This window comes from Cannabis sativa, chromosome 3 (genome assembly GCF_029168945.1).
Source record: "Cannabis sativa cultivar Pink pepper isolate KNU-18-1 chromosome 3, ASM2916894v1, whole genome shotgun sequence".
NCBI classification, from domain to species: Eukaryota; Viridiplantae; Streptophyta; class Magnoliopsida; order Rosales; family Cannabaceae; genus Cannabis; species Cannabis sativa.
Window position 1 is genome coordinate 64,168,053 of NC_083603.1, and position 72,089 is coordinate 64,240,141.

A 72,089-nucleotide genomic window follows, 5' to 3' on the forward strand; every position below is an offset into this window, starting at 1 on the left:
AACCCTAAAATCATATTACTTCACAATCAAGCCATATCTTAGTGAAAATTCACAAACTAGACATAGTCTAATTTTAGAATTATAATTGATTAATTAAAATCAATTAATTGAGTCTTACAATAGTGTGGGGACCATGAGCCTATATAACTGAGCTTCCAATAAGTAGATCTAGAATTTACCAAGTAAATTCTCTAACTTATTAATTTCTCATTAAACCACTATAGAACTTGGAATTGATTAATTAAAATCTATTAATTGAGTCTTACAAGCAGTTTGTCTCAACTAGTGTGGGGACCATGAGCCTATATAACTAAGATTCCAATAAGTAGGTCTAGAATTTACCAACAAAATTCTCTAACTTATTACTTTCTCATTGAACCACTATAGAATTTGGAATTACACTCTTAGTTATATAGAACGCTCTACCACCAAATGGGGACAAATTTTGTAAAAATTAGAAAGAACACACACCAAAATACCAAAAACAACCTAAAATCCCAACCGATCATGCCAAAATCATCACGAAAAAAAAAAACCAAACATCAAATTAAAAAACTCTAATCACTAAACTAAAGAAATTACAACAAAAACTATGAAGAAAATGAACAAATACCTCAGTTAACCAATAAACCTAGCTTGAAAATGAAATTGACGAAGAGACCACACACACGGCAGCAACACTCGAAGCTTGCTTCGATCGTTAATGGCAACCCAGCACATTGAAGAAGAAGAAGAAGAAACCCTAAACTGAGAGAAAATGAAAGGAAAATGACAAAATGTGTGATTGATTGAAGTATAAGCAATGACGGTAAGCAATGAGTACTAAGCTAGCTCCATGTAAAAAGTTAGCTACAATAGCTGTAGCTTAATTTTCTTTTGTAAAAAACTAAAATACGGGAATTGGGACAAAGATAACAAAAATATGGCTATCATAAAACCCATAAAAGGGAAAACAAAACATAAATCCCATATTCAAAATGCTTTATTAAAAAATGCCATAAAAAAAGTAAAAACTAAAAAAAATCTCATAAATAGTGTAATTTCTACAAATGAAATTCACACTTAATGCAAATCGGATGTACTATGAGCAAAATAGTGGCGATTGGATTGAATGAACACTCCATCTAATATCATATCATAAATATTGTTTGTAGCAAAACACTTCCATTTATTATTTATTATAGAGTAATTTGCGGCATAAATACCTAAGTTTAACTTCTAGTTGCAAATAAATACTTAAGTTTGGAATGCTACTAAACCAAGGCGTATGAAACCCTCGGTTTCCTCTCATGGTGAAGAAGAAGCGGACGGTTTCGAAGCCGATCAAGAGCACGACGGTAGTCGAGACGGAGACCGGTGACCTCCCCTCAATACCTGAAAGCGATGACCAACCCGCGACTGAGGTGTTCCTAGACACGTGCGAGAATCTGGAAGGAGAACCAATCGAAGAGGGTTTAACTGAGATTCAGAGGCCGACTGTGTTACCTGCTTCCCCCAAACCAGTGCGTTGGGCTGATGATGTCGAGAGGGAGGATTTCAGTGCTCAAGCTAAAGACGTCTGGAGCAGGTTCAAGACCAATCAGGTTTGTACTCCATCCACACGTCTTGAATTCACTGAACCTATTAAAATTGGGGACCAATCTGTTGCTAAATTGGACTTAGATGAGGTTGAATGTGAAGCATCATTCTGGAAAAACTCTATTGTTTGTATTGTTCTTGGAGCAAATCCACCGTTTAGGGTCTTTGAGGGGTTTATCAAAAGAGTTTGGGGGAACTTGGGTATTAAAAGGATTGCAAGAATGAACTCAGGCTTTACGTTAGTGAGTTTCAGGGATGAGGAGACTAGGGATTTGATTCTGGAAACAGGGGTCATTCATTTTGATAAGAAACCTGTTGTGCTTAGACCGTGGACTATGGACATGGACTCAGCAAGAATGGTGAAATCTGTCCCAATTTGGGTTCGGTTAAATGGTCTTGGGTTGCAATATTGGGGGAAGAACACTCTAAGTGCGCTTGTGAGTACCATAGGCAAGCAGATAATGGTTGACAAGTGTTAATTCCATTTTTGGCATATTTAATTGACAAAAATATTTTATTATTTATTGCATATTTCGGCTGGCATATATTGATATGGTTTCCCTATTTGTGTATATCTAAACTTGGAAGGAAAGTTGACTAGCTTTCCTATTTATGGAAATTGAGGTAAAAATGGTAAGTTTTGATTACACATTGATTCTTTGCTAACCAGCTGTTATTCTGATCTTGTGTTGAGTTTCCCATTTTCTAAGATCAGGTTTCTTGAAGAGAAAACCGGAGCTAAACTTTCCTTTTCTATAAAAGGAAAGTTGTAGTTACTGCCCACGATTCTGTAGGTACAGAAACGGAAATTCCTGGACTGATTGAAGAATTATTTTAGGGAAGTTTCTAGTGGGTTGAGGTCTTGTTCAGACCGAATGTAAGCTGTCTATGAGATGTATATTCATTATAAATACATCTTATAGCTGCTAGGTTTTGTATCTCTTTCATACACTTAGAATTGCTTTCATATCTTAAGGAAAGAGTGTCTTTGTTTAGTACCTCTCTTGGTACCTCTCTTGTATCTTTGAATTTCATTCATATCTTTAGAAAAGAGAGTCTTTGATTTGTAGAGAAGAGTTGTTCTACTCTTCCTCTGTTTATTTGTTGTTTGTATTGTCTTGAGTCTGTATTCAAGTCTACAACGAAGAAGAACATCAGTGCACCTTCGGGAGAAGGGTATTTACAAGCTTTCGGGAGATTGCTTTTGAAGTCTTGCATCGGGAGGATACAAGCACACAACCTTCGGGAGATGGTTGTATAGGCTTTCGGGAGATAGCCTTTAAGCCTTGAATCGGGAGGATTCAAGCACTCTTCAAGGTGATCGAAGGGAGTTCGAGCACTTGGAGTTTTATCAAGATTCGGTTAGTAGGTGGAATACATCAAGCTTGCGGCATACAATAAGAGGGAGTCTATTTATGCATAAGTCAATTACTTTGTATTTTTGATACCGATCTAATGAATCTTATCTCTGGGCGTGGCCCCGTGGACTAGTAACAATCTGAAAGGATTGTTGAAACCACGTACAAAAATCTTGTGTGTTTTTACTTTTATGCCTTGTTTGTTTTTACGGGTTTCTCTGGAGTTACGAGTTGCATTACTGTAACTACGAAAACTGTTTTCAGTACCAGTTTTATTATTCCGCATTTAATTAATCATTTAATTAAATAATCAAACTGGGAATATTAAAATACGAAATTTCAATTGGTATCAGAGCAAGTCACTAAATTCTTAGTGAGATCTTGAGGTTATTCCGTTTAACTTGTTTTGTATGAGATGTCTTTGTTTGCAGAAGGAAGTTCCATCTCTAGACCTCCTCTATTGAATGAGTCGAATTATCCTTATTGGAAGGTCAGGATGAGAGCTTTCATCAAATCGCAAGATGAGAAAGCATGGAGAGCTATTCTTACAGGGTGGTCTCAACCTACTGAAAATGATGAAAAAGGTAATACTCAGGTAAAATGCGAACTCGGTTGGACCACCGAAGATGAAAAAGCTCGTCCGGTTATAATAATAAGGCTTTACATGCTATTTTTAATGGTGTTGGTGAAGGTTTTATTAAATTAATCTCATCTTGTGAATCTGCAAAAGAAGCATGGGAAATCCTTCAAATTCAATTTGAAGGTACTGCTGATGTAAAGAGATCACGATTTACCATGCTTCAAACTAGATTTGATGAATTGAGAATGTCAGATACTGAAACTTTAAATGATTTCTATGAAAGATTATCTGACATCTCTAATGAGTTTTTTGCCTTGGGAGAAAAACTAGATGAATCTGTCTTGGTTCGAAAAATTGTTCGAGTTCTTCCTGACAGGTTTGATACAAAATTGCTTGCAATGGAAGAGGCGAAAGATTTTGGCAAAATGAAGGTTGAGGAACTCATGGGATCTTTAAGAACCTTTGAGTTGAATCAACAAATCAAGAAAAAGAGTAAGCAAAATCTCTCGAATGAGAAAAGCAAAGGTATTGCCTTTAATGCTTCTGAAAATATTGTTTCTGATGATGAAAATGATGATGAAATGGTTCTATTGGCGAAAAATTTCCAAAAATTCATGAAATCTGGTGGAAATAAAAAGTTCTTTTCAAAGAACCCAAAAGGTAACATTTCTGGTAACATTCCCTCTAAACCTTTTCCATCTAACAATAAAAAAGGTATTAAATGCAGAGAATGTGAAGGTTTTGGTCACACTCAATCTGAATGTGCTAATACCTTAAAGAAAAATAAAAAGGGATTGAATGTTACTTGGAGTGATGATTCTGAGAGTAGTGAGGATGAAAAAGAAAAAGTTGTCCTAACAAGTGTTTTGTCAAGAAATTTGCAGGAAAAAGGAAAAAGCATTTGCTTGAACAATATCCTGATCAATGACAACAAGGAAGAATCCAGATCCGAATCAAATGAGTCAGAAATTGATGAGGATTCCATGATTGAATCCTACAAGGTAATGTTTGGTAAGTGGTTGGAAACTAGTGCTGAAAATCGCTCCCTGGTTAAAGATAATAAAATTTTGTGTAACAACATTAATGAGTTGGAAGATAAACTCAAATGTTGGGAATCTGAATTGTCTTTAAAAGAGTCAAAAATTATTTCTTTAACCAAGGAAATTGATAACATTAAAAAGAATGTTAAAATGTTAAATCCAGGTTCCACCATCTTTGAAAAAATTCAAAAATCTGGCCAAACCAATCATGTTGGGCTGGGGTATGTTCCAAATCAACCTGTGTCTAATACCACTAATAGTTTTGTTTCTGGAAGAACTGTTTCTACCTCGCAGGTTTCTGTCTCGACAGCAAAGCACTCTGTTGTTACAGAAAAGAAGCAGCACGGTAAGTTTGACAATTTCAAAGGGAAAGGAAGACGTTTCATTCCTATTTGCCATTTTTGTGGAGTAAAAGGTCACATTCGACCTAAATGCATAACCATGCATAACACGTTTAAATCTAATTATATTGGAAATAAACATGTTTTACAAAAACAAAAAATGGGTTGTCAAAAACAAATGCTTGGTAGGTTCTACTTGTTTTAAAACTGTTGCTTCTAACATGTGGTATTTTGATAGTGGTTGTTCCAAACACATGACAGGTGAAAAAGAATTTCTTGTGAACATAAGACCAATGCACTGTGGAGAAGTTACATTTGGTAACGGTCTTACTGGTAAAGTCATAGGAATGGGAACTCTCAAGTTCGAAGGGCTTCCTAAACTAAAAAATGTCATGTTGGTTGAAGGACTAAAAGCTAATCTACTTAGCATTAGTCAGATTTGTGATCAGGGTTATACTGTGAGCTTTGATAGCAATCATTGCTATGTATATAATATTCTTGATGAAATTGTGTTACAAGGGCTGCGATCTAGTGATAATTGTTATACTCTCACTACGCATGCCACTTGTCATTCTGTCATTGAAAATGTTACTGACCTATGGCATGAAAAACTTGGTCACATTCACTTTAAAAATCTGAAAAAATTATCTGTTTCAGGGATTGTTCAAGGATTACCTAAATTAGGTAAAGAGTCATTGGGAAAATGTGGTCCATGCCCAAAAGGTAAGCAACTGAAAATTTCTCACAAGAGTGTCCCAGATGTGAATACTTCTAGAGTTCTCGAACTCTTGCACATGGACTTAATGGGTCCAATCCAGGTAGAAAGCTTAAATGGTAAAAGGTATATTTTTGTTTGTGTTGATGATTTTTCTCGATTCTCATGGGTGGATTTTTTGAGAGAAAATTTTGATACTTTTGAAGCTTTCCAATCTCTGTGTTTGAAATTACGAGTTGAAAAAGATTGTAACATTGGGAAAATTGTTAGGATTAGGAGTGATCATGGTAAGGAATTTGAAAATACCGTATATGATGAATTTTGTAAAGCTAACGGTATTTCTCATGAATTTTCTGCTCCTAAAACTCCTCCAGAAAATGGAGTGGTTGAAAGAAAGAATCGTACTCTAACAGAAATGGCTAGAGTAATGTTGAATAGCAAGAAGCTCACAAAGCGCCTTTGGGCCGAAGCCATTAACACTGCTTGCTATACCATCAACAGAGTATTCTTGCGTCCAGGTACTCACAAAACACCATATGAAATCTGGAAAGGTAAGAAACCAAATGTAAGTCACTTTCATGTGTTCGGATGTAAGTGTTATATTTTACGAGATCATGATTACATTGGTAAATTTAATTCTAAAAGTGATGAAGGTGTTTTCTTAGGATATTCCACAAATAGTAGGGCATATCGTGTGTATAACATGAGAACCCAAACTGTTATGGAATCTGCTAATGTTGTTGTTGATGATCTAAAAGATTTTTCTGAGTTTTCCACAGAAGAACAGATTGAAGATTTGCTTGAAAAGCCTGCTTCTGAGGAAAAGGACACTGCCGAAGCTTCAGAAGCAGTCGTCGAGGTTACTGTGCAGGAATCTGTTGCTACAGAAAATCCAACAACAAAAGAATCCGAGTATCCTTTAAATTCAATCACTGATCCAATACAGAGGGAACCATCCTCCAGGGTTAAAAAGAATCATCCTTCAGATCTCATCCTTGGAAACTTGGATGAGAGCATGGTTACAAGAAGAAAATATGCCAATATAATTCAATTTTTATGTTTTATTTCTTCTTTAGAACCTAAATCTGTAAAAGAAGCTTTAATGGATGAAGATTGGTTTTTAGCTATGCAGGATGAGCTTCATCAGTTTGTTCGAAACAAAGTCTGGAAAATGATTCCAAGACCACCATTTGTGAACATCATTGGAACCAAGTGGATCTTCAAAAATAAGAGTGATGAGTTTGGCACTATCATTCAAAACAAGGCAAGGTTGGTTGCCCAAGGATACACTCAAGTTGAGGGTGTTGACTTTGATGAAACATTTGCTCCAGTAGCTAGACTGGAATCGATCAGGTTACTTCTTTCCATAGCTTGCATTCTTGGTATTAAATTGTATCAAATGGATGTCAAATCCGCTTTTTTGAATGGGCTGTTAAAAGAAGAAGTGTATGTGGAACAACCTAAAGGGTTTGAGGATCCACATTTTCCTGATCATGTTTATAAGTTAGACAAGGCATTGTATGGTCTAAAACAAGCACCACGTGCTTGGTATGAGCGTCTAACTGAATTCTTGCTTTCTCATGATTACAAGAGAGGAAATGTTGATAAAACACTTTTCATCAAAAACATTAATTCTGATGTGATTGTTGCTCAAATATATGTTGATGATATTGTGTTTGGCTCTACCTCTAACTCGAAGTGCGGAGTTTTTGTTTCCCAAATGCAAAAGGAGTTCGAAATGAGTATGGTAGGTGAACTCACTTATTTTCTCGGTCTTCAAGTGAAGCAATCAGATGAGGGAACTTTTGTCACTCAAAGCAAGTATGCAAAGAATTTGGTGAAAAAGTTTGGCCTTGAGAAAGCCAAACATACCAACACTCCCATGAGCACAACTTTGAAATTAAGCAAAGATGAACAAGGAGTAAAGGTAGATCAAACTTTGTATCGAAGTATGATAGGAAGTTTGCTTTATCTTACTGCTAGTCGTCCTGATATTTGCTATAGTGTTGGTGTTTGTGCACGTTATCAGGCTAATCCCATGGAATCCCATCTTTCTGCTGTGAAAAGAATCATTCGCTATGTAAATAGCACTATTGATTTTGGGATTTGGTTTTCAAAAGACGCTAATTCTAACCTTGTTTGCTTTAGTGATGCTGATTGGGCAGGTAATGCTGATGATAGAAAAAGTACTAGTGGTGGATGTTTCTATCTTGGAAACAATTTGGTTTCATGGCATAGCAAGAAGCAAAACTCAATCTCTCTGTCCACAGCGAGGCCGAGTACATTCTTTGCGGGTAGTTGTTGTACCCAATTGTTATGGATGAAACAAATGATGGCAGATTATGGGTTTGATTTGAAAACTTTAACCATTTTTTGTGATAACACTAGTGCTATAAACATTTCTAAGAATCCTGTTCAACACTCTCGCACTAAGCACATAGACATTCGTCATCACTTTATTAGAGAGCTTGTGGAAAATAAAATTCTTGTCTTAGAATATGTTGAAACTAGCAAACAAATTGCGTATATTTTTACTAAAGCTCTTGACTCGGTCCGATTTATTTCTCTAAGGAAATCCTTAGGGGTTTGTACTGTTTAATGCTTTTATTTTTCCATAGTCCTTGATATTTGAGTTGTCTTAGAGTTCATAATGTCTTGTCTTTGTCCTAGAAGAAAATTTCAACCTTATAAGAATTTCAGTCATTATTTTATTGCTAATGTTGTAATATTATGATGTCATACAGGTTTGTCAGGAAAATTGTCCACTCCTCACAGGAATATTCAGGTTCATCAAACAGTGTTATGTAAGCTACCATTTTCGAATGTTGTTGTTCAAAAACTGTGTGTTCAAGCTCCATTGGATGAATAGAGCTACCTATCTCAATGTGTGAAAGCCATCTCTGAGTAAGTTGGAACTATGTAATTAGGAGTTATGTAGAAGATACGCTACCATTGAAAAGGGCTACCATTGAGGTAGTGTGACAGCGTCTCCTATGGGTACAATTTATCAGAAAAAGTCTTTTTGACAAATTGGGCAATGTTCCCTGCTTACACTTTCACACACTAATGCTTGACACAGTTTGTGGTAAAATTTGTTTATTCTCGAAAATGGTGTTATAAAGCTATTACATACTGTTTGATGTGCTTTAATATTCTTGGTGATGGAGTCAATTTTTCCTGTGAACCGGTATGACCTCATTCTATTACTTCATTAGTTTGATAAAATAATTTCTGATTATTCTTATGAGTTTGATTTTTTCATCAGGGACAAAGACAAATGGACATTGTGAATTCTAGTTGCAAAAATATCAAGGTTATTTTATTTTTCTGTCTTTTAATCAAAAATAAAAAAAAATACATAAATAATAAAAAATAAAAAAAAAAAGGTTCGTGATCGAGTTGTCAAGTGAGCTTTGTTAAAAATTTTTGTTATTTTTTGTTATGTTTCATTATGTTCTTAGACACAATTTTTGCTCTTAAGTGGTGATTAGTGCTTTTTGTGTCTTGGTGTGTTCTCTTGTTCATTATTTGCATTTTTTCTTTGGGGGGCATCTTTTGAAAAAATAAAAGAAAAAGGGGGGCATATTTTTTTTTCGAATTCATTTTCGAATCCTTGTATATATTTTTTCTTTTATTTTTTTTTATTTTATGGAAACATGTTTTAATTGTATTTTCTTTTATTTAGAATGTTTCCTTTTTTTGTGGAGATTTGGTCTTTTTGGTGTATATAGGAAACTTGTTCTTAAATAATTAATTTTATTTTTGGTTTCCTTGTTGGTGGCATTTTCGGATTTGGTGGGGTTATTATTTCTTAGATTTTGTGGGAATAATTGGTTTCCTTTTTTCCATTTAAGGAAACATTGACTATATTTGAAAAACTTTTTTGGTTTCCTCTTTTTCTCTCCACACGTGGGTCAAAGGTAAGGAAGTTACCTTCCTTTTCAGTTTTTTTTAATTTTGGGCATTTAAAATTGGAAGTTATATATTCTCAACTTCCCATTATCCCACGATCATCTCTCTCTCTTCTCTTTTTATTGTTTTTTCTCAAAGGTCTAACATTGTTCAAAGTAAGAGGGTTTGTGTTCTAGGGTTTCAAAGAAAAAATGGCCAAAACTAAGAATGCCCAACCATCCAAGAAGCCCACTCGTGGATCTGCTTCTGCTTCTCCGGTGACTCCGCCTGCGCCGCCTGCTCCAGCAACCGGAGCTTCTGGTTCGTCTTCTGCTCCGACGAAGTCTGCCAAGAAATCGAAGACCCAAGCTCGAAAATCAGTGGCAAAATTCTCATCTCCTCTTGTTGGTGCCTCTCCTATTGCTTCTCCAACACCTGGGTTGGGTGATCATGATGAATCCCATTCATCCGATCACACATTGTCGAAGTCTTCTTCTTCGAATGGTGCTCCTAATGTCGACCAAGCTTTGGTGACTTTGCCCACGGTGAGTTCTCGAACAAGGTCCAAGGTTTCCACTCCTAAAAAGCCTGAAGTGGTTAAACCTAAAATTGCATCCAAAGGGAAAAAGGTGGTTTCTTCATCTTCAAAGGCCAAAAATCTCAAGGAGAATCCCCCTTCGGTCTCTTCCTCGGATTCTGAACCAGAAGAAAGTGAGGAGGATCATGATTCAGAGGGCTTGTCCGATTCAAGTGAAGAATTTGTGCCCAAAGATCTTCCTGTTATTGATGATTCTGGATCCGAGAGTGAAGAACCAGAAACTGAACCTGTCACTACAGAATCTGTTCCAGTCCCTCCTGCTGTACCAAAGAAGGACAAAGGAAAAAGGCCCATTGTCTCTACAAATCATGTTCTTCCACAGAAAAGAAAGAGGCCCTCTGGTATTTCTCTTGATAACTTCAAGCCCCACTCTCATTATTTTTGTTATAATGATCATGCTAGAGATATGAAATTCTATGAGAATAGGAATTTTACTGTGGAGAAAAATTTTAATGTTATTGCTCATAAGCCTTTTGGAGGGTATAACATGTTGAAAGAAAGACAATGGGTAGATACCTTGATCGGTTTTGATGGGTATGTGGATAGAATTGTGAAGGAATTTTATGCTAACATCACTGATGAGTTTCTCGATGAGGACTCTTTCATGTTTGGCAAAGTTTTTGTCAGAGGACACTGGTATTCCTTTACTGTGAAGGATGTTGCTGAGGCTCCAAATTTGCCTATGGGAATTGAGCCAACTGATGTGGAGTTTGATCGTCAAAAGGTGTTCGGTTATCTCTCGGGTGATAATGAAATTGAACTCTCCGACACCATGCATATGTCTCAACTCACCTATCAACATGCTGCTCTCATGAGGTTTGCCCTATCCAATTGGTTTCCTTGCTCCAATCCGGTAAATGTTTCAAATGAACTTGCTTTCTTTTTGTATAAAGTTTCAATTGGTGCTAAAATTGATTTGGCTGACATGATTTGGGAGCAAATTGTCTCTCTTCGAAAGGGTAAGAAACCTAGGCTCAATCTCATTTTTCCTCACTTAATCTATAAAATTTTATCTGATCAAGAGGAATTGATTCTTGAGAATGAATCAATTGAGATGCCTGCTGTTGGAACCACTTTCAAAATTCCTGAGAAGCCTCCTCAAGGAAAAGCTGCTCAAAGAAAGGCTCGATCTGCTTCCCCTGGTCTTACAAATGATCCTGCTGCTAGATCTGCTTCCACTTCTGCTCCTACAGAAATGGCAGAATTCAACTTGCGTTTGGGAAGAATGGAGACCAGTCAGGCCTTGCTTCTTAGGAAGATGGACAGCATCATGAAATAATTCCGACCCAATGATGATGAATAAGTGGTTCAATCTTTTATCTTTTGCTTTTTAGTAATGTTTATTTGAACTTATGACTTTGTCCATGTTTGTTTTTGTTATCTTTGGCTCCTTGATAGACAAAAAGGGGGAGTAGTATTATTTTTTGGATTCATTGAACTTTTTGTTACAACTCTGGACCCTTGGTTTTAGGGGGAGTTGCTTGTTTGTGGTTTAACACTTTTCCGTTTAAAAAGTTGTGTTCTTCGGTTTGCAAGCTTTTCCGTCCAAAAAAGTTAATTGTTTTATGTGTTAGAGAGCTTTCATGCAGGGGGAGTATTTTCTATACTCTTGTATCTTTAAAAAGCTATTTGCTTTGGTTTCTAACACTTGATGCAGGTTTTCTCATAATAAAATGTTTTGTCAATCAAAGTGCCAAAGGGGGAGATTGTTAATTCCATTTTTGGCATATTTAATTGACAAAAATATTTTATTATTTATTGCATATTTCGGCTGGCATATATTGATATGGTTTCCCTATTTGTGTATATCTAAACTTGGAAGGAAAGTTGACTAGCTTTCCTATTTATGGAAATTGAGGTAAAAATGGTAAGTTTTGATTACACATTGATTCTTTGCTAACCAGCTGTTATTCTGATCTTGTGTTGAGTTTCCCATTTTCTAAGATCAGGTTTCTTGAAGAGAAAACCGGAGCTAAACTTTCCTTTTCTATAAAAGGAAAGTTGTAGTTACTGCCCACGATTCTGTAGGTACAGAAACGGAAATTCCTGGACTGATTGAAGAATTATTTTAGGGAAGTTTCTAGTGGGTTGAGGTCTTGTTCAGACCGAATGTAAGCTGTCTATGAGATGTATATTCATTATAAATACATCTTATAGCTGCTAGGTTTTGTATCTCTTTCATACACTTAGAATTGCTTTCATATCTTAAGGAAAGAGTGTCTTTGTTTAGTACCTCTCTTGGTACCTCTCTTGTATCTTTGAATTTCATTCATATCTTTAGAAAAGAGAGTCTTTGATTTGTAGAGAAGAGTTGTTCTACTCTTCCTCTGTTTATTTGTTGTTTGTATTGTCTTGAGTCTGTATTCAAGTCTACAACGAAGAAGAACATCAGTGCACCTTCGGGAGAAGGGTATTTACAAGCTTTCGGGAGATTGCTTTTGAAGTCTTACATCAGGAGGATACAAGCACACAACCTTCGGGAGATGGTTGTATAGGCTTTCGGGAGATAGCCTTTAAGCCTTGAATCGGGAGGATTCAAGCACTCTTCAAGGTGATCGAAGGGAGTTCGAGCACTTGGAGTTTTATCAAGATTCGGTTAGTAGGTGGAATACATCAAGCTTGCGGCATACAATAAGAGGGAGTCTTTTTATGCATAAGTCAATTACTTTGTATTTTTGATACCGATCTAATGAATCTTATCTCTGGGCGTGGCCCCGTAGACTAGTAACAATCTGAAAGGATTGTTGAAACCACGTACAAAAATCTTGTGTGTTTTTACTTTTATGCACTGTTTGTTTTTCTGGGTTTCTCTGGAGTTACAGAGTTGCATTCTGTAACTACAGAAAACTGTTTTCAGTACCAGTTTTATTATTCCGCATTTAATTAATCATTTAATTAAATAATCAAACTGGGAATATTAAAATACGGAATTTCAACAAGGTTACGCAGAGCAGAACTATGATCAAGTATGCTAGGGTCTTGGTGGATATGGAGATTTCTAATCATCCACCAAAAACTATAGCATATATAAATGAAAGGAAACAACTGGCTGAACAGAGTGTGGAATACGAGTGGCTTCCTTCAAAGTGTGGAGCCTGTGACTTACTTGGACATACAATAGCGAACTGTAACAAAGAGAAGGGTATTGTTTGGAAGAAGAAGGGAATTGCAGAGCAGAGAAGTAAGGCTCCGGTTGCTGAAAAAATTGATATTGTGAATGTAGGATCTGAATTAGGAGGTGAGTCAGTGGGAGAAGGAGGCTGTCAAGCAGAGAAGGCTCATGGCAAGAGAGAAAATAAACAGCCGGTTAGTGTTGACACTAGTTCCAAAGAGGTTTGGCTTACTCCTCGCAAGAGAGGATCAAAACAAGTTGCTATAAATGATGAGAAGGCTACTACTAGCAATGGATATGAGGTTCTTTCTGAACAGGTTGTTGAGAACTTGGTTACTTCCACTACTGTTAATCCATGGAAGTCTGCAACATAATGGGTTGGAATGTAAGAGGCTTGAATAAAAGGGATAAGCAGAGATCGGTGCTAGAAATTTGTAGAGAAAATAAGGTTGGGCTTGGAGCCCTTCTTGAAACTAAAATAAACCATGATAAGGTGGGAGACATGATAGCTATGAGTTTTCCTAATTGGGAATTTTTTTCGAGCATTGCAAGTAGTAAAAGAATAATTTTGATTTGGCAAGCAAAGTTTATGCATGTTGAGGTGTTGTTGGATAATGAGCAATTTATCCATAGCAAAGTGAAGATAGTTGGCTTGATAGAGGAGTTCTATTTCACTGCGGTGTATGGAAGCAATTGCCCCGCTGAGAGGAAGTTATTATTTGAGAAGTTGGCTGCGTTGGGTATGTTAAATAGGCCTTGGCTAATTCTTGGAGATTTTAATGCGATGTTTAATTTCCAAGATAGGAATGGTGGCAAACAAATCTTGACCAAAGACATTGAGGATGCTCAAAAGTGGCTTTCTTTAGGCCAAGTGGAAGAAGTTTCTTGCTCCGGGGCCTTCTACACTTGGACTAACAAGCATGATATGGGAACCAGAATTTTTTCCAAATTGGACCGTGTCCTTATTAATGAAGATTGGTTAGATCAATTCCCCAACACCGAAGCCTGTTTCAAGTGGGATTGTATCTCGGATCATAGTTATTGCATCGTCAAGAGCAATAGAATCGGTAACGTGGGCATCAAACCTTTCAGGTATTGTAACCATTGGTCCTTCCATAGTTGCTTTCGTGAGTGGGTTTTATGCTGCTGGAACAAATTTTCTGATGCTAATACAGTTGGTGAATTAGTGAAGAAGATGTTGAGAGTGAAACATGTTTTAAAGAAGTTTAACAGGGAAGAGGTTGGTGATGTAGAGAAGCTCTATAATCAATGCAAAGCTGATTTCATTACAGCTCAAGAGAGCTTGGCCAAGGATCCTAATAACAGCCTCTTGCTTCAGGAAGAGAATAGGCTAGGCCATGAATATGCTGCTGCTTTGAAACAGTACACTTGTTTCCTTCGACAACAAAGTAAAGTTTCTTGGCTGCAGAATGGGGAGGATAACACCAAGTATTTCCATTCTTTAATGAAGAAAAGGAAATTGGAAAATCGGATTACAACGTTTGAGTCACATGGTCAAATTGTTGATGACTATTCTGAAGTAGTGGAACATTTTCTTAACCATTTCAGGAACTTTATGGGCAAGAAAAGTTCAGCTACTAGGAGGTTGAATCAGGATTGCATCCAGCAAGGGCGAACTTTGACTTTAGAGCAACAAGCCAAACTCATCAGACCCTTCACCGAAAAAGATGTCAAGAAGGCAATGTTTGGTATGTTGGGTTTTATGCCCTAAATAAAACTCATTTCAATATAATCAGATTTGCTTATTAATATAGATCAGAAATAACATTTAATGTTGCATGGTTCACATGATTTATTTCATGATTATATGTACATAATGTATAAATTCATCTGAAACCCTTTTCACATACTTGATCCTGTTTATTGTGCCGTCAACACATTGGAAAGTAAACATGACTATGTGAATAAAGTTTCCTAGATTTATCAGACGCAGGGTTTTACTGATATGATAATCTATAACAAGAGTTTACTTGTATTTGGAGAAATACTATGTTCTTTCCAGAACATTGGTTAAAGTAAAGCTCAGGTTGGATGCATGGAGTATGCATCGGAAGGGACCGATATTGAACTTTGACTTAGATTTAATTAAACTTACCGTAAAATCTATTCAACTCAATATCGCCTAGTTGATCCTAGATCAAATGATCTTAATCCTGTTATGATTAGGCTCAATCTTGAAAGGCTATTCGTGTTCTTTGATTTGTTAGTTAAGCCTACTTTTAGGTCAGGGTGATACGTACATTTTGGGAACACGGTAGTGCAATTGTGTGGGAGCGCTATCATAAACATGGAATCTATAGCTTCTATCTGGCGAATAGTAAGCAAAGGATGATCTCCTTCGAGCTTGACCAAACGAACATAAATGGTGGAGTACTCATTTCACATTAGCTGAAATATCATTTATACGGGGTCAAGTGTTTTAAGGAATAAATACATTGTAGGGTGTACCGGTAATTTAATCCCTTTACAGTGTAGATCATTCATATAGAGGATCAGTGATCAAATTAGGATTCTAACAATGGATAACTAATGATGTGTCTATATGGTGGAACATATAGAGCATTCTATATACTGAGAGTGCAATTCTAAGTTCTATGCGTGGATTCAACGAAAAATTAATAAGTTAGTGAATTTTAGTGCTAAATTCTTGATCTACTTATTGGAAGCTCGGTTATATAGACCCATGGTCCCCCCACTAGTTGAGATAATATTGCTTGTAAGACTCATGTAATTGGTTTTGATTAATCAATTATAATTCTCAAATTAGACTATGTCTATTTGTGAAATTTTCACTAAGTAAGGGCGAAATTGTAAAGAAAGAGTTTATAGGGGCATATTTGTTAATTATGATACTTTGTATGGTTCAATTAATAAATATGATAAATGACAATATTATTTAATAATTATTTATAGTTATTAAATAGTTAGAATTGGCATTTAAATGGTTGAATTAGGAAATTGGCATTTTTGAGAAAATTAGATACAAAAGGTGTTAAAATTGCAAAATTGCAAAACCCAAGGCCCAATCCACTAAGGCATGGCCGGCCACCTATGTAGCTATTTTAAGTTGATTTTTTCATTATTTTAATGCCATATAATTCAAATCTAACCCTAGTGGAATGCTATAAATAGATAGTGAAGGCTTCAGAAAAATAACACACTTTTCTTCAGACTTTCTGAATCAGAAAAAACTGAGCCTTCTCTCTCCCTATCTTTAGGTGACCACTCCCTCTCTTCTTCTTCAATATTTCGAAATCCTTAGTGATTAGAGTAGTGCCCACACACATCAAGCAATACCTCAATCATAGTGAGGAAGATCGTGAAGAAAGATCATCAGCAAAGGAGATTCAGCATCAAGGATTCAGAGAAAGAGATCCAGGTTCAGATATTGATAATGCTCTGCTACAGAAAGGAATCAAGGGCTAGATATCTGAACGGAAGGAGTCATTTAATTCCGCTGCACCCAATGTAAGGTTCCTTAAACTTTATATGTGTTTATTTCATCGTTTTAGAAAGTTCATATTTAGGGTGTTAATAAACATACTTGTGAGTAGATCTAAGATCCTGGTAAAATAATTTCCAACAACTGGCCTCAGAGCCATGGTAATTGATTTACTTGCAAGAAATTTGGACTTTAAAACGATTGTTTGTATGTTCTTTGGATGGTATCATGTTGTATTGAGTGTTATTTGATGATTGATCGATGTTTGTGAAATTTTCGTGAAAAATAATTGCGATTTTATCTCTGGAATTATTTTTATTGGATAGTATGGAAAAAATTAAGTAAGTTAGCCTTTTACAGAACTTAATTTGGATTTTATTTGAATTAGTTATGATTTTTTGAAGATTTAAAAAATCGGGGCTGTGCTGATATTTTCCTGCGATCGCAAATCTGTCCGTACAGTTTCGAATTTTTTCGTTTTTTCATGCTTTTTCATGGAATTAACTTCCAATTTTTTGTATAGTTTTGTATTTATACTATTACTATTCCTAATTCAATTCTAATTATCATTTTGAATTAATTTAATATTTTTTAAATTTAATTCAGATATTAGTGTAATTTGAATTTGAATAGAATTAGTATCTATCTTCTTGCTTAAAAATCTATCTTATTTTTAAATTTGATTATATCTTATCTTATTTTTAAATTTAAGGTCAGATTTTATAAGATATTTATAAAATCTTTTAAGATATTTTTAAGATATCTTATCTTTTAAGATATTTTTAATTATATCTTATCTTTTAAGATATTTTTTTAAAAAAATTAAATCTTTTTAGATATTTTGACCTTATTTAAATTTAAAATAAGATATTTATAATCATGTAATTTTAAATAGATGTAAGATATTTTGCTAACTTTTAAATTTTGTTATTTTATTTATTTAAATTAAATTTAAAATCTGAAAAGATATTTCATTTATCTTTTCTAATTTTTATTTAATTTTTATTTTTAAAATAACATTTAATTTTTTAAAAGTAGTTAGCAAATTTTGAAATGATATTTAGGTTGGTTGAAACCTAATTTTTCAAAATTGTAGGTTTAATTTTAAATTTTTTTTTTTTAAAATTTCGAATTTTCAAATTTTTTTTTTAAATTTTCAAAAAATTATTTTTTAATTAATTAATTATTTCGAAATTAAAAATTTAATTTAAAATTAAATAAATCCTACATCCAACTATCCAACTAACCTTGTTGCAGGAGTATGTGTTTTAGCTTATGTGTAAGTTTTCAAAACCTATTATTACTTGATTGCAAATAGCCATGGTTACTTTTTGCCAGATCTAATGATCTGATGGCTCCCTTGGTCAAGTTAATAATTTGTAACAGGTATATTTACAATCTTCTTTCATCTGTGTATGACCTAGCAACATGATAGGACCCATCCAAAGTGTGCCTGTGTGAGCCTATGTGTTTAATTTTATTATAGATGCATATAGGTTGTTGTTGCTAAAATAAATTATCATAGTTCTTGATAGAATTTATTTAGGCCCATTTAGTTATTGGGCTTATTCAATTAATAACAGTTGTTCTTATTAAGGTTAAATTCCTCTCTTTTGGGCCTTGTGTGAGAGTTGGGAGCCATAGAAGTGGGTACAACATACTGAATCCAGCACCCCCTCACACAAACCACCCCAATTGTGAAGGCTCATTTGCCTGATTTGAACAACTGTACTAGGTTAATTACACTAGTTTAACCTAATAAAATTGATTAGCAACATAATTAATTTCATTTATTTTTAAATTAATTTAAGAAAATTATAGTTTAAAGAATTTTTTATTCTAAGCTAAACTATATGTATTTTCTTGTATTTAATTAAATATAGAATTATAACCATCTAGATTCTTTCTGGAACTTAATTTAAATTTTTCATTAAATATTCCTATTTAAGTTGATATTTAGTTATCTTCAACTAACCAACTTAAATCTGAATATCTTTTGAATTCAAAATTTCAAAATTAAGTTGAGGAATTTTAGGCATTGGTTATTAAGATTCTTTAGATATTTTTTAAGTTAATATCTTTTCGAATATTAACTTAAAATGGAATATTTTCAAATTAAGTGGTTACAACTTAATTTTTTATATTTAATTAAATCTAAATTTGAAATTATTTAAGTTTTAGATTTTTTCTATCTAACTTAAATTAGATATTTTTCAAATTTTGTGGAAAAGATACTTAGTCAAATAAGATATTTTCTAGATAGTTATTTCTAGACTACTTATTATTTCTAATATTAAATAGGAAATATTATACATTGTGAAATTAATTATTTATTAATTAATTTTGGTACAATTTATTTTAAGTATATTTTTCCTAGTATTAAACTAGAGATTAATAATTAAGCCTTCTCTACACTTAATTATTTATTTCTTGAATTTAATACATTTAATTAATTTGAAAATTAAATATCTAAGTTGATTTTTATCATCATACTTAAATATTTCTTTTTTCATGACATTTAATTAAATAGAAAATTATTTTTAGTTGAAATTTCTTTTTTCAACTAAATTTAAATAATTTTCAAAATATATTTTTTCTTTATTTTATTAATCAATTTTCGAAATTGCATTTCTTAAATGCTAGAATTTTGAATTTTATCTTGAAATATAGATAGAGTTGTAAATTAATTATTTATTTTAATTAATTCTTGGATCAACTTAAATCAATGATTTTTTCATTTATTGATTAATTTAAAATAAATTGAATTAAAGTATATTATTAGAAATTGAATTAATTAGTCAAAGGAAAATCTAGATAGATGATATTTTTGCTTGAAGTATTTTTCTAGTGTATTTAATTAAATAGAAAATTAATATTTAAGTTGATTTTCATCATCATACTTAAATATTTGAAATTTTTCTTATATATTTAATTAAATAGGAAAATTATATTTTTTTGTTGTAAATTAATTTTATTAATTAATTTTGGGCCAACATTAAATTAGAATAATTTTTCCAGGATTAATTTTTTATTTTAACATGCATTTTCGAAAATTGTATTCTTATATACTTTAATTTTTCGAAATGCAATATATATTTATAGAAAATTAAATTTGAGTTGTAAATTAATTTAAATTAATTTTGTAACAACTTAAATTGAATATTTTTCTAAATATTTATTGGAAATTATTACTAAGATGAAAATAATTCATGTTATTTTGATATCCATCTAAGTAAAATTTATAAATATTAAATTAAAATTTATTTTTAGAATTTTTCATTCTAAATTGGAAATTTTAAATAAATATATATTTAAAATAAATAAATTAAATAAAGAGAATCAAAGAAAATACAACTCACTTTAAATAATGAGCTTGATTATTATTAAGATATTCGATCTCCATTGTCGGTCTTACAAAAGTTAAATGTTTTCAATATAACCTCGAGACGCTAGACTTCGTCCCCCTATGGATGGTTATTCGTTGAACGCATTTAACACCGTAAGATTTCATTTGATAAGTGTTTTTGTGAGTTTTCGTCTCTATTTAGACTCTCCCCTACGGTGACTACTTAGAGATAAACTCATAAAACATGAAACAATGGTGGAAGCTCATAAAATAAGAATAACCTTGACTCTCGCCTACCGGGATAACGTTGGATTCTCATTTTGATCGAATAAAAGGTTGCTAACCCTTTATTCCTTTCTGTAGCAGAGTATAATCAAGATCTGAGCCCGAAAGTCCTTCTTTGTTGTCTTTGAAATCTACACAGCCTTCCTCACTATGATTGAGGTATTACTTGATGTGTGTGGGCACTACTCTAGCACTCATACATTTCGAAACAGTGAAGGTATAGAGAGATAGAGGGTGGCGGCTCAGAGAGAGTTTTCTGAGAGAAAATTCTTTCAGAATAATGCTGTGAAAAGCTTGTACAGAGATGTTAAACTCTGAGGCCTTTGCCTTCTATTTATAGAAGACCACCAAGGGCTATGATTGACATTTTGAACTGAGAAAATCAAGGGAAAAGGAAGGTAAAGGGGCCGGCCTAGGCAATGTGGAAACAAGGCTTGCCTCTTTTCCAACTTTCCTTTTCCTACACTTGATAGTTTCCCTTTTTATGAAATGTTGCCAATTCCACTGTTCAACCATATTAATGATAAATCTAATTACTTGATAATTAAAAATAATTATCAAATAATATATTATCATTTATTTTATTAATAATGAAACTAATTAAAGTTTCCTAATTAATAAATATGCCCTTCAAAATCTCTATTTACTGTTTTGCCCTTAATGAGTGCCAAATTCTCAAACTGACAAGTTTGTCTTGAGAATTTTTAATTGATTAATTAAAATCAATTAAATGCAAGTAATATCATCTCAACTAGTGAGGGGACCATGGGTCTATATATCTGAGCTTCCAATAAGCAGATCTTGAATTTACCACTTAAATTCACTGACTTATTAATTCTTCGTTGAATCCACACATAGAACTCAGAATTGCACTCTCAGTATATAGAATGCTCTATATGTTCCACCATATAGACACATTATTAGTTATCCATTGTTATAATCCTAATGTGATCAATGATCCTCTATATGGATGATCTACACTGTAAAGGGACTTAGATTACCGTAACACCCTACAATGTATTTTATCCTTAAAACACTTAACCCTGTATAAATGATATTTCAACTAAGTGAAATGAGTACTCAATCATTTATCTCGTTTGGTTAAGCTCTAAGGAGATCACCCTTTGCTTACTATTCGCCAGATAGAAGCTATAGATTCCATATTTATGTTAGCGCTCCCACTCAATCGCATTACCGTGTTCCCAAAATGTATGTATTGCCCAGACTACAGTTTTAGGCTTAACTAACAAATCAAAGAACACGAATAACACTCTTGAAATTAAGCCTAACAATATCAGGATTTAGATCATGTAATCTAGGATCAACTTCTGATATTGAATTGAATAGATGTTTACGGTAAGTTTCAAAATCTAATTCAAAGTTTAATATCGGTCCATTCCAATGCATACTCCATGCATCCAACCTGAGCTTTACTTTAACCTATGTTCTGGAAAGAACATAACATTTCTCCAAATGTAAGTAAACTCTGTTGTAGATTGTCATATCAGTGAAACCCAGTGTTCTGATAAATCTAGGAATACTTTATTCACATAGTCATGTTTATTTTCCACTGTGTTGACAACACAATAAACATGTTCAAGTATGTGAAAGGGGTTTGGATGAATTTATAAATCAAATAGACAAGTAATTGATTAAGTGAACCAAAACATACACAAGTGAATGAAAAATTACTTCTGTTACTTTATTGATATTGAATAATCTGGATTACATTGAAACAGAGTTTTATTTAGGGCATAAAACCCAACAAACTCCCACTTGCACTAATATAAAACAAATCAGTACATTTCAATTAATCCTAAATTCTGACGGTGCTTTTCTAATGAAGTTACTGCCAAGACTTTGGTGAATGGATCAGCCAAGTTATCCTGCGTATCCACTTTCTCCACCAGTACATCCCCTCTTGCCACATATTCTCTGATAATATGATACTTTCTTTCTATGTGCTTACTTCTCTTGTGGCTCCGAGGTTCCTTACTGTTGGCTATAGCTCCGGTGTTATCACAAAGCGGGGTAGAGGCCTTTCTATTCCGGGAACTACACCAAGGCGGTGAAGAACTTCCTAAGCCGGACAACCTCTTTAGCTGCTTCGGCGCCTATGTATTCTGCCTCTATGGTAGAATCCGAAATCGCAGTTTGTTTAGCACTTCTCCAAACCACTGCTCCACCCCCAAGAGTAAACACCATCCCAGATGTAGATTTCCTGTCTTCAAGACATCCCTGGAAATCTGAGTCTGTATAGCCTAAGGGATTCAAAGCACCACCCTTGTAGACTAATACATAATCTCTTGTACTCTTTAAGTATTTCAAAATATACTTAACCGCGTTCCAATGTACCCTCCCTGGATTTGACTGATACCTGCTCACGATTCCAACTGCATAGCAGATGTCAGGTCTAGTGCATAGCATAGCATACATCAGACTCCCAATTGCAGAAGCATAAGGAATTTTTGCCATGTCTTCTATCTCTTGAGGATCAGTAGGACATTGTTCCTTAGATAGACGGATACCATGTCCAGAGGGCATGTTTGCCCCTTTGGTATTGGTCATGGAAAATCTCTCAAGAACTTTGTCAATGTAAGCTGTTTGAGAGAGAGCAAGGGATCTGTTCTTTCGGTTTCTGACAATCTGAATACCAAGAACATAGGCTGCCTCACCCAAGTCTTTCATGTCGAATTGAGTGTCAAGCCATTCCTTGATGTGAGTCATTTTCTTGACATTGTTTCCAATGATCAAAATGTCATCAACATAAAGGACCAGGAATACTACTACTTGGTTTTCCTTGAGTTGGTAAACACAAGGTTCATCTTCATTCTGATGAAAGCCGTAGGTCTTGATGATCTCATCAAACCTTTTGTTCCATGAGCGAGAAGCTTGCTTAAGCCCATATATGGACCTATTTAACTTGCAAACTTTATTCTCCCGCCGGGAAGAACATAACCTTCTGGTTGCTCCATATAGATGGTTTCTTCAAGAAGCCCATTAAGAAAGGCTGTCTTGACATCCATTTGCCAGATTTCATAATCTAAAGCGGCAGCTATGGAGAGAAGAATTCGGATGGATTTGAGCATGGCAACAGGACTAAAAGTTTCCTCATAGTCCACACCTTCTCTTTGGGTATAACCCTTGGCAACCAGTCTAGCTTTGAAAGTTTCGACTTCGCCTCCAGCACCTCTTTTCTTCTTGTAGACCCATTTACATCCAATTGGACGAAAATCTTCAGGTGGTTCTACATATTCCCAGACTTTGTTCTTCTTCATGGAATCCATTTCTGAATCCATACCAGCTGACCATCGCTTCCGTTGTGGACTTGCCATTGCCTGTTTATAGGTCAATGGGTCGTCATCAATACCGTCACCAACGACCATATTGATTTCACCATCCAAGCCATAACGAGATGGTTTTGTAGAAACCCTCCCACTACGACGAGGAGCGGTGACTTTCTGAACAGGAGCTTTAGTAGTAGTTTTCTCAGTTGCTACAACTGAGGGAGTGGGATGTTCCTCTTCTTGAGTAGAAGAAGATGGTACATTTGAAGGAACAGTATCTGTGAGCATTTCCTCTAATACAATTTCACTTTTCGGTTTGTTGTCTTTCATATAGTTCTCTTCAAGGAAAGTAGCATTTGTAGAGACAAACACTTTGTTATCCTTGTGACTATAGAATAGTCCACCCCTAGTCTCTTTAGAATTTCCGACAAACATGCAAACCTCAGTTCGCGATTCCAGTTTGCTTTCTTTCTTTCTTAAGACGTGAGCAGGGCACCCCCAAATCCTATAATGGCGCAAACTAGGTGTGCGACCATTCCATAGTTCGACGGGTGTCTTAGGGACTGCTTTAGATGGAACAACATTTAAAATGTCGTTTGCCATTTGAATAGCATATCCCCAGAAGGACGTAGACAGAGTTGAGTAACTCAGCATAGACCTAACCATTTCTAAGAGAGTGCGATTTCTTCTTTCTGCAACTCCATTCTGCTGTGGAGTGCTAGGAGCAGTATATTGGGATTCAATTCCAAGTTCAATTAAATGATCTTTGAACTGCATATCCATATATTCTCCACCCCTATCAGTTCGCAAGATCTTTAATGTTTTACCTAATTGGTTTTGAGCCAAAGCATGAAATTCCTGAAACTTGTCAAACGTTTCAGATTTCTTTTGCATTAGGTAAAGAAAACTATATCTAGAGAAATCGTCAATGAAAGTGACGAAATACTCATAACCTCCTCTGGCTTTTACATTCAGCGGTCCGCAAACATCTGAATGTACTAACCCTAGGGGTTCTTTGGCACGCTCTCCCTTTGCAGAGAAAGAACGTTTTGTCATTTTTCCTTCTAGGCAAGACTCGCAGACTGGCAGCTCTCCTAAGACGACATTTTTCAATGGACCGTCTTTGGTTAGCCTATTGAGTCTATCAAAGCCTATATGACCTAAACGTAAATGCCATAGATAAGTTTGATCATCATTATCAATCTCTTTTCTCTTAAGGCTTCTAGGTCTAGCTACATTGAAAAGTTCAGTATTTAGTGAGATTTGAGTATCAGATCTTAAAACATAAAGCCCTCGTTCCATGTTTGCAACACATATATGAAATCCATTACGAGAAATTGAACAATTTGAACTCGAAAAATTCAATATATAAAATTGTGTCTGTAAACATGAAACACTAATCAAGTTTCTACTAAAATTAGGAATATATAAAACATTCTCTAAAAGTAAAAACTTCTTAGAATTAAACTTGATTCGGTACATTCCTCTTGCTTTAACTGATACAAACTCGCCATTTCCAACTTTAAGCTTTAACTCATCTGTGTGAAGATTCTCCCAAGTTTCAAGCAGCTGTAATGAAGAACATACATGGTGAGTAGATCCGAATCAACAATCCACGAGGATTTGTCGTTCTCTAAAACACATGATTCAAATACAAAAGCATCACCTTCGTTTGAATTGTCTAGAAGCCTGGGACATTGTTCTTCTTTATGTCCCTTTCCATTACAATTCGCACATAGAACATGATGTCTGACATTTATACTTGAAGAAACAGCTTTGTTGGAGCCCTCATGCTTAATCTTCTTCCTCTGATTAAAACTTGCAATGTTAGCAGGTCTCATTGCAATCAGATCCCGCTCATGGGCCCTCAACTCAGACTCGAGTTTGTCCATGTCGCAGGAGTTAGGATTGCTCAATAAGTAATATAGAACAAAACTGTTATACTCCTGAGGAAGACTATAAAGTATGAGTTTCACCCATTGTTTCTTTGATAAATCAATTCCTAGTAGATTTGCCTTTTGGAATTTCAGATTCATCAACAATAGGTGCGAGTTAATGCAACTACCAGGATGCATTTTCACACTATTGAGTTCTTTTGCAAAGATACTAACTAGGAGTGGATCGGGATGAGGGTTATTCATATTGGCACTACAACATATCAATAAACAGAAGTAAGGTTTTGGTTCTATAAATTCATACACAGGTTCAGAAAACAAACAATCACTTATGTTATAAAAATACTAAATCTAACATAGTTTATTTTCCAAGGTTTCCAACGAACTGATACAGTGTCCCGTTTAGGCGAGAGTCAAAGCATCATCCATTGAATAGATTTGTCAATTCATCTAAAATGTCAAACATTCTAGCAACCTTTTATTCGATCAAGATTGGAATTCAGCGTTGTCCCGTTTAGGCGAAAGTCAAGGCAATTCTATCTTATGAGCTTCTACCATTGTTTCGCATTCTTATAAGTCTTACATAGTCGCCACCATTAGGGTGGTCATGAACCATATAAATAAACCTATAAGAATACTTATCTTTCAAGATTAAACGGCGCTAACTTGCTAATGAACGTTCCTCCATTAGGGAGGATTACTCACTAAAACAATAGCTATGTAAAACCAACAATGGAGATCGAATTTCTCTTTGATTAAAGCTCATTATTTAAACATGTATTTTGTCTAATCATTTATATTCCATATCTCAATAATGAAATATTACAAAGTAAAGTAAAAACTTTAATTAAATTTCAAAAATGGAATAATTTTGAAAAATATCTTATTTAAGTTGTTTAGAAAATCTAAATACCCAACTTAAAAATATTACTCAAACAATGACTTAATTAAATATTACCAATTAAGTAGTAACCACTTAATTTAGAAGATATTCCATTTTAAGTTCCCATATTTAGAAAATATCAACTTAAAAAAAATATCTAAAGAATCTTAATAACCAATTGCCAAAATTCCTCAACTTAATTTATAATAGGAAATTCAAAAATATTCAAATCTAAGTTGATTTGATAGATTTAACTAAATCTCAACTTAAATAGGAATATTTAATGAAATTATAAAATTAAGGTTCAGAAAGAATTTATATGGTTATAATTCCATATTTAATTAAAACAAGAAAAATACATATAGCTTTCTAGAATATGACTATTCAAACTATGTTTTTCTTAAATTAATTTCAAGGAACAATGAAATTAATTATGTTGCTAATCAATTTTTTTATTAGGTTAAACTAATATAATTAACCTATCACAGTTATCCAAATCAGGCAAATGGGCCTTCACAATTGGGGTTGTTCATGTGAGGGGGAGCTGGGTCCAGTATGTCGCACCCACTTCTAAGGCTCCCAACTCTCACACAAGGCCCAAAAGAGAGGAATTTAACCTTACAATGAATAACTGTTATTAATTGAATAGGCTCACAACTAAATGAGCCTAAATAAAATCTATCAGTTATGATATTTTATTTAGCAACAACCACCTATATGTATCTATAATAGAAATTAAACATATAGGCTCACACAGGCATACACATTTGGATGGATCCTATCATGTTGCTAAGTCATACACAGATGAAAGAAGTTTGTAAAAATTACCTGTTACAAATTATTTACTTGATCTATCGTCAATTGAACCTTTGGTTAAAATTAGATCAACTGATCTATCAACATTTTAACCAAGGCAATTTAGATCAAGCAATAATAGGTTTTAGAAAACTTACAATCAATCTAAAACACATACTCCTGCAACAAGGTTAGATTTGGATAGTTGGATGTAGGATTTATTTAATTTTAATCATTTATTTCGAAAAATAAATTAAAATTAAACCTACCATTTTGAAAAATTAGGTTTTGAGTAACCTAAATGTCATTTCAAAATTAATTGCTAACTTTCCTTTTAAATTTCATGTTATTTAATAAATTAAATAATAAAATAGAAAATGGTAAATACATACCCTTTTCTTGTTTTACAATTTAATTTAATTAAAAAATAACAAAATTTAAAAGTTAACAAAAATACCTTATTTCCTCTTTTAAAATTATCATGATTATTATGATCTTATTTTAATTAAGGTCAAGTTACCAAAAAAAAATTAATATCTGACCTTAAAAAAATAAAATAATCAAATTTTAAAGGAAATAAGAAAAAGGTAAGCAAAACTTGATTTTTTTTCCTATTTTCAAAATCAAATTACACTAATATCTAAAATTAATTTTAAAAATTAAAATTAATTTATTTCTGATAATTAGATTTGAAATTTGAAAAACAAAAATCAATATACAAAACTACACAAAAAATCGGAATTTAATTCCATGAAATAGCATGAAAAATCGAAAAAATTGGAAAATTGGGTGAACTGTACGGATGGCATGCTGTGCATGGCCATCCGCGCGCGGATCTGGGGTGATTGGCCGAGAAATCACGGCGCAGGGAGGCTGCAAGCAGCCCTTCCGCGCGCGTGATGAAGTTGCTTGTCACCCCGATTTTTTCAATTTTAAAAAATTCATAACTAATTCAAATTAAATCGAAATCGAGTTCTGTAAAAAAGTAAATTGCTTAGAATTTTCCAAACTATCCAACAAAAATAATTACAGAATAAAAACAGTAACCATTTTTCCCAGAATTCATAAACAACATTCAAACATCAATATGACACTCAAAGCAACATGATACCATCCAAAAAACAAGCAAATCGTTTTAAGTCCAAGTTTCTTGCAAGCAAATCAATTACCATGGCTCTGGTGCCAGTTGTAGGAAGTTATTTTACCAGGATCTTAGATCTACTCACAAGTATGTTGATTTAACAACCTAAATATGAACTTCTAAAACGATATGAAATTAAACACATAAGAGTATCAGAAATCTTACAGTGATTGCAGCGGAATATATATGTCTCCTCCCACTCAGATCTCTAACCCTTGATTCCTTTACGTAGCGAGTATAATCAAGATCTGAGCCCGAAAGTCCTTCTTTGTTGTCTCTGAAATCTACACAGCCTTCCTCACTATGATTGAGGTATTACTTGATGTGTGTGGGCACTACTCTAGCACTCATACATTTCGAAACAGTGAAGGTATAGAGAGATAGAGGGTGGCGGCTCAGAGAGAGTTTTCTGAGAGAAAATTCTTTCAGAATAATGCTGTGAAAAGCTTGTACAGAGATGTTAAACTCTGAGGCCTTTGCCTTCTATTTATAGAAGACCACCAAGGGCTATGATTGACATTTTGAACTGAGAAAATCAAGGGAAAAGGAAGGTAAAGGGGCCGGCCTAGGCAATGTGGAAACAAGGCTTGCCTCTTTTCCAACTTTCCTTTTCCTACACTTGATAGTTTCCCTTTTTGTGAAATGTTGCCAATTCCACTGTTCAACCATATTAATGATAAATCTAATTACTTGATAATTAAAAATAATTATCAAATAATATATTATCATTTATTTTATTAATAATGAAACTAATTAAAGTTTCCTAATTAATAAATATGCCCTTCAAAATCTCTATTTACTGTTTTGCCCTTAATGAGTGCCAAATTCTCAAACTGACAAGTTTGTCTTGAGAATTTTTAATTGATTAATTAATATCAATTAAATGAGTCCTACAAGTAATATCATCTCAACTAGTGAGGGGACCATGGGTCTATATATCTGAGCTTCCAATAAGCAGATCTTGAATTTACCACTTAAATTCACTGACTTATTAATTCTTCGTTGAATCCACACATAGAACTCAGAATTGCACTCTCAGTATATAGAATGCTCTATATGTTCCACCATATAGACACATTATTAGTTATCCATTGTTATAATCCTAATGTGATCAATGATCCTCTATATGGATGATCTACACTGTAAAGGGACTTAGATTACCGTAACACCCTACAATGTATTTTATCCTTAAAACACTTAACCCTGTATAAATGATATTTCAACTAAGTGAAATGAGTACTCAATCATTTATCTCGTTTGGTTAAGCTCGAAGGAGATCACCCTTTGCTTACTATTCGCCAGATAGAAGCTATAGATTCCATATTTATGTTATCGCTCCCACTCAATCGCATTACCGTGTTCCCAAAATGTATGTATTGCCCAGACTACAGTTTTAGGCTTAACTAACAAATCAAAGAACACGAATAACACTCTTGAAATTAAGCCTAACCATATCAGGATTTAGATCATGTGATCTAGGATCAACTTCTGATATTGAATTGAATAGATGTTTACGGTAAGTTTCAAAATCTAATTCAAAGTTCAATATCGGTCCATTCCAATGCATACTCCATGCATCCAACTTTGAAGCTTTACTTTAACCTATGTTCTGGAAAGAACATAACATTTCTCCAAATGTAAGTAAACTCTGTTGTAGATTGTCATATCAGTGAAACCCAGTGTTCTGATAAATCTAGGAATACTTTATTCACATAGTCATGTTTATTTTCCACTGTGTTGACAACACAATAAACATGTTCAAGTATGTGAAAGGGGTTTGGATGAATTTATAAATCAAATAGACAAGTAATTGATTAAGTGAACCAAAACATACACAAGTGAATGAAAAATTACTTCTGTTACTTTATTGATATAGAATAATCTGGATTACATTGAAACAGAGTTTTATTTAGGGCATAAAACCCAACATTTTCACCATTAGACATACATAATAGTGTTAGATCTCGAAAGATAAATATTTTATATGCGACATCTAGCTGTTCATCAATTGGTGACACCTAAGACTAGTATTTTTACGATATGAAACAAGAAGATTACATAAATATGATTACTTTGTCTTTCGCTAATCGAAGCATTGTTGGATTCTTATTTATAAACGAAATTATCCTAATTCCTCTTAGCTTATTCATTTCGAATTAGCTCAATAACATATCATTGGATGAATGGTCTATAAATCATTTCATGTCATTATATTTTCTCTTAAGAAATTAAATGACGCATATGATTATAATCCCGAAATTCTATTCCCAATTGATATAAATCCTCAATCTTAGAAATCTCCTACTTGTATGGGCAAATCTGACTTAGAGTTTGTATTAGTAGTGCTGGTCCAAGATAGAATTACTCATAATATTTGGTATAAATTTAAGTCTTTGACTTTAATTTTAGATTCCAAATAGAAATTTTCTTATATTTCTAATTTCAGAATACAATACAGTTACACTTTCTCAAGTGTTTAATATCCATCTTCTATTAATGGATTAAAACTGTATGGAATATGAGTTAGGTATTCTGTGACCAGGATCCACTTGCAGTATTCTAAGAACTCTTTGATGTAACTAAACCTATGTCATCATAGACACTACCATTTTTTTTTAATCTATGGCATTTGTATCTTGTTCATAGTGGATTTGACAAGATCAATCTCTGCAAAGAGTTAATATGCCTATATCCACTGAAAGTAGTTCATCTCATTCGCAGATGGATGTACATTCAGGGGTGGATATGAGTTTTTCGTTGTATTCTTAAAACGATAACTCTAGATTATACCTTATGCAAAGAAATTTGAAATGTTTGAAAAATTTCATTAATTTCTAGCAATGGTTAAAACCATTAAGGTAAGTGGTTAAAGATCTTGCGAACTGATAGGAGTGGAGAAATAGTTAATAGATATGCAGTTCAAAGATCATTAAATTGATTTTTGAATTATATCCAAACTTACCTCCCCAGAAATTTCGAGTTGCATGTTGATGATTAGTTACTAGTCGTTGCCTAATTCCTTCTATGGTAATACAATTTCAGAATGATGTAATGGTTGGATACTTAATGTAAATCATTACTAGATTCATGGATGACGTAATCAAAATCTTAAGAAAAGCTAGAACTGTTAACAATGGTTTGTTAGCTATTCTAAGTGATTAGGGGTGGACCATCCCATTGTCAATAGATAAGAAAGTGTTTGTTCAAACAAATACTACTTTTCTAAGATAATGACTAAGTCTGAAAACAAGTAGCAAATAAAGGAGATATTTATTCTTGATTCCAAAAGTGTTCTATCATCCTATATAACATATGATGATCCCACTGCCTCTGTTGTCTTGTCACAACCAAAGAGGTTAATACCATTTAGTTTTCTTCGACATAATTCACGGTACCTTGTCGTAGTGGGAGAGTTTCTAGGAACTCATCTTCTTATGACTTGGGAGACACTAGTGATTAAAATCCATTGTGAGTTTAAACAAGTAATGGATTGTCAAGATAAGAAACTAAGAAGAAAGCCAATAGAACTATGGTTTAATCCATTCACATGGAGTAACCTAAAGTTTTCTATTACAAGGACATAAAAGGAAATTTTCGTTTATAAGTCTATTCAATGGACTTAACAAACTTCCTGTTCCTAGTATTATAGGTTTGAGGTTATTCAAACATATGACTTGTGGTATACCTGGGAATTACTTACTCTAATGCAAGCAACATACTTTAGTAAGATTCTGAAGCATTTTCTTTCTAATGGCAATCTATAGAAGCTTCACAACTTCTTAGACATAGATTTTATTTATCTAAGGAAAAGTCTCAACTATTCCAGAAAAGATAAAGCCATGAAAGAATTTCTTAAATCAACAGTGAGAGGTCTTAGATATGCTTTTGTATGCCTTAGACCAGACACCTGGTGTTGAGTGGGAGTAATGAGTAGGTATCAGATTAATCCAGGAGAAGAACATTGGAAGACAATCAAGTAAATCCTAAGATTAAGAAGAGGAACTATATGTTAGTCTATAAGGGTGTGGTTAAAACTCTTAGACTACACCATATCAGATTTCGAAATTTGCCTTTGTGCTAGTAAATCTTTCTGATAAGATGGTGGTTACTCTGGGGGTGGAATAGTGATTTTAGAGAAGTGTAAAAACCTATCTGAAGTCTCTAGGTCTACCGAGAGAGGCGAATGTTAAAGCTGCAGGAAAGGTACTTATTCAGTCTAAGGAAAGTTCTATACATTTTTGGCATCATTCCAAATTGCCTTAAACTACTAGTGTTAATTTCCTGATTAACCAAAAGTAGTTGCCAAAGATATAGAATCCAGTGTCCCAAGAGAGTAAACATATAGAGAGGAATTTCACATTATCAATGATTTTGTGATTAAGGAAGAGTAATAGTGGAGAAAAGGTTGTGGTTAATTCAACCTTTCAGATCCTATTACGAGGAGTTTACTACTACTACACTTGATTTGTATATCAAGGTGTTGAGATTATTTGAAACGCACTTTTTGTTTTATATTAGTGCAAGTGGGAGTTTGTTGGGTTTTATGCCCTAAATAAAACTCATTTCAATATAATCAGATTTGCTTATTAATATAGATCAGAAATAACATTTAATGTTGCATGGTTCACATGATTTATTTCATGATTATATGTACATAATGTATAAATTCATCTGAAACCCTTTTCACATACTTGATCCTGTTTATTGTGCCGTCAACACATTGGAAAGTAAACATGACTATGTGAATAAAGTTTCCTAGATTTATCAGACACGGGGTTTTGCTTGATATGATAATCTACAACAAGAGTTTACTTGTATTTGGAGAAATACTATGTTCTTTCCAGAACATTGGTTAAAGTAAAGCTCAGGTTGGATGCATGGAGTATGCATCGGAAGGGACCGATATTGAACTTTGACTTAGATTTAATTAAACTTACCGTAAAATCTATTCAAGTCAATATCGCCTAGTTGATCCTAGATCAAATGATCTTAATCCTGTTATGATTAGGCTCAATCTTGAAAGGCTATTCGTGTTCTTTGATTTGTTAGTTAAGCCTACTTTTAGGTCAGGGTGATACGTACATTTTGGAAACACGGTAGTGCAATTGAGTGGGAGCGCTATCATAAACATGGAATCTATATCTTCTATCTGGCGAATAGTAAGCAAAGGATGATCTCCTTCGAGCTTGACCAAACGAACATAAATGGTGGAGTACTCATTTCACATTAGCTGAAATATCATTTATACGAGGTCAAGTGTTTTAAGGAATAAATACATTGTAGGGTGTACCGGTAATTTAATCCCTTTACAGTGTAGATCATTCATATAGAGGATCAGTGATCAAATTAGGATTATAACAATGGATAACTAATGATGTGTCTATATGGTGGAACATATAGAGCATTCTATATACTGAGAGTGCAATTCTAAGTTCTATGCGTGGATTCAACGAAGAATTAATAAGTTAGTGAATTTTAGTGCTAAATTCTTGATCTACTTATTGGAAGCTCGGTTATATAGACCCATGGTCCCCCCACTAGTTGAGATAATATTGCTTGTAAGACTCATGTAATTGGTTTTGATTAATCAATTATAATTCTCAAATTAGACTATGTCTATTTGTGAAATTTTCACTAAGTAAGGGCGAAATTGTAAAGAAAGAGTTTATAGGGGCATATTTGTTAATTATGATACTTTGTATGGTTCAATTTATAAATATGATAAATGACAATATTATTTATAGTTATTAAATAGTTAGAATTGGCATTTAAATGGTTGAATTAGGAAATTGGCATTTTTGAGAAAATCAGATACAAAAGGTGTTAAAATTGCAAAATTGCAAAACCTAAGGCCCAATCCACTAAGGCATGGTCGGCCACCTATGTAGCTATTTTAAGTTGATTTTTTCATTATTTTAATGCCATATAATTCAAATCTAACCCTAGTGGAATGCTATAAATAGATAGTGAAGGCTTCAGAAAAATAACACACTTTTCTTCAGACTTTCTGAATCAGAAAAAACTGAGCCTTCTCTCTCCCTATCTTTAGCTGACCACTCCCTCTCTTCTTCTTCAATATTTCGAAATCCTTAGTGATTAGAGTAGTGCCCACACACATCAAGCAATACCTCAATCATAGTGAGGAAGATCGTGAAGAAAGATCATCAGCAAAGGAGATTCAGCATCAAGGATTCAGAGAAAGAGATCCAGGTTCAGATATTGATAATGCTCTGCTACAGAAAGGAATCAAGGGCTAGATATCTGAACGGAAGGAGTCATTTAATTCCGCTGCACCCAATGTAAGGTTTCTTAAACTTTATATGTGTTTATTTCATCGTTTTAGAAAGTTCATATTTAGGGTGTTAATAAACATACTTGTGAGTAGATCTAAGATCCTGGTAAAATAATTTCCAACATGGTATCCATTCCACCAAGAGCCCTGGCTTAGATGGATTTGGTTCGGGGTTTTTCAAGAGCCTCTGGAAAGAGATTGGGGCGGATGTTTCTAAGGCCATAATCAACTTCTTTGAAGAGGGTTCAATGCCGATATCTTTGAAGGACGCTGTCATTACTCTAATCCCGAAGACTCAAGATCCTAAGGATGCCAGTGATTATCGTCCGATAGCCTGCTGCAACACTGTGTATAAATGCATTTCGAAGATGATTTGCTCTTAACTGGCAGAAGTTCTTCCTTGTTTGGTGAGTGACAACCAGGGGGCCTTTGTTAAAAATAGACTCCTTGCTCATAACATCATGATTTTCCAAGACCTCCTCAAAGGTTACACTCGAAGAGTCGTTTCTGCAAGATGTATAATGAAGATTGATTTGAGGAAGGCTTATGATACGGTGGACTGGCACTTTGTGGAAGACATATTAAACAACCTTTGTTTTCCTTCGAGATTCATTCATTGGCTGCTTGTCTGCTTGAGAGGTACGAATTACTTCCTTTTACTTAATGGTCGGATTCAAGGTTCTTTTAAAGGAGAAAAAGGTCTTCGCCAAGGAGACCCCTTATCTCCTCTGCTGTTTGTGTTGATAATGGAATACCTGTCAAGGCTTTTATCTCAGGTTTCGAACAAAAAAGAATTTGGTTTCCACCCCCTTTGTAAGAATTTGAGACTAACCAACCTCTGTTTTGCTGATGACCTCATAATCTTTTGTAAAGGGAATATGAAATCTGTGGAGTTAGTTAATGATGCTTTTCAGGAATTTTGCCAAGCGACGGGACTTTCAGCAAACAAGAAGAAATCTCATATTTACTTTGGAGGGGTTAAGGAGGAAACCAAAATCAATATATTGGCTCTAACTCAAATGGAAGAGGGATCATTTCCCCTCAATTATTTGGGTGTAAAGCTAAGACCAACTAAATGGAAGGCTTCTGATTGTGGTGTGATTTTAGACAAGCTCAGGTTGAAGTTAAATGGTTGGGCTAGTAGGAACCTCTCCTTTGCTGGTCGTGCTCAATTAATTCAATCTGTGCTTCTTGGCATTCATACCTTTTGGATGAGCCTTTTCATCTTACCCCAAAAGATAGTTGCAGCCATTGATAAGAATTGTAGAGACTTTCTTTGGGGAATGAATGGAAACAGGAGCAAACTCCACACCCCCTCCTGGGGAAAAGTTTGCCTTCCCAAACATTCTGGTGGTATTGGGTTCAGAGAAGGGAAATTGTGGAATGTGGCTTTGATAGCTAAGCATTTGTGGGCTCTATCCAACAAGCAAGACAACCTTTGGGTGAAATGGATCAACTCAATATACTTAAAGGGACAGGATGTTTGGTCTTATCTGGTGAAACCTGACGTAAGTTGGTATTTTAAGAAGCTTCTGAAGATCCGAAGTACAATGAATGTAAGTTTATTGAATCTTGCCTCATCTGGTTGTAAATTCAAAGTGTAGAGGTTCTATGATGAAATGTTAGGGGCTGCTAAGGTCCCCTATGCAACTAATGTTTGGCATAAACTCATTGTTCCTAAGCATAGGTTCATTTATTGGCAAGTTATAAATGAACATTTGCTCACTCGAGACATTCTTAGCAGGTTCCTTCCTATTGCTTCTGACTTATGTGTGGTTTGTGATATGGATCCTGAGTCCCATAATCACATATTCATTGACTGTATATTTGCTAAAAAGCTGATTAAGAGGGTTGAAGGTTGGTCTGGTGTGCTGAACTGGCCGAGTTGTTTAAGAGAGTTTCACCAAATCAAACCTGCAAAAACTGATCTTGCTGCAGCAGTTTTAAATGCTGTCATCGCTGCTGTGCTTTACATGTTGTGGAAGAACAGGAATGATTGCTTTTTAATGATGTTTGTAACAATGTTTCTTCCCTTAGTAAAGAAATTAAGTGTATTGTTAAGGCTAGAGTTGTTGGGGTTCATTGTAAAAGCCAAAAGAGGAAAGATCAGTATGTTATGAGTGTTGTAAACAGCTGGTAACAACTTGGGGGCTGGTGTGGTCCTTTTTGTGGTAGTTGGTTTGTTCCTCCTGCCTTGCCTTTGTATTTTTTTTTTTTTGAGAGAAAGTGGAAATTTTTTATTAACTTGAAAAGCACTCTTCTCTTACAATAGAAAGTAAATCAGATGAGGCGGTAGCCTCATTAAACATACGGTCTGACGTAAAACAAGACTGTCTTGCAATGCAATGAGCAGCCCGATTTGCAGATCGTTTTACAAAAGAAAGAAAAACATTATGTAATTCAGAAAGTAGCATCCGACAATCCTGAACAAGAAGCCCAAACTGAGATGGCATTTGAATCTGACTATTAATAGCTTGAACAACAACTAAAGAGTCAGTTTCGATTTCCACCTCAGTTAAAGCTTTCGTTTTGAGCCAACTCAATGCCTCCTTGACCCCCATAATCTCAGCAATCTCTGGAGAAACCGCACCAAATTTGCTACTTGAAAAAGCTTCAATTAGCTTGCCATTGGTTTGTCCTTTTGATTAAAAAGTTCCTTTTGTTCAAAAAAAAAAAAAAATACTTAAGTTTAATTTTTGGCGGTAATAATACTTAAGTTATATTTCTGGAACTCTGTATGTACCTAACCGTTAAATATTAAGCCATTAAATCCACGTGTCATTTTTTTATTGGTATTTTTGAACAATTTTTTTTTAAACATAATAAAAATTTGAGGAATGCTAAAGGGCACCAGTGGTGCTTAGCACCCTCTTACATGTCAATATCGTTATTGGTCCAACGAAGTATCGGGTTACATATAATTTAATATAATAGCTTTTAGGAAGTATTACTAACCAATCGCAACGTGACATGTCGAGAAGGTGCTAGGCACTACTGGTGCCTCATAGCAATGCTCTAAAAATTTAATGATTTGGACCAATTAGAAATTGTCACGTGGTAATTTACTTAACTAGTACCTACAGAAGTTCTAGAAATATAACTTAAGTATTATTATTACCGTAAAAAAATAAAAAAGTATTTATATGTAACTGCAAATTAAAGTTAAGTCTTTATTATATATGTATTTTTTAGAGAACGCCCTGAAAATTGAAAATTAAAGGCGTTCGAGAAACACACGACAAGAAAACGAAAGGCTCGAGTTCTGCAGATGTGCTCTGAAAAGCCGTTGGTATCTCATCACAGGTGAAGTTCCATCGTCATTTTCTAATTGTTGAGCACTAGAAATTCCAGTTTTGACACCTAAAGAGTAGTATGTATTACTGCTATATGTATTATCCACTTTCGGTTTTCGCTGATTCCTTGTTGAATGTCTACCAATGTAGTCTGATTTCGTTTTTTCCACTTCTCTATCTCTGTTTCCAATGTATAATCCTCCATGAAACTCTTCTTTTCTCTCATCTTTGGGGTTTTCCCGCGCAGTTACCCTCTTCTACTACTACTACTGGTTTTCATCAGGCTGCCGAATAGCATTTGAAAAGGAGCGAAAGGGGCAACTCAACACCGCCACCGTCGGTCACTGAAACTTTCCATTTGTGGTTTCTCTCTCTTATTTGTCTACACTCTTTCTAGGGTTTTTCTCTAATCTTGTGGTTTGAATATTGAGCTGAACTTTAATTCTAGGTTTTAAATAACTACACGTGAAGTCTAAGTCAATTTTCGTTCTTTATCTGTTATTTGATTTATGAAACTCACTATATCAGTATCACATGGAAGAACTCTTTGAAGTTATGCTGATTTGATTTAGAACTAGTTACAGTTGGAGATTGGACAACAATCTTGGCAGGCTATAATTTAACTAATTTATATTTGTTTGCCAACGCAATCAGGCTTGAACATTTCTTAGTAAATGGATCTGAATCAAGTACGTAGTATACTATAGGCTTGAAATGATATCATTTCTTTGCCCTAGTATTTAAATTGCCTTAAAAAGTGAAAAAGGAAAGGGCAAAGAAATGATATCATTTTGTTGATAGAAAAGTTCTCATAAGATCATCTATGATGATAATGTATTATCATTTTGATTTCTGTTACTGTTTGGAAGATGATAAATTTATGGAATTTGCCGTAAATACGTATATTTTTGAAATAAGTTATATTGGAAATTATAAGATGAGTACATTTGTTTGAGACTTTGATTTATGCAAACTATGTATGATGTTGAGAAAAAATAACCTTTGTTGCAGCAAAAATGGGGAGCGACGGAAATTTGAAGACGTGGGTATCTGACAATTTAATGTCATTGTTGGGATATTCTCAGTCCACTCTCGTTCAGTATGTCATTGGGTTTTGTAAGTTTCTCATTAGGCCATTACCTTAGATATGGTTGATTCATCTTTTCAGGTTTTTGAATTAATGGATGATTGTTGTTCAAAATGTGATATAATATAAAATATGAGCTATGATTTTTCTAGAAACATAAATATGAATTATGATCATTTTGGTTTCTTGTAGCTAAAAAAGCAAATTCACCGGCAGATGTGTGGAGCAAGCTTGTAGAGTCTGGATTACCTTCATCTAGCGAAACACGTGCTTTTGCTGAAGAAATCTACAACAGGGTGCCCCATAAAGCATCTGGATTAAGTGTAAGTTTTTGAAATAATGGGATTAAGTTATTTTGAGTTTTGAGTTGCGGTATTATATGATCATGCATATTGCATGCTGTTGTTTATTCATGATGAAACTTGTTGATGTTTACTCACTACATTGTTTGTGAACATTAGGTTTATCAAGCACAGGAGAAAGAAGCGGCAATGATTGCGAGGAAGACGTATGCTCTACTGGATGCAGATGACGAAGATGATGATGACAATCGTGGTGCTGCTAGTGGAGTTGTTTCTGTTGATTCTGCTAATGAAAGAGGAGCAACATTCCGTAACAAAAGGTTTAGGAAGAAGGCTGATGTTCAAGATGACGATGACGATGCTGAGGTTGAGTTTTTCAGATTTGTCAGATATGCTCATTATTTTTTGTAGCTCGTTGCAAATGATGTTTGGTCTAAAATGATACTTCTCTTTTGACTGAATGGTGTGATGTCCAGGACATAGCACAGAGGGAAAATCAGAGACTAGTTAAAAGACGAGCAAACTCAGATGAAGACGATGATTCCGAGGTATTTTGTTATTCATATGTGTGGTCACTTGAGGCTGGCTCAAGTGGTTAGGTGTTTGAGTGTGTTTGGGAGCAGGAGGGGTTCAGTCCCTGTTATATATAAATATAAATATAAATTTGCAGGCTCTTGTAGAAACATTGGTATCCTATCTTTCTTGCATCATAGTTTTCACTATAGTAATTTTAGAATTTCTAATTAGTACTGGACTAGGCAGTGTATATCTGATTTAATCTATGGATACAATGTTTCAGTGATAGTTGAGATTTGCACCTGGTGGTCTTCATTTCATGGCTACTCGTGCTTAGTACCTCTCATTAATGTTATGATTCCATGATGTTACATACCAGTCTTTTTGAAATGTTATGAAAACATTTGACATCTTGTTTTCTGCATCTTTCTACTAATTCTACTGGTAAAGTAAATAGATGTTGTTTTTCTGTTGTAATTTTTTCTATTATGCTAAGTTAGGTATGTATTTATAATGTCATGCAGTCAGAAGAAATGTTACGTGATCAGAAAGAGAGAGAGAAACTAGAGAGAAATCTAAAAGAACGAGATGCAGCAGCCACCCGCAAGGTATGTAACTTCGGATTTCTCATTCAAGCTGTTGATATCAGAAATATTGAATTGCTGACGCTCATTTTTGCTTTAGCCTAAGCTTAGATGTTTTAAATTTGCTTCTCATAAAAATATTTCTTTGATAAATGTTGATGGTAAATCAATGTTAGTTGCTTTAACAATAAATGGTGGTTCTATGGCCTGTGCTGGGCTTTACTATTTCAAGTAATAAATTTACTATTTCATTTCCGTCACTATTTCTAGTGAGATTGAAATCAGAATGTTGTCTTGATCTAAGTTGCTAATTTTTGTTTTTTCCCTCCCTCTTTTTGATGGAAACAGCTAACGGAGCCAAAGTTATCAAAAAAGGATGAAGGTAAGAAATAATAGGGAGTTTTGCATAATTGTTGCTGCATGCATTTTAAGACTTGTCCATCTGTATTTCAGGGCATAAATGGCAGTGTGTTTACAACTAAATTGCATTTTGTTATACACACACTCATATGTATTCATAATATATTTGGCTTAAGTTGGCTAATCATGATGTCTGTTATGTTTCACAGAGGAGGCTATTCGAAGGTCTAATGCTTTGGAGGAAGATGATCTTGATACTTTAAGGTTTGTTATTGTACATCCAGTTTTTTTTTTTATTTTATTTTTTTATTTTTTTTATTTTACTGAATTATAGTTTTATTTAACTTGCTTATTTATTTTTATGAGCTATTTTACAGGTACCTTGTGATTTAACTTGTTTTGTTTTGTTATTTTATTTTTTATGATTTATTGTACTAGTTATTTTAACTAAATATTTCATAATGCTTTCTTGATTTCTCGCCCTCATTCCAGAAAATTTTCAAGACAAGAATATTTGAAGAAAAGAGAACAAAAGAAACTAGAGGAAATCAGGTATGGAAATATTGCAAGTTTCAGATGCAAATATGTTTCTCTTATGAATTCCTCTTGTTAATTGATTGCATTGGCTTATTCCAATTTCGTGTTTGTGCATCAGAGATTATATAGAAGATGAGCAGTATCTATTTGACAATGTGAAGGTGACTGAAGTAGAAAGTCGTGAATTTAGGTAATTTATTTTATTTCCTTTAACTATCCATTGTAACCAAGCATATGAATGGTTTTCCTTCTGCTTGGTACATGTAAAGACCTGTGAAATGTTTGTGGCATCTGCTCATGAGCCTTTGCTCAATTCATTCATTTGTTTATTTTTCTTTGTAAATTTATACATGCATACAACACGTACACAAGCATTGAAGGTGACCTCATTATAGCTTTATCGGCTTAATTTTTCCATAGGTATAAGAAGGAAATATATGAGCTTGTGAAGAAGCAGTCAGAGACAATTGATGATATAAACGAGGTAATTAAGAACTTTTTCAAGCCATGGTAGACATCCTCTAGTAATTTGTTCATTTTTTATACTGTATTTTTTTAGGCCATTTTCTTAGACTGACCCCTGGTTATGTATTGAAAACCTCACTTGTGGCAGAGGAATACCTTGTTAAACATTCAAAACAAGGAAAATAATGACATAGAAGAAATCTAGCCTTAGAGTCTAATACATCAGTGTTTCACTCCCTACTCAAGTCTAGAAAAGATAAATTCTCACAATGTTTGGATCTTAGACCCACTATACTGTCCAAAATTTGATTCTCCCAAAGAACCTGCGCCGAACTTTCAATTCCTTTGAATATTCTGCTATTTCTTTCAATCATATTGCCCAAATCATAGCCATATTGCAATCCTCCAGAGTATAACCCTTCGTTTGCCTCCCACTGGTTCGGTCATCAAAGCTTGAGACACCAATCGACGCAAGACCCAAACTAGCTCAAATTCCTTGTACAAGGAAGACCAGATTTTTTGAGTGTAATTACATTCCATGAATAAATGTTCAATGGATTCACAGATTCTAACTGACCTGCCATCTCTGGTATCAGTGCTAAAACTCCAGTCATTATGGAGTCCCTGATCGTCAAATGGATCAGAAAGGCTTTTCCAGCCAAAACCACTGGGGTAATGACCTTGTTTCTTTCTAAAACCAGTGGGGTTTCGGTGCTTTCCATGTTCCAAAGGGCCATGGAACCCCCTTGTATGCATATAAATGTTTCTCAGAAAGAGGAGAGAGATTTTTTTTTTTTTTTAAAATACAATGTTTATGTACTTATTCAGTTGATTGTAGTTCTCATGTAGTTGATCTTTCAGTGTCTTCATTTTCTTTTTTGAAGTCTAATTTTGTAATGGGCTAGTTTTGATTCATGTTTTCTTCATATTGATAAATTTATGCCCATCATATTTTCAGCTGTTTATGCCCTTATCTATATTTATGCTCCTAATAGCTCAGAAGATCATAAACTTACTCTTCTAGATTTCCTCTATGAAAAACAGTACAGGATGCCAGATGCCTATGATGATCAGGATGGTGGCGTTAACCAGGAAAAAAGATTTTCTGTTGCTGTGCAACGCTATAGGTCAGCATTCTAGCAGCAATGCATGGAGATGTTTACATTGTCACATTTTTTCCCTTCACATGTGTAATTTGAACCGCAACTATGATAAGCTCACATACTGAAAACCTTTTGTATGACTTTTATTGATATTTACAATATGCTTGTCAGGCATATTAGTTTATTATCAAGAAATGCATTTATGTATAATGTGAACCATTTCTTCTTTTTTGTGTATAGAGACCCAACTGCTGGGGACAAAATGAACCCTTTTGCAGAACAGGAAGCCTGGGAAGAACATCAAATTGGTGAAATATTGCTGAAGTTTTAAGATTCTTCTATTATAAGCTGGCTCCAATTATGATTTTAGTTATTTATTTTGAGTTCATTATTGTAGGCAAGGCAACATTGAAATTTGGTTCAAAAAACAAAAAACAAACGACTGATGACTATCAGTAAGTTTATTCTCTTAGTTTTGCTTCTTTTCATTTTGAGGAAAACAATATTATTGTAGATGCATGTGATTGAAATTTGAAGCTACCTTTGTTTATGCTAGCATGTTCTGTATGTAATAATTCATAATATTTAACTTTTAGGTTTGTGTTTGAGGACCAGATTGATTTTATCAAGGCCTCAGTGATGGATGGCGATGAGGTATAAATTTGATAAGTTTCTGTTGGGTTATTTGCTTTGAACTGATTTTCTTTAACACGTTAGGGGTTTTAGTTTCATACTTGTTTGCTGAGGCCAATGTCTTATTCATTTGTCACTTTTTTGTGCAGTTTACTGTTGAACATGATGATTTACATGAGAAGTCAATGGCACAATCAGCCTTCGAGAAGCTGCAGGTAGAATTTTTTAGTGGCACTCTACAAATACTTAATGTTGTGATTTGTCTTCTTCCTTTTCAAAGACTCAGTTAAGTTATTTACTTTGCTTAGGAAGAAATATCATGAAGAAAATGTGTAAATTTCTTGATATTAGATAATTTAGGTATGAAATAACTCGAGAATTATGTTACATTAAAAGCATATTTATTTCAGTTGCAGATGCTATGGAACACTATGATCCATGTTCTTTGTCTTTCTTTAGTTTCACTACTAGTACTTTATTTATTGCTCTGCCACTGGATAGTTGTATCTGAAATTTGAATGGCAGAGTAGAAGATTATATTTTAAATTGTATAATGCTACCTGTTTTCTCATTCAGGAGGAGAGGAAAACTTTGCCCATGTATCAATATCATGATCAGTTGCTCCAAGCTATTAATGATCATCAGGTTTTCTTTCAATTTTATTCTGAATATGATCTTGTTTTAATATGCTTGAAACCTTGACTATGAGCAAATTTCTTGATTTTGTCCTTTGCAAACATCATTCAACCCTGAAATTTGAATAATTTTTTGAGAAACTTATCTATGAAGGTATAATTATCCTCTTATGTTATAGAATAATTGGCTTGTAGGTTCTAGTCATTGTTGGTGAAACCGGCTCAGGAAAGACCACACAAATACCTCAATATCTTCATGAAGCTGGATACACAAAACGTGGAAAGGTTTAGTTTTCTTACGTTATAGTGTTATGTTTTCTTAAATAACTTCAGTTTTAATGACTACATTTAGGGTCTGTTTGGCACAACTTTTGGAAAAGTTAAAACTGTTTTTTTAAAAAAAGTGTGATAAAAAGGTGTTTGGCAAGCGGTTAAAAAACAACTTATTATAAAATTTATGGAGAAGCTACAGCTAAAAGCTAAAGCTGGTACAACTCAACTTTTAAAAAAAGTTATTTTAATTAAAAGACTAATAAATTATTTTGTACTATAAATATATTTAATTATATATTACAAAAAATAAAAATATTTTTTTGAAGGAAAAAATATTTAAAATAAATAATATTTAAATTTTTTATTTTGTTTTAAAAAATATTTTTATTTTTATTATAAACAAACTACGTAACTTAGAGTTTCTTATAAACTGCAATTTTTTTTACAAGTGATAAAAATATTATAAATTATTTTTATCAAATGCGTATAAATTTATACCTACAAAAAAAATAATTAAATGTAATATAGAAAATAAAAATTTTATATATCATAATTTTTTAATATATTTGTGATTATAATGAACTAGGTTATAATATTATCATAATTATAATAGAATCTTAATAACTCACAGCACTTTAAAATTTATAATTTATCAAATACTTAGTTAAGTGTTTTTTCCATAGTACAACTACAACTGTTTTTCCCCACAGTACAACTGTGCCAAATTGGCCCTTAATGTAAACTTTTCCATTCAAGTAAAGTTGCAACCTTTTTTTTTTTTTTAAACTTCTAGATTACTATTAGCTAATGAATTGGCGACGAAATTGCAATTTTACAGTTCATTGCGTTCAAATTACATTTTTTGGGGTTGGGAGTTGCTGACAGCAGATAAGAGAAGTTTGATTTTTTTTTTTTCTTATAATTCTCATTTATCTGAAGAATACTTGAGGAGAAGTTTTGTAATCTATGTTTGATATTTTATAGACCTTAAAATAGAGATTTTTTTTTTCCCCTTCTCTTAACTGTGAAATGGTAGTTTGATCTCTTTGTTCCACATTATTTGGTTTGTGTACAATCTATTTCTTTGAACTTTTTAAGAGTTTTTATCTTCCACTTCTTATTTCTTGATTTGTCGAGCACAAGACACTAGTCTTTGTGTCATTGAAAACTAAATTTTTGTAATGGCAGTTCATATAATTCTGCTGTGGCTACTTTGTTCAAGCTTGGTTGAAAACTCTTTGATCCCTTTATGGTAATGAAGTGGGCTTGAAACCCACATGTTTGATACCTATTTATATTATGTTTGCTCACTAGTCTGTGTCATTGGAAACTAAACTTTTGTAATGGAATGTATATAATTCTGTTGTGGCTAGTTCTTTGTTCAAGCTTGATTGAAAACTCTTTTACTCATTCATGGCAATAAAGTGGGCTGGAGATGTATGTTTGAGGGTTTTAAATAACTTTTAAACTTTTGCAGGTTGGATGTACACAGCCACGACGAGTTGCTGCTATGAGTGTTGCTGCCAGGGTTGCTCAAGAAATGGGTGTTAAACTTGGACATGAGGTATGCTGTGTTTGTTGATATAGTTTCGTCCTTTATGTTAACGAGGCTAATAAATTTAAGGTAGTGAAAACTGCATACTTTGGGTGGTGGTACTAATGGTTTTCCTTTTATGAAGTTTTGAGTTATTATGGGTACTTATGATTTATTCTTTTTAAGTTTTGAGTTATAATATAGGTAATCATAAATTGATTTTTCTTGGCAATAATAACTACATTTATGTCATGTGCAGGTTGGTTATTCCATTCGTTTTGAAGATTGCACATCTGACAAGACAGTTCTAAAATATATGACAGATGGAATGCTGTTGAGGGAATTTCTTGGAGAACCAGATCTGGCAAGCTACAGGTAAGCATAGATACTATGTCAGATTATGTCTATGGCTAGTCGTCTTGTTTTTAACATATCCCTTGCTATGCCTTTTAAAATTTCAGCGTGGTGATGGTGGATGAGGCCCATGAAAGGACACTCTCAACTGATATTCTTTTTGGTTTAGTAAAAGTAAGCTCAAAATCTCAGTAATAAACTCCAATTTTGTTTTTTTTTTTTGGGTTAAGTTACTCGAATTCTCATGATCTTGTTATGAGTTTAATTGCAAGATCCATTGAAAAACATATCATTTTCAAGAATACTCTGTGTGTTTGCGCCTTGTGAATATGTAGAACTATTGGTGTTAAACACTTTTGGCCACCTCTGCTTTGTCCTAGATGAAGTACTTGTAGGAAAATTATAAGTATATGTTTTTAAGGCTGTCTAACCGTCCCCCTCTTTTCATTTGTGTGTAAAATAGGATATTGCTCGTTTCAGACCAGATTTAAAGCTACTCATTTCAAGTGCGACCCTGGATGCAGAGAAGTTCAGTGATTATTTTGATTCTGCTCCAATTTTTAAAATTCCAGGTAGAAGGTATCCTGTAGAGATCCATTATACAAAAGCACCAGAAGCTGATTACTTAGATGCTGCAATAGTGACTGCACTTCAAATCCATGTGACGCAATCACCGGGGGATATATTGGTGTTTCTTACGGGTCAAGAAGAAATTGAGACAGCAGAAGAAATTATGAAGCATAGAATACGGGGTCTTGGTACAAAGATTGCTGAGTTGATCATCTGCCCCATATATGCCAACCTACCAACAGAGCTACAATCTAAAATATTCGAACCAACACCTGAAGGGGCAAGGAAGGTTGTCCTTGCCACAAATATAGCTGAGACATCATTAACAATTGATGGGATTAAATATGTCATTGACCCAGGTTTTTGCAAGATGAAGTCTTACAATCCGAGGACTGGAATGGAATCGTTGCTAATCAGTCCAATATCCAAGGCATCAGCAAATCAGAGGGCAGGTCGATCTGGTCGAACAGGCCCAGGAAAGTGCTTCCGATTATATACTGCTTACAACTATTATAATGATTTAGATGACAATACTGTACCAGAAATTCAACGAACTAATCTTGCAAATGTTGTGCTAATGCTCAAGAGTCTTGGTATTCATGACCTGTTACATTTTGATTTCATGGATCCACCACCTTCTGAAGCACTACTAAAAGCATTAGAACTGCTTTTTGCCTTGAGTGCTTTAAACAAAGTGGGTGAGCTGACTAAAGTGGGCAGACGGATGGCAGAATTTCCTCTTGATCCCATGCTGTCAAAAGCAATTGTTGCTTCAGAGAAGTACAAGTGCTCAGACGATATTATTTCCATTGCTGCCATGCTTTCTATTGGCAATTCAATATTTTACAGACCAAAAGACAAACAAGTCCATGCTGACAATGCACGTTTGAATTTTCATACTGGGAATGTTGGAGATCACCTTGCACTGCTTAAGGTATGTATGTATTCTGATGAATTGCTGTTGTTCATTTAGATTTATAATTGGTTTTGGTTGTAAACACTAACTAGTATATGGGTTGGTCTAATGGTTAAGTTTTTAATACGGCAAGAGTAATAATCGGAAGGGGGTTAATATCCCTTTCTAAAAATGAACAAATTTGAGCACAGCTGCAACTTTTTTATTTAAGAAAGTCTATTCGCCTTGTTTTATTTTTAATTATTTTTTTTAGGTTTACAGTTCGTGGAAAGAAACAAATTACTCAACGCAATGGTGTTATGAAAATTACATACAGGTACATTCATTTCTCAGAATTGCACCTTTTTGAATCTCTCTCTTTAAAAAATAAACTAGGCTTCCCCTGCCTAACCCCTACAATATTTGAGGACCAAAAAACTATAGCACTGCTATTTAGGTACTCAGCAGGGACTTAAAACTCAGATCTTGTGACCTTTTTGAATTTTGTTATTCCTATCTTCATTGCACTTGTGTCTCTCTTTTGGGTATAAGAAAACATTTCTGCTGTGATATTTGATTCTTTATCTTTCTGAGCTGTTTTCTCTTGTAGAAGTTTAATTAAATTTCTGGAATCTTAGTTGAATGGTTTTTCTGGTACACTGCCTCGTCAGTAGAATTATTTTTTCTAGTGGTAGTGGCCAGGACTAAGGGAAGGGACTAGACAGTTTTGTCCGGTTTCATGTTTGGATGCTTTTTGGGGACAGGACTATTTTGTCTACTTCCCAAAATAGTCCCCCTAGATAATAGATACCCAATTAGAAGGTGGGTTAAAATAGCTACAAGCTTGAGGTTTTTTTTACTGTGTAATTTTTCAACTTTGTTAACCAAATATATATATACACCCCAGCTCAGGGCTTTGCCCAGGTAAACATTAAAAACAGTCCATATACTCCCCAGGTAAACATTCTGATAGGCATTGGGATATAATAAAAAGGGCATAAGTGTAGTTGTAATAGGGGTATTGTTATTATATATAGGACTCAATAGTGAAGGAAAAGGTGTGAAGAATTTGGTTTTAGTTTGTAACTTTGGGAGAGAACCAGGCTCTCGAAATCCTGGGTTTTAATGAAAGGCATTCTGCCATTTTATCCAAAAACTATCGTTCTTTCTCTATTTTCTGCAATTAATTAATCTTGATAGGAATTTCTATCAAGATTAATTAATTGCAGAAAATAGAGAAAGAACTAATTCCTATCAAGATTAATTAATTGCAGAAAATAGAGAAAGAACGATAGTTTTTGGATAAAATGGCAGAATGCCTTTCATTAAAACCCAGGATTTCGAGAGCCTGGTTCTCTCCCAAAGTTACAAACTAAAACCAAATTCTTCACACCTTTTCCTTCACTATTGAGTCCTATATATAATAACAATACCCCTATTACAATTACACTTATGCCCTTTTTATTATATCCCAATGCCTATCAATACCGGCCGCCCGAAAATCACCTTGTCCTCAAGGTGATGGAGTTCAACTTGTAACATCAGTTGGTGCGACCCGTAATCGCCCCTTGTCAAAGAACCGAGCCAACAATTGCAAGGTTTTCCGACGAAGAGAGATGCCCCTCTCAGCCGAGTCGACCTCGATCAAAAACGAGCCGAGCAAGTTAATATTTCTTCCCTTTGTATGCAAAACAAGGTGAAAAACCGCCACTCCCACGCCATTGAATGGAGCTACCAAGTCAAGTTGAGAAGAAAAAAGAAGGGCCAGCCTTGAAGTTGTCAAAATCGGAGTGGTCCCAAAATGTATTGTCCTTCCCCTGTCCAAAACCCAAGAGACACACCGCCAAAATCGATAATTGTGTTTCACATGAAACAATTCAGGACCTTTTTCTTTTTTTCTTTTGGTGCTCTTGCCCAAAACCAGTAGAACAAACGAGGTATAAGACAAAAAATTCCCATAAATGAAAATTAAAAACTTATCCCTTTGTGTATCACTTGGTACCCGTATAGTTTTGTGCACGCCGACTATGAACCCATTAACAAGCCTTTTCCGGCAAACTAAATCTTTGAACCGTAAATACATAGCCAACAAATAGAACCCAAAGACTGCGTTCTCATAACCCAATCCATTATGGGCAAGTATTAATACTTGAGAAGCATCAAGTGTAAGTGGCTCTTGGAAAACAACTTGAGGGAATACATATATTATCCCAGATGGCGTGTTTTCTTTAGTAATGCCATATATCTTTGTAGTCAAAGCACAAGGAACACCATAATTGGAAAACAAAAACTTGTTCGACGCTTTTGCCTAATACCGCTCATAATCGAGACAATTCCATATATCCTCACCCATATTACCAATCCAATTTGAAAACATGAAAGCGACGAAAGTGTTAGCCATAAGCCTTATGCAATACCATATGACCCAAATGGTGTTGTTTAAACTTGGCGATGAAGGATTCTCCCTCTTCTTTTCCGTTACCGACACTGCGGTGTAGTGAACCAATCGCACCTCCTTCTTGTAATACCCCGAGGGTGGAGACGTCTTGCTCCCGGATCCCAAACCATAAACAATTGTCCTAATTGAATTATTGGGACTTGAGTAATATTTAATGGGCCTTCCTTCTTACTCGGATCCCATATAACCCAATGACCAAAAGCATAAAATGGGTCATCTCCTTGGGTTGATTTGGGCCTTAGGTAAGGTTTTAACAGTCCAAATGCAAACATCTCTGTAACGAATGACCGTAGCCCCCCATGACCTGAAACGAAATCAAAGCACACGAGTGACGGCGACTTCTGCAGTTCTTCCGTCGATGATTGCCGGCAAAAGTTTTACGGCGAGGCACAAGTCTTCTCCGACACCGGCGAGCGGCCCATATCATGGTGTAAGGCCGGTAACGTACTCGACCCAAAATCGACATCAGAATTCGTTGTTGTTCTGTCATTAACGGCATCGAAGGCTTGCTGGTTGTGCTTTCCACGATCAAAAAGCTTGTGAGCCTCCATTGCCATAGGCAAAAGATGGCGTTCAAGTCGCGTCGCCTTCCCTTGCCAAGCTTGACGAATTTTTGGCGGAATATTCTGGCTCGGCTTCTCCTTATACAACACCGGTATCGTCTCCAGCACCGATGTCATCTCCAACCTTGGTAGTTCGATCTTCGTCTCTGGTGATGCAAGCTTCGTTGCTAGAATTACTTGATGGCTGAATCTAATCTCTACTCCTTTTTCAGAAAGCAACTTAGAATTAATTGAGGAAGATGATGTGTCCCTATTTACTGATTGAGGTTGAAACTCATCGACGGCAGTTGCCATCATCAATGAAGGAAATCGAACCTCTGGTTCCGTCGGAGTTGAGTACAAAGAGCCATCCCCGTGCACGGTTCGAGGACGAATTTTGTTGCTGGCGGTGTTCGTCTCTGTCTTCTCTTTTCCCCCTGCAAAGAAACGGGTTAACTGAGCCATCATTATCTCCGGTAAGCGCTGAATTTCTGCTCGTGTCTCCGAAACCTCTTTTTCCAACTGAGATCTAACGTCTGAAATCTCCTTCTGAATTTCTGAGCGGAAGGCCTCCATTCTTTCACCCAGTAGCTCCATACTAGTGTGCTTCTCGGGTCCCATGAACTTGTGCTCTGATACCATTTGATAGGAATTTTCCTATCAAGATTAATTAATTGCAGAAAATAGAGAAAGAACGATAGTTTTTGGATAAAATGGCAGAATGCCTTTCATTAAAACCCAGGATTTCGAGAGCCTGGTTCTCTCCCAAAGTTACAAACTAAAACCAAATTCTTCACACCTTTTCCTTCACTATTGAGTCCTATATATAATAACAATACCCCTATTACAATTACACTTATGCCCTTTTTATTATATCCCAATGCCTATCACATTCCCAAACAGTCCATATACTCCCCAGGTAAAGAGTTTTTTTTTTAATAAAAAATGTGTAATATTTTTTTTTTGGGTAAGTACCATTTTAGACCTTGTGTTTTGCAAAAGTTACAGATTGGACCTTCTGTTTTGTTAAATAACAAAATAAACTTTGTATTTTTCAAAATGCTACAAATAGGACCTTGAATTGATAATAATTTAACCTAAAGGTATTATGATAAAACTGGTTAAATTTCCTACATCTGTTCGTGTTAGGAGTTGTCTTCAAGTTGATTATATTAAAAAAAAAGTTGTCAAAAATTAAACTCAGGGTCCTATTTGTACCATTTTAAAAAATATAGGTGCCGTTTGGTAACACTTTTGTTTTTTAAATTTTTAATCACAAAATGAAAGTAAAATTTTTGTTTTTAAAAAATTTATTTTTGAAAAACAAAAGTACGTTCTGTAACCACTTTTGTTTTTCAATTTTAAAAACACAAAATAAAAGTGTGTTCTGTAAAATTCATTTTTATTTTTTGATTTTATGTAAGTCGGGTCTAGGTCCGGGGTCGGATTCGGGTTCAAGTTAAAAGTCGGGCTGTGGGGAGGGGATTTGGGTCCGGGTCTGGTCATAATCCAAAAGATTGATTAAGAAAAAAAAAACTGTTTAAAAAAATATTGAAAGTAATTATTTTTGTTTTTCAAATTTTGATTTCTAATTATAAAATTGAAAAGTAAAAACAGTTTTATAGAACATGTTTTTGAAAAAAAAAATTCACTTTTCTACTTTTAAAAACAGAAAATTAATTAAAAAAGTGTTACCAAACGCCACCATAGGGTCCATTTTTCATTTAACAAAATAGAGGGTTCAATCTGTAATTTTTGCAAAACACAAGGTCTAAAATAGAATTTACTTTTTTTTTTTGTTATTTAAATACTTTATTGTCTTATAATTATAATTTTTTTTTAATTTTATTTTATACTTCATTTATTTCTATACTGCAACGATACTTAGATATACTGTTGCACTAAACAGTATAAAATTAGGTAGTCCAATCCAATACAATTTTGCATACAAAAAAAGCCCATAAGGAGGGGTGCTTATTTATCAATTCCTGTTTCAGCAATCTTTTGTCCCCATGCTGTCGTGCTTTGTCTCTGTTCTATCTATTATATTCATTGAATAAAATCCTTCACATAAAAATTATGAGGCTTTTCTCGACCAATCTTATAGTTGCTCATTGCTGTAGGTTAGGAGTATGAAACGTGCAAGAGATATTAGAGATCAACTTGAGGGACTTCTGGAGAGAGTAGAGATTGAGCTAGTCTCAAATCCCAATGATTTAGAAGCTATAAAGAAATCAATTACATCTGGTAATTTTTTTTATTATGTTTCAAATTTAATGACCATATATAGTGGTAAAGCTTCATTTTCTTTTAATTGCTAAAACTATTTATTAAAGAAAGCTATTTTCAGGTTACTTCCCTCATTCTGCGAAGCTGCAAAAGAATGGTTCTTATCGAACAGTCAAGCATCCACAAACAGTCCATATACACCCCAGCTCAGGGCTTGCCCAGGTAAATGGAATCTGGTTGTCACTTTGTTTTCCTTTATGGTGTTCTTATTTGGGTTCAATTTGCTAAATAGATTTTAGTCATGATGTCTTTTCTGAAGTGGGTAGCTGAATCTGTTTTGAACTGGGGATAGTTTAGTACTTGTTATTTGAGTACAATAAATGCTATTGACTACTTGCTCTGGGCTAGTAAATTAATTTTACATCGCAAATATCCATAGGGATCATATTATATCAGCTGTTCTAGCCATTATCTTGTGTCCTGGTCATTTTTTTGCTTATACACACCTTTCATTTACTTTCAAAAGAACTGAGGCATGCAAAAATTTCACTTGCAGTGAAAATTGCACTTGTGTCATATGCACAATCACATGTACTGCTTGATCACAAGGAGTTCTATGAATTGCTACATATGTTGTATTCATTATTTCGTTGTCATGTTCTCAGGTGCTTCCAAGGTGGGTTGTATACCATGAGTTGGTGCTTACAAGCAAAGAATATATGAGACAGGTAACTCCCCTCCCATTGCAGGGTTTAAATCTGAACTCTATTTTGTTAGAAGTCTATCTTCAATTCATTGTTTTATACATCTAGTTACGTATCAAACTGCAGGTTACGGAACTAAAGCCAGAGTGGTTGGTTGAAATAGCCCCACATTACTACCAGCTTAAGGATGTTGAAGACTGTATGCTCTCTCTCTCTCTCTCTCTCTCTCTCTCTCTCTCTCTCTCTCTTTGATTTTTTGTTTTGGGGTTCATATATAGTACTGCAATTCAAGTTCATATTTTACAGCTTTGAAATTCCTAATACTACTGTGAACGTCTAGGGTATTTGGTTGTATCATTTTTCGTGCTTATACCAATGTTTGGTGTCTTGTACATGAGGAGAGAGTACAAGGCACAAAATTTGTTTTGAGTCTGCATTACAACTCATAGTATTTCTTACCATATTCAAATAAATTAGGTGTTTCCTTGCACTCACAGGATGACTTACAAGGATTTGCGTTAGTTATGATGACACTCACGTCTAGTGGTCCAGTTTGTTTTCTGATGACTATTTTGTGAAAATGCTCAATGATCATTCAACAGCACTTAGATAATTAAGTGAAATTTTCAACTTTGAATCTGTCAGAATTTGTTATTTTGACTTTTGAGTGATGATTCTATTTTAGGTTGATTCTTGTTATGTAAGATATTGATTTACAGCTAGTCAAGCTTAGGGTTGTTGTGACATAATATTTTTTGTTGATCTTTCGTGCTGTTGAGCTGAATGAAATTTATGTGCTAACTTTTGTAATCTATGGCAGCGAGTACAAAGAAGATGCCTCGTGGAGAAGGTCGTGCATCATAGGACCAAAATTCAGGTCACGACTCAGGAACAAGATTGAACATATAGCAAAAATGACAATTTTGCTTACACCCGTGTTATTTTAGTCCTTATGCTGACTTCTATCACCACTTGGCAGTAAACACAGAGAATATGCACTGAGGCTGTATACGGTAAAGGCGGTGAAAGCGATCACATTGTATGTACAGCTAGTGGCCGGGAATGGTTGGGGATAAAGTTAATCAAAAAGGTATAGAAAGTGTACTATTGTACATACAATTTTGTATAACAGACTAATTACAATTTTTGTACATGCATCATCATAGAGTAACCATCATTGTAGGTGCCCCTGTACCGTTCTCTGGCTCCTTTCCCTTTTATTTAATTTAACTAAATTTTGGATGATGTATTACTTAGTTATGGAAATTCACTTTGTTTAGTATGGAATTTAGTTACTTGAATCGTAATATTGTCTTTTGAACCCAATTTCAATACAGGATTTCATTTGCTGCGCTAAGTAGCAACTGATTAGTTTATTAAGATTCTGTTTCTGAAGTTACCTTCCAGAACTGGGCTACCCATTGTAGTTGACTTGACTATTTTGATACTGATGATAATTTTGAAGTTTCATTGGTGCTTCTAGACACTAACAGGACTGGACTCAAATTCACTTTATTTATGCTTAAAATATACTAGCAAAGGTACCCACATTGATTCAACAATGAAGTGTTAGAAACAAAGTATGTAAAGGGGTTTAGGAGTAAAAGTATGATTTCATTCAACAAACTACATCTATTCCACATTGATTGGAGCTATTTTTTGTTGGAAATATTTTAACCGGATCTAGATTTACTACTATGTATGTTTCATTAACATCCTAATATGAATTCTAAAACAATGAAATAAACACATAAGGGTTTAAGGAAATCTTTCATTGGGTGCAGCGGAATATAATGACTCTTTCCGTTCAGATCTCTAGCCCTTGATTCCTTTCTGTAGCAGAACATAATCAAGATATGAACCTGGATCTCTTTTTCTCCTTCCTTTGATGCTGATTCTCCTTCTTGTTGTTGGGAATCTCCTACAGTCTTACACACTATGATTGAGATACCACTTGATGTGTGTGGGCACTCACTCATTCACTAATGGCTGAAAAATATTTGTGAAGATAGGCTATAGTGTTTTCGAAATTGAAGAAGAAAGAAGAAGGAAGAGGTCTCATCAAAAGCTAGGTTATTAGCTTTGGAGGCATTAGTTGGATGATGAGACCATAACCTTCCTTTTATACTGTTCTTCAATAGGGTTAGGGTTGAATTAAATGGATTAAAAAAGAATAAAATATTAGGCAAAAATACCTCTTGGCCGTATACAATAAGTGGACCAATCTTTTGTTACAATTTTGCCACTTTATTTCAACCACTTATTCTTCTTTTCAATAATACCATATTTTTTAATTCAATCTTATAAATGCCAAACTATTTATTTAATAATTAAAATAACTATCAAATAAAATTGTCATTTATAATGTTTATTAATTAGACTCTATAAAGTCTCTTAATTAACAAATAAACTCCAAAACACTATTTCTTCACAATTAAGCCATAACATAGTAAAAATTCATAAACTAGGCATAGTCTAATTTTAGAATTATAATTGATTAATCAAAATCAATTAACTGAGTCTTACAAGCAGTGTGGTCTCAACTAGTATGGGGACCATGGGCCTATATAAACCGAGCTTCCAATAAGTCGAACCGAATTTACCAAGTAAATTCTCTAACTTATTAATTCCTTATTGAATCAACACTTAGAACTTGGAATTGCACTCTCAGTTATATAGAACGTTCTATATGTTCCACGATATAGATACGTCATTAGTTATCCATTGTTATAATCCTAATTTGATCAATGACCCTCTAATAGATGATCTACATTGAATAGGAACTAAATTACCGTTACACCTTCAATGTATTTTATCCTTAAAACACTTAGCTCCGTATAAATGATATTTCAGCGAAGTGAAATGAGATCTCCACCATTTACCTCTGTTTAGCCAAGCTCGAAGGATATCATCATTTCACTTCTAAATTCCTATAGAAGTTATAGACTCCATATTTATGTTAGCGCTCCCACTCAATTATGCTATCATGTTCCCAAAATGTACGTATCACCCTAACCCAAAAGTAGGCTTAACTAACAAATAGAACATGTATAATACTGTTGAGATCGAACCTAAACATATCAGGATTAAGATCATTTGATCTAGGATCAACAGGTGATATTGAATTGAATAGATATTACGGTAAATTTTAATATATCTAATCAAAGTTCAATATCGGTCTCTTCCGATGTATATTCCATACATCCGATGTTGGTAAACTTTGCCAATGCCCTGGAAAGGACATAACACTTATCCAAGGTGTAAGAATACCTATTGCTGATTATCATGTCAGTCTAAATCCAGTGAACTGACAAATCAGGGAATAAACTTTCGAACATATAATTAAGATTATATTCCACTGTGCTGACAACACTATAATCATTAACAAATTCATATGTTCTGGACTTAAATTGAATTCATACATTATATATATATAATCATGAAATAAATCATGTGAACCATGCAACATAAAATGTTATTTCTGATCTTTATTAATTAGTAAATCTGATTATATTGAAATGAGTTTTATTTAGGGCATAAAACCCAATATTTTTTTGTATTTATTTTTTGTTTTGCGATTTTTGTTTTTTTGGTTGATTAAAGGAGAATTTTATTAAACAAAATAGAGCAAATGCTACAAAGATCAGCATCCGCAAAATAACATACGGTAGAATTACATGTTACAAACAAAATAAATAATTTGTTGGTCTCTCTTAGAGAAATTCTTCCTATAAATAAGTAATAATCTCGCTTTAAGATCACCTTTTATCAAATTATTCACATTTAAAATTTTGCTTAAAAATATAAGTATTTCGATTTGACCAAATAAAATAAAATGCAGCTGCACAAACAACTGCAACTACCCTATGAAGAAAATTGCGATTTCGGTGATCATTCAACTGTTAACTCAAACTTTTAGATCTCCTTGTTTTGATGATTAACAAATATTTGATTATTATTTGTTACTAATGATTTATTGATTTTGTAGCAAATTTAAAAGAGAAAATAAATATTTTGGTATTCTTACCAAACTTTTGAAAGCAACACTAAATGGATTCAACAAGCATATCAAGAGCAAAAGATTCATCAAGGGATCAACAACTCAAGACCCTATTCAAAAGAGGTCTTCAAAAGCCCAAAGTCAAAAAGTCAACCCGAAAGTCAAAGTCAAAGTCAAAGTCAAGGTCAACTCTCGGGAAAAGTCAACATGGGATCAAAAACATGAAAATCAAGCTAGGAGGCTCATCTACATCAAGACTACTCAAAATCAAATGGTATAAATTTTACTTTAGTCTTGTTAAAGTGATTTGCATAGCACACTAAGTTTTTATAAATTTAAATTTTGGCCCATTCACTAACTTGTGCAACAAGTTTTCTCACACGATAGTTCAAAAATTTTTTTGATTGAATTTCTAAATCACATTTTGTTTAACTAAGAGAACAAAGTTGGAATTTCTGAAATCGGATAATCGAGTAAGAAGTTATGCGCATTTAAGTCCCGAAAAATGGCACTTTTGCCTCTGGTCAGTCATCCGGAATTCCGGTTGGCAACCGGAATTTCGGTTGTAATCAATCCAAAATTCCAGTTCCCATCCGGACTTCCGGTTCATGGCTGACCTCACCTCGGGAAACGTGCTAACGGCTATAAACGGCTAGTTTTCTTTCAAACTCTATATAAACTCGATTTTTCTTTCAAAAAATAAGTTGGTTGAGCATTTATTACAAATATCTAACCTATCTAAGTGAGATTAAGGAGTTTCTAAGTTTGAAATCCAAACAAACACTTTTCACACACTTTGAGCCAAAATTTGATTTTATTCATCTTAAGTGTGCTTGCTTTTCACTCTAGGTTTCCATTGTATCATCATATTTCTAGAGTGATTTTAGCTTATATATCAAACACATTTCCATATTGTGATTGAGGTGAGGTTGGCACCGGTTTTGTAAACAACCCGGTAATAGTGAGATTGGCACTTCAACAATCCGAGAAAGAGGTTAATAGTCCTCAGGGGTGCGAAACTATTGTAAGAGGTTTGGAAATACCTTGGTGAAAATTTCCCGGTTGTAAGGGTTAGTCAAGCCCGTTAACTTGGCTCGATATTGGAACTCAAAGCTAGGTCCATAGCTTTGAAGACCAAGGATGTAGGTGGCATAGCTCTACCGAACCTTGTAAAAATCGAGAGTTTGCATTTTCTAATCCTTAAACTCTTTACTTTACAAGTTTAATTATTTGTCTTAATATATTGCTTGCCATACTACTTGCTTTTACTTGATTAATTGACTAATTGCATAATTTTGTGTTAAAAGTTTTAATTTTTCGAAGTTAGTTTAAATTTCCAATTCACCCCTCCTCTTGGAAACATATCTTGGGCTAACATCAACCACACAAGCTAATCTGAGTAAGACGCCAACCAAATGACGTTACCAAGCCAAGAATGAATAACATGCATGAGTTGCTTGAAAAAAGAATAATCAAAGAAAAGATGATTATGATAGTCTTGACCAACCTGACAAATTGGGCAGCTAGTAGAATTAATGGCGATACCTCTTGCTAATAGGTGATCTCTTGTCTTGCTTAAAAATAACTCTATGCTTTGGTACGAATAATCCACACTAAATTATTTTGTGATTATCAATTTTAGCATAAGGAGTAAGACCAGAATTATAAAGCTTACTGACCTAAAATCTTTTCCCTTTTCCATCTCCAAAATTGTCTCTCGAGTAAACACATTCCTAAGATTAAGAAGTTTGTGCTAGTACCAACTCACATTACCCTTTTGAAGAGTCACCCAAAAGCTTGGTATTTTAAGTATATAACATTGATCTATTTAACCCACAGGACATCTTATTTCGTAGTAATAACCCGAATGTAACGAGCAATAGAAGCCTTGTTCCACTTGGACCCTTCGGAAAACCCAAACCTCCATAGTTCTTAGGCTTGCAGACAAGATCCTAAGAAGCTAGATGCATCTTACTAGTATTACCTTTCACACTCCACAAAAAGTCTCTGTAGAGTTTATCAACATTCTTGACTACTTTTTGTGGCAGCATAAAGATACTCATCTAATATCAACGAATGCCCAACAATACTGAATGAAAATTGCACTCTACCTGCAAAAGAGAGATGCATACTGAAGCAAATGAGATAAAATAGTTTTTATTTCTAATGATGTATTTTAGTATATACAAATAATATATATATATATAATACAATGTGAACACCTAATAATACTAGAGTAAATGAAAAAATGCATTAAATGTAAATTTACAACTAATTTACAGCTAGTTTGATTTCCTACACTCCCCCTCAAGCTAGATATATACTAAACATTTCTAATTTTGAACTTAGTTCCCTAAAATTAGGACGATGGAGAGCTTTGGTCAAGATATCAGCTGCTTGTTGACTCGAGGGAATATGCTCCAAGGTGATGATCTTATTTTCAATCTTTTTACTGATGAAGTGACGATCAATTTCAACATGGTTGGTCATATCATGATGAACTAGATTCTTTGCTATTGCTATGACTGATTGATTGTCACAGAGAACATCTATTCGGCCTTCAAGTTTGATTCTGAGTTCATCGAGAAGACGTTTCAGCCACATTCCTTCACAAATTCCATGTGCTAAGGCACGAAATTTTGCTTCTGCACTGTTGTGAGCTACCACTTGCTGTTTCTTGCTGTGCCAAGATACGAGATTTTCCCAAACGTAGGAGCAGTATCGGGAAGTAGATATTCAATCAGTGAGAGAACCAGCCCAATCTGCATCTGTGTATATTTTAAAGATCTTTGTTGAGAGTTTTCTTGAACATTAATTCTTTTGCTTTTGTTCCTTTGAGGTACCTAAGAATCCAATAGACGACATCCATGTGTTCCTCAAAGGGATTATTGAGAAATTGGCTAACAACACTCACAACAAAGCTTACGTGAGGCCGAGTGTGAGTTAGGTATATTAACTTTCCCACTAGATGTTGATACCTTCCTCGATCAACTTTTGTTTTGTCTGTCTGTGCTTCAAGTTTGGTATTAAGGTCCATCAGAGTTTCACTTGGCTTGCATCCGATCATCCCAGTTTTTTGTAAGAGATCAAGGATATATTTTCGTTGAGTGACTGAGATACCTTGACTGGATCTTGCAACTTCCATCCCCAGAAAATATTTTAATTAGCCTAGATCTTTAATCTCAAATTCACTGGAGAGAAGCTGCTTGAGATGAGAAATTTCTTCCACGAAATTACCTGTAACCACAATATCATCGACATAAATAATCAATGCTGTTAATTTTCTACCAACTTAGTGTTTTATAAAAAAGTATGATTACATTGGCACTGAGTGTAACCATCTCCTTTCAACACTTTTCTAAACCTGTCAAACCAGGCTTGAGGGGATTGCTTGTGGTCGTAGAGAGATTTTTTAGTTTGCACACTTTTCCCTTTGAGAACCGGTCCTCAAATTCTGGAGGAATGTCCATGTATACTTCTTCCACAAGGTCACCATTAAGAAAAGCATTCTATACGTCAAGTTGGAATAAAGGCCATTCATTGTTGACTGCAATAGATAAGAGAACTCGGATGGTGTTCAACTTAGCAACAAGAGCAAATCTCTTGGTAATCAATGCCATATGATTAGGTGAATCCTTTAGCCACTAATCAGGCTTTGAATCTTTCAATGCTCCCATTAGCTTTATACTTGACCAAGAAGATCCATTTACAACCAACTGTGCGTTTGCCATTACGCAGATCTGTGATGATCCATGTTTTATTTTTTTTTCAAGTGCTTTAATTTCCTCCATTGTGGCAGCATTCCAATTTGGATCCTGTAGAGCTTCCTGAACTAAATTTGGAATCTAAACTTGATCCAGAGTGGTGATAAAAGCTCTATAGGTAGGAGATAAGCTTGAGTAACTCAATTAGTTGTGAATGGGATGTTGAGTGCAAGAGCGAACCCCTTTCCTGAGAGCAATGCGAATGCTTAGATCGCCAGACACATCTTCTTCCACAATAGGTTCGGCTCGAGCATCTTCCTATGTTTGTTCAAGAATGAATGGAATTAGATTATATTCATGACTTTGATGAGTTTGAGTGGTAGCTTGTTCAATGTTGGCTAGATTCTTCTTTTTCCTTGAATAAAACTAGATTTCTGTGTTTGGGATGTGGACAGGATTTGAAAAGGTTGGATGAGAAGTTTTTAGCTCATGTAAATTGGCTGAATGGTTAGGTCGGTCCTCATTGATGGGAACAAGACTTAAGGAAGGAATTGGGTGAGGATTTCTTGGCTCATGTGATTTGACTAAATAGTTTGGAGTATGAGTATCAGACAGATGATGAATTTTTGAAGCAATGGTGTTGTCAGAAGAAGAATAATGAGGATTTGTGAGTGAAATAGAAGGATGAGTAGTTTTTGGAGCAAGGGTGTTTTTAGGATCAATGAGTGAAACAAAGTTCTAATTTTTTAGTTCTTGATTATGATTCTCTCCCTGAACTACAAATTTGGGATAATAAGATTGTTCCTCAAAGAAAGTGACATCCATGGAGTTGAACACTTTTTGTGAAACAGAACAATAGGATTTGTATCCTTTTTTATTAGATGAATAACCAAGAAGGATACATTTCGTGGCTCGAGCATCAAGTTTGCTATGATGTGAGGAGTGAACATGGACAAATGCAACACAACCAAAGACTAAGGGTGAGCATAAAATCCAGAAAACCAAAAAAACTGTTCAAACCGACCTACCGAACACCGTTGAAACCGAAACCGACGAAAGCGAAAATCGAAAAAACCGCTAACGGTTAAAACCGCCATTGAACGGTCGGTTTTTTTTTGGGTAATAAACCGACCAAAACAAACCGAAACCGTTCGTTATACATATATATATATTAATTTATTAATTTTTTTTTTGCATGTATTATAGTTACTAATAATATATTATTTTTTTATTAATATTAAAGTTAAAAGAATAAGATAATTAGTTTTTGAACAATTTATTTATATGTTTGTAGTTGTAAAATATAAAATTATGTATTTATAAAATAAATTGGATAATTTTTCTTTTAAAAAGAGTTCACGAGGTTCAAAAAGGCTGGTTTCGAGATTTGTTCTAGATTGGTAGGTCGGTTTTCGAATTGCACCAATCCAGACCGAAAACTGAATTTTGGATTTTTATAAGAAAAAAACCGACCAAACCGACCAATGCTCAACCCTACCAAAGACATGAAGGAAAATTTGAGAAACAAAATGTGAGTGGGGATATGCTTCTAGGAAGATTTGTAGCGAAGTTTTGAATTTTAATACACGTGATGACATTCTATTTATGAGATAGGTAGCTGTGAGAACTGCTTCACCCTAAAATCTTTTTGGACATTGGATGAAAAAAGTAAAGATCGAGCTACCTCTAGTAAATGATAATTTTTGCATTTGGCCACACAATTTTGTTATGGTGTGTCTACACAAGAACTCTGATGAAAAATCCCATTGGAATGCAAATATGATCCAAGTACAGAATTGAAGAAGTCACGAGCATTGTCAGTTTTTAACACTTGAATATTTTTTTGGAATTGAGTTAGGATCATTTTGTAGAAATTTTAGAAAATATGACTTGTTTTAGATTTTTCTTTCATGAGGAATGTCCACCTTAAGCGATTGTGATCATAGACTAGTAATAAAAACTAACATGCCCTACTGATATGATGGTCCCCATATATCACCGTGAATGGGTGAAAATGGGTGAAAATGGGTAAGAAGGTTGATGAGGTCTAAGAATGAAAGAGTGACGAGAGTGCTTAAAGAATTAACATATATCACACGTAAGATATTAAGGATATATATATATTGACAAATAGGGATGGGAACAAGTGTTTAAGATATACAAATTTTGGATGACCTAGATGGTAATGCCATAACATGATAGTACTGATTTTATAAAGTAACAGTATCAATTTATCTTATTAGAGAAATATTTGATATTAATGATTATTTACATTGTGTAGCATGTTTTTTCCTATTCATGGAGTAAAGTTGTTGGAAATTATTTTACCAGGATCTTAGATCTACTCACAAGTATGTTTATTAACATCCTAAATAAGAACTTTCTAAAACGATAAATTAAACACATATAAAGTTTAAGAAACCTTACATTGGGTGCAGCGGAATTAAATGACTCCTTCCGTTCAGATCTCTAACCCTTGAATCCTTTATGTAGCAGAGTATTATCAAGATCTGAACCTGGATCTTCTTTCTCTGAATCCTTGATGCTGAATCTCCTTTGCTGATGATCTTTCTTCACGATCTTCCTCACTATGATTGAGGTATTGCTTGATGTGTGTGGGCACTACTCTAATCACTAAGGAAGTTTCGAAATTGTAAGGAAGAAGAGAGAGAGAGTGGCGGCTAGAGAAGAGAGAGAGGAGGCTCAGGTTTTCTGATTCAGAAGTGTGTTTTTCCTGAAGCTTTCACTATCTATTTATAGCATTCCACTAGGGTTAGATTTGAATTATATGACATTAAAATAATGAAAAAATCAACTTAAAAAGCCTACAAAGGTGGCCGGCCATGGCTTAGTGGACTGGGCCTTGCTTTTTGTAATTTTGCAATTTTAACACCTTTTGTATCTGATTTTCTCAAAAATGCCAATTTCCTAATTCAATCATTTAAATGCCAATTCTAACTATTTAATAACTATAAATAATTATTAAATAATATTGTCATTTATCATATTTATTAATTGAACCATACAAAGTATCATAATTAACAAATATGCCCCTATGAACTCTTTCTTTACAATTTCGCCCTTACTTAGTGAAAATTTCACAAATAGACATAGTCTAATTTGTGAATTATAATTGATTAATCAAAACCAATTACATGAGTCTTACAAACAATATTATCTCAACTAGTGGGGGGACCATGGGTCTATATAACCGAGCTTCCAATAAGTAGATCAAGAATTTAGCACTAAAATTCACTAACTTATTAATTCTTCGTTGAATCCACGCATAGAACTTAGAATTGCACTCTCAGTATATAGAATGCTCTATATGTTCCACCATATAGACACATCATTAGTTATCCATTGTTATAATCCTAATGTGATCAATGATCCTCTATATGAATGATCTACACAGTAAAGGGATTAGATTACCGTAACACCCTACTATGTATTTTATCCTTAAAACACTTGACCCCGTATAAATGATATTTCAGCTTATGCGAAATGAGATCTCCACCATTTATTTTCGTTTGGTCAAGCTCGAAGGAGATCATCCTTTGCTTACTATTCGCCAGGTAGAAGCTATAGATTCCATGTTTATGCTAGCGCTCCCACTCAATTGCACTACCGTGTTCCCAAAATGTACGTATCACCCTGACCTAAAAGTAGGCTTAACTAACAAATCAAAGAACACGAATAGCCTTTCAAGATTGAGCCTAATCATAACAGGATTAAGATCATTTGATCTAGGATCAACTTGGCGATATTGACTTGAATAGATTCTACGGTAAGTTTAATTAAATCTAAGTCAAAGTTCAATATCGGTCCCTTCCGATGCATACTCCACGCATCCAACCTGAGCTTTACTTTAACCAATGTTCTGGAAAGAACATAGTATTTCTCCAAATACAAGTAAACTCTTGTTGTAGATTATCATATCAGTAAAACCCTGTGTCTGATAAATCTAGGAAACTTTATTCACATAGTCATGTTTACTTTCCAATGTGATGACAGCACAATAAACATGATCAAGTATGTGAAAAGGGTTTAAGATGAATTTATAAATCAAATAGACAAGCTATTGATAAAGTGAAGCAAAACATACACAAATGAATGAAAAATACTTCTGTTTCTTTATTGATGTTGAATAAAATAGATTACATTGAAATGGAGTTTTATTTAGGGCATAAAACCTAACAAACTCCCACTTGCACTAATATAAAACTAATTAGTACATATAAATTAATCCTAAATTCTAACGGTGCTTTTCAAAGGCTGTCACGGCCAAGACTTTGGTGAATGGATCAGCCAGGTTGTCCTCTGTGTCAACTTTCTCAACTAGTACATCCCCTCTTGCCACGTATTCTCTGATAATGTGATACTTCCTTTCAATGTGTTTGCTTCTCTTGTGGTTTCGAGGTTCTTTGCTGTTTGCTATTGCTCCATTGTTATCACAGAGTAGTACCAGAGGCTTTTCCATTCCATGAACAACTCCTATGCTGGTGAAGAACTTTCTTAGCCAGACAAGTTCTTTAGCAGCTTCGAGTCGCTATGTATTCAGCTTCCATAGTTGAGTCCGATATCGCGGTTTGTTTAGCACTTCTCCAAACCACCGCTCCACCCCCAAGAGTAAACACCATCCCAGATGTAGATTTCCTGTCTTCAAGACTTGCCTGAAAATCTGAATCAGTGTAGCCTATGGGATTTAAAGCACCACCCTTGTAGACTAACACAAGATTCCTTGTACTCTTTAAGTATTTCAAAATATACTTAACTGCATTCCAATGTTCTTGTCCTGGATTAGACTGATACCTGCTCACGATTCCAACAGCATAACAGATGTCAGGTCTAGTGCATAACATTGCATACATTAGACTTCCAACTGCAGAGGCATAGGGAATTTTCGCCATGTCCTCTATCTCTTGAGGATCAGTCGGAGACTGTTCCTTAGATAGACGAATACCATATCTAGAAGGCATGTTTGCCCCATTGGTGTTGCTCATGGAGAATCTCTCTAAGACTTTGTCTATGTAGGTTGTTTGAGAGAGAGAGCAAGAGATCTGTTCTTTCGGTTTCTGATAATCTGAATACCAAGAACATAGGCTGCTTCACCCAAATCTTTCATATCGAATTGAGTGTTGAGCCATTCCTTGATGTGAGTCATTTTCTTGACATTGTTTCCAATGATCAAAATGTCATCAACATAAAGGACCAGGAATACTACTACTTGGTCTTCCTTGAGTTGGTAAACACAAGGTTCATCTTCATTCTGAAGAAATCCATAGGTCTTGATGATTTCATCAAACCTTTTGTTCCATGAGCGAGAAGCTTGCTTAAGTCCATAGATAGACCTGTTTAATTTGCAAACTTTCTTTTCCTGCCCAGGAAGAACATAACCTTCTGGTTGCTCCATATAGATGGTTTCTTCAAGTACCCCATTAAGAGAGGCAGTCTTGACATCCATTTGCCAGATTTCATAATCGAAAGCAGCAGCTATGGAGAGAAGAATTCAGATGGATTTGAGCATGGCAACAGGACTAAAAGTTTCCTCATAGTCCACGCCTTCTCTTTGGGTATAACCCTTGGCTACAAGTCTAGCTTTAAAAGTTTCGACTTCGCCTCCAGCTCCTCTTTTCTTCTTGTAAACCCACTTGCATCCTATCGGATGATAGTCGTCAGGTGCGTCTACATATTCCCAGACTTTGTTCTTTTTCATGGAATCCATTTTTGAATCCATGCCGGCTGACCATCGTTTCCGTTGCGGACTAGCCATTGCCTGTTTATAGGTTAATGGATCGTCATCAATACCGTCACCTACGACCATATTGATTTCACCATCCAAGCCATAACGAGCAGGTTTTGTTGAAACCCTCCCACTACGACGAGGTACGGTTGTCTTCGAACGTAAACTTTAGTAGTAGATTTCTCAGTTTGTTCAACTGAGGGAGTGGGATTGTCTTCTTCACGAGTGGAAGAGGACGGAACATTGGAAGGACTTATATCTGATAGCAATTCCTCTAGAACAACTTTACTTTTCGGTTTGTAGTCTTTAATATAGTTCTCTTCAAGGAAAGTAGCATATGTAGAAACAAACACTTTGTTATCCTTGTGACTATAAAATAGTCCACCCCTAGTCTCTTTAGAATTTCCGACAAACATGCATACTTCGGTACGTGATTCAAGTTTGCCTTCTTTCTTTCTTAAGACATGAGCAGGGCACCCCCAAATTCTGTAATGGCGTAAACTAGGTGTTCGACCATTCCAAAGTTCAACGGGTGTCTTAGGGACTGCTTTAGATGGAACAACATTTAGAATGTCATTTGCCATCTGTATAGCATATCCCCCGAAGGATGTAGACAGAGTTGAATAACTCAGCATAGACCTAACCATTTCCAAAAGAGTGCGATTTCTTCTTTCTGCAACTCCATTTTGTTGTGGAGTGGCTGGGACAGTGTATTGGGATTCAATTCCAAGTTCAATTAAATGATCTTTGAACTGCATATCCATATATTCTCCACCCCTATCAGTTCGCAAGATCTTTAATGATTTACCTAATTGGTTTTGGGCCAAAGCATGAAACTCCTGAAACTTTTCAAACGTTTCAGATTTCTTTTGCATTAGGTAAAGAAAACTATATCTAGAGAAATCGTCAATGAAAGTGACAAAATACTCATAACCACCTCGGGCTTTGACATTCAAAGGTCCGTAGACATCGGAATGCACTAACCCTAGAGGGATTTTGGCACGCTCTCCCTTTGCAGAGAAAGAACGTTTGGTCATTTTTCCTTCTAGGCAGGACTCGCATACTGGCAGTTCACCTAAGACGACATTTTTCAATGGACCGTCTTTGGTGAGCCTATTGAGTCTATCAAAGCCTATATGACCTAAACGTAAATGCCATAGATAAGTTTGATCATCATTATCAATCTCTTTTCTTTTTAGGTTTCTAGGTCTAGCTACACTGAAAAGTTCACTATTTAGTGAGATTTGAGTACTCGGTCTGAAAACATAAAGCCCTTGTTCCATTATAGCAACACATATTTGAAATCCATTACGAGAAAATTGAACAATTTGTACTCGAAAAATTCAATATATAAGATTGTGTTTGCAAACATGAGACACTAATCAAGTTTCTACTAAAGTTTGGAATAAACAAAACATTTTCTAAAATTAAAAATCTTTGTTGAAACTTGATGCGGGCTTTTCCTCTAGCTTTGACCGATACTAATTCGCCATTGCCAACTTTAAGCTGTAACTCTCCTGGAAGCAGATTTTCCCAAGTTTCAAGCAACTGCAGTGAAGAACATACATGGTTAGTAGACCCAGAATCAACAATCCAGATGGATTTGTCGTTCTCTAAAACACATGATTCAAAGACAAAAGCATTACCTTCGTTTGAATTGTTTAGAAGCCTGGGACATCGTTCTTCATGATGACCCTTTCCATTACAATTCGAACATAGAAGATCATGTCTGATAATTGTACTTGAAGAAGCAGTTTTGCTAGATCCTTCATACCTAGTCCTTTTCCTTCGATTATTGATTGCAAACCCAGGGTAACCCATTGCAATCAAGTTCCGTTCATGGGCTCGTAATTCTGCTTCGAGCTTGTCCATGTCGGAGGAGTTAGAATTGTTGATCATGTAAGAGATAACAAATTCATTATACTCCGGAGGAAGACTATTAAGGATAAGTTGGACACATTGTTCTCTTGATAAATCAATTCCTAGTAGATTTACCTTTTGGAACTTCTGATTCATCATCAACAGGTGCGAGTTAATGCAACTACCAGGATGCATTTTCACACTATAGAGTTCTTTTGCTAAGATAGTAACTAGGAGAGGATCGGGGTGAGGGTTATTCATAATGACACTACAACACATCAATAAAACAAAAGTAAGGTTTGGCTCATAAATTCATACACAATTTAGAAAATAACAAGAAATGACATATGTTATAGAAATACTAAATCTAACATAGTTTATTTTCCAAGGTATTTCAACAAACTGATACAGTGTCCCGTTTAGGCGAGAGTCAAAGCATCATCCATTGAATAGAGTTGTCAGCTCATCTGAAATGATAACCATTCTAGCAACCTTTTATTCGATCAAGATTGGAATTCAGCGTTGTCCCGTTTAGGCGAGAGTCAAGGTAATTCTATCTTATGAGCTTCCACCATTGTTTCATAACTTGCAAGTCAAGTATGGTCGCCACCATTAGGGTGATCCATACCATACAAAACACTTACAAACTACTTATCATGCGAGGTTAAATGGTGCGAAATTGCTAATGAACGTTCCTCCATTAGGGAGGATTACTCACTAAAACAAACGCGGTGTAAAACCCACAATGGAGATCGAATGGCTCTTAATTAAAAGCTCATTATTTAAAAAAGAATATTATATGTATTTTGTATAATCATTTTAATTCGATATTATAATAATGAAAAATTACAAACTAAAGTTGGTTTAAATAAAAAATCAACTTTAATTAATTTTCAATTATTATTTAAATTTGAAAAATAAATTCAAATAAATATCGAACAAGTTCCATAATATAATAATGAAAAATTACAAATCAAAGTTGATTTAAATAAAAAATCAACTTTAATTAATTTTCAATTATTAATTAAATTCAAAAAATAAATTTGAATATTAAATGGAACAAATTTGAAAATATCTTGTTTAAGTTGTTTTTAGAAGAGTCTAAAAATCAACTTAAATATCTTTCAAATCAGATTTAATTAAATTAAAATTAAGTTGTAACCACTTAATTTGAAGATATTCCATTTTAAGTTAATATTCGAAAAGATATTAACCTAAAAAATATCTAAAATATTCCATTTTAAGTTAATATTCGAAAAGATATTAACTTAAAAAAATATCTAAAGAATCTTAATAACCAATGCCTAAAATTCCTCAACTTAATTTTGAAATCTTAAATTCAAAAGATATTCAGATTTAAGTTGGTTAGTTGTAGATAACTAATTATCAACTTAAATAGGAATATTTAATGAAAAATTTAAATTAAGCTTCAGAAAGAATAGATGGTTATAATTCTATATTTAATTAAATACAAGAAAATACATATAGTTTAGCTTAGAATATAGAATTCTTTAAACTATGATTTTCTAAATTAATTTCAAAATAAATGAAATTAATTATGTTGCTAATCAATTTTTAATTAGGTTAAACTAGTGTAATTAACCTAGTACAGTCATTCAAATCAGGCAAATGAGCCTTCACAATTGGGGTGGTTCATGTGAGGGGGTGCTGGGTTCAGTATGTCGTACCCACTTCTATGGCTCCCAACTCTCACACAAGGCCCAAAAGAGAGGAATTTAACCTTAATAAGAACAATTGTTATTAATTGAATATGCCCAAAAACTAAATGGGCCTAAATAAATTCTATCAAGAACTATGATAATTTATTTTAGCAACAACAACCTATATGCATCTATAATAAAATTAAACACATAGGCTCACACAGGCACACTTTGGATGGGTCCTATCATGTTGCTAGGTCATACACAGATGAAAGAAGATTGTAAATATACCTGTTACAAATTATTATCTTGACCAAGGGAGCCATCAGATCATTAGATCTGGCAAAAAGTAACCATGGCTATTTGCAATCAAGTAATAATAGGTTTTGAAAACTTACACACAAGTTAAAACACATACTCCTTCAACAAGGTTAGTTGGATAGTTAGATGTAGGATTTATTTAATTTTAAATTAAATAATTAATTTCGAAAATAATTAATTAAAAAAAATAAATTTTCGAAAATTTAAAAATTAAAATTTTTTTCGAAATTTAATTAAATATTTAAATTTAAAATTAAACCTACAATTTTGAAAAATTAGGTTTCAACCAACCCAAATATCATTTCAAAAAATTTGCTAACTACTTTTAAATTTTAAATTTTATTTTATAAATAAAAATTAAATTAAAAATTAGAAAAGATAAATGAATATCTTTTTCAAATTTTAAATGTAATTTAAATAAATAAAATAACAAAATTTAAAAAATTAGCAAAATATCTTATATCATTTAAAAATTACATGATTATAATTATCTTATATTAAATTTAAAATAAGATAAGATATAATCAAATTTTAAAATAAGATAGATTTTTAAGCAAGAAGATAGATACTAATTCTATTCAAATTCAAATTACACTAATATCTTGAATTAAATTTAAAAAATATTAAATTAATTCAAAATGATAATTAGAATTGAATTAGGAATAGTAATAGTATAAATACAAAACTATACAAAAAATCGGAAGTTAATTCCATGAAAAAGCATGAAAAATCAAAGAAAAACGAAAAAATTGTGAGCTGTACGGACAGTTTTCGCGATCGCAGGAAAATTTCAAGACAAAATTTCCGATTTTTTCAAATCTTCAAAAAATCATAACTAATTCAAATAAAATCCAAATTGAGTTCTCTAAAAGGCTAACTTGCTTAATTTTTTCCATACTATCCAATAAAAATAATTCCAGAAACAGAATCGCAATTATTTTTCACGAAAATTTACAAACATCAATCAATCATCAAATAACACTCAATACAACATGATACCATCCAAAAAACATACAAACAATCGTTTTAAAGTCCAAATTTCTTGTAAGTAAATCAATTACCATGGCTCTGAGGCCAGTTGTTGGAAATTATTTTACCAGGATCTTAGATCTACTCACAAGTATGT

General features: G+C 34.1%; 2 protein-coding genes across 6 annotated transcripts; both read left to right on the top strand.

Annotated features, from left to right (window-relative positions):
* Positions 1–13,586: 13,586 nt before the first annotated feature.
* Positions 13,587–36,720, top strand: LOC133036230 (uncharacterized). Its single transcript, XM_061112748.1, has 3 exons — positions 13,587–14,922; positions 34,991–36,108; positions 36,205–36,720. Exons 1-3 carry the CDS (start codon positions 13,587–13,589, stop codon positions 36,718–36,720), a joined length of 2,970 nt encoding a protein of 989 aa, XP_060968731.1.
* A 1,044-nt stretch (positions 36,721–37,764) lies between these two features.
* LOC115708696 (pre-mRNA-splicing factor ATP-dependent RNA helicase DEAH1) lies at positions 37,765–55,054 on the top strand. Of its 5 annotated transcripts, none has more exons than XM_030636683.2 (29): positions 37,765–37,903; positions 38,141–38,291; positions 38,905–39,009; positions 39,173–39,303; positions 39,442–39,648; positions 39,759–39,830; positions 40,323–40,406; positions 40,731–40,764; positions 40,952–41,006; positions 41,235–41,294; positions 41,398–41,469; positions 41,700–41,763; positions 42,789–42,871; positions 43,088–43,155; positions 43,245–43,302; positions 43,444–43,501; positions 43,630–43,695; positions 44,057–44,125; positions 44,311–44,400; positions 45,866–45,952; positions 46,182–46,297; positions 46,384–46,450; positions 46,740–47,780; positions 48,016–48,078; positions 52,865–52,988; positions 53,092–53,192; positions 53,636–53,698; positions 53,801–53,873; positions 54,495–55,054. In XM_030636683.2, exons 3-29 carry the CDS (start codon positions 38,910–38,912, stop codon positions 54,536–54,538), a joined length of 3,150 nt encoding a protein of 1,049 aa, XP_030492543.1. In that variant the 5' UTR covers positions 37,765–37,903; positions 38,141–38,291; positions 38,905–38,909; the 3' UTR covers positions 54,539–55,054. The 5 variants fall into 5 exon arrangements, with proteins under 5 accessions (XP_030492543.1, XP_030492546.1, XP_030492544.1 ...); XM_030636686.2 differs by having other exon boundaries at positions 38,141–38,290; positions 38,908–39,009; XM_030636684.2 differs by having other exon boundaries at positions 38,141–38,256.
* Positions 55,055–72,089: the final 17,035 nt, after the last annotated feature.

Coding starts and splice junctions, on each gene's coding strand:
- LOC133036230 (XM_061112748.1), top strand. CDS start 13,587: ATGGGTTGGAATGTAAGAGGCTTGAATAAAAGGGATAAGCAGAGATCG. Junction 14,923..34,990: donor TGTCAAGAAGGCAATGTTTG/GTATGTTGGGTT, acceptor CTTAACTGGCAG/AAGTTCTTCCTTGTTTGGTG. Junction 36,109..36,204: donor CTTATCTGGTGAAACCTGAC/GTAAGTTGGTAT, acceptor TTCAAAGTGTAG/AGGTTCTATGATGAAATGTT.
- LOC115708696 (XM_030636683.2), top strand. CDS start 38,910: ATGGGGAGCGACGGAAATTTGAAGACGTGGGTATCTGACAATTTAATG. Junction 53,193..53,635: donor CCAGCTCAGGGCTTGCCCAG/GTAAATGGAATC, acceptor TCATGTTCTCAG/GTGCTTCCAAGGTGGGTTGT. Junction 53,874..54,494: donor GCTTAAGGATGTTGAAGACT/GTATGCTCTCTC, acceptor AATCTATGGCAG/CGAGTACAAAGAAGATGCCT.